Raw genomic sequence first — 72,089 nt, 5'->3', positions numbered from 1 at the left:
ATGGTGCAGGGCAGCAGCAGTAACGACACGGAGTCAGTGATGCAGTACAGGGCCTTTACTCACAGTTCTTATTATCCAGACCACTTCTGCAGGTAACGGCTGCCCACGTCGTTCTGTGCTCACCAGGTGAGGGGCTCAGACAACTCCCAGATAACTTTGGAGCGCTTCACAGGACCCCCTTTGTGTGTCCTTTGTCTGGCCTTTCTTACCAACCCTTCTGTCCGGCTGCCTCGGGCCTCCTCTTGGTAAACTTGGCGCCAGTTTCCCTGACCCTATGTGGTGCCTTCCTAGCGGGTGTAGCGAGGGGCTGCGCCACATAAAATATCACAGCCTCCGGTTTCTAGCTGATGGTCGTTTCCCGCCTCCACTAGTTTCGGGGACCGGTCTCCCCCTTTGGCCTGACCCCTCCACGCAGGTGGATTCGGGCGTACGGTGGCGACTCGCCCGTCCGCACCCATGGGATCCCTTCGTTCCTCATTCCTGGAGCCTTCTCCGCTCCTCTTCCTTCCTTCTCCCTCTTCCAGGCCTGGGCCTCTGTTACTAGGCCTGCCTGTGGAGCAGAGCTCATGTAGAGCCCCTGCTCCCTGTCACTTCTGCTCAGACTTCTCTGCACTGAACTAAGATGGTGCCCACCTTTTATACTGCCTTCGCAATGCACCCAGGAACTGCTTCCTCCCTGCTCCTGCACTACAGGGTTCCCCTTCCTCAGTGTTCCCTCCCCCCACTCCAGCCAGGGACAGGGACTGTCGTGCCCATCTCAGGGGCATCTTGGTTGCCCTGCCCCACGGCAATGTGGTGTAATGCATGCAGGTGTCAGGGTCCTGATCCACACTCCATCCTTACCTGAGAGTGAGATATCACACCTCTGGGTGAGGTGCAATACCTCTGTAGCAACCGAGCCCTCGGGGTGCTACAGTTCCATTTATCTTCAGCCTAGGTGACGTATTGGATACAGGGCCATGATTTTGGCTATAAAAGGGTCTCCTAGACCCCTACCCCAAGCTTTTTAAGAGACTAATATATGGCGTGCCAGGAGACTCTATGGAATGCTTTCTCAGCATCCAATGAGAGTATCGAATTACAAATTTTTAACTTCATCTAGCCCAGGAAATACTTTGTGCCTAGTAGCAGTGTCTGCTAGTCAGCGGATTATCCCAGCTGTTAAGCAAGCTACACCACCTGTAGTTTGGACACTTAATTTTTTCAAAGGAAATGCTTCGGGACCCCGGGATACTCAGTGAAGAGCATCAGGAGGCACCCCAAGGCATAGGGGCTGGGACTGGTGGTAGGACGCCTTGTGGTGGACCGCAGAGCTCGATCCTTATAAAAGCTTTTTAACTGCAGCAGCTTTAGTGGACGCTACTGGAGATGGAATTATGCGCCTGCTGGCATGAGACTTGCCCTCCAATAGATCCTTGTAAAAAGGATTTAAAGTGTATTCATTCAAATTAGAGAGACAATTTAAATTAAAAAGCTTAGACCTGCCTCCACCACATGGGGGCTCGCTCGACCCACCAGCGGACAGGCACCAGTATTGGGAGAGGGAGGCTGGCCGTCAGGGTCCACCGCAGCTCTGGCACAAACCCGGCGACACGGAGGTCGCACGGGCAGGAACGGACTGGCCGTGTCGGCTTCTCACTTTTTGGGTTTTAGAAGGGCATGACATGCTTATATCTGTGTCATCCCCTCATTTTACTCCTCCACCTCTTTTCTTTTCGCATGACTATATGTACTTGTCACTTTTCCATGTGTTAGTTATGTCTTCTGAGCAGTTTGTCAGCTTTTGGACACCTTTGAAAGTGTTTTCTATGTGTTTCTATGTGTTTTTGTTTGCCTGCCGTTGGTTTTAACGGTGTTCGACGAACAGTGGCTCAACACTACTGGCTATCTACGCCATGGAGGTCCTGACCTGCCCTGCAGCTAACGTTTTGTCAGTGCTTTTGTTAGTACCGTCAGGGGTATTATAACTGTTAGGCGCATCCACCTGTACATTGAAAATTCTGACAGGCTGACTCTTATAAAAATGAACAAGGGCTGGAATGGGCCAAACTTCTCAACACCACCGAATTAAAGCAGCTTAGCATAAACTCAAATCCAGTGTCTTTTTTTTGAGAGGTCTATTACCGTGCACCTATTCACACTCAGACATGGGTATACGCTTCCTGATTTTATCTATTTGCTTTTGTCCTCCTTCTACTCCTCATCCTCCATCACCATATTATTCACCACCATATCTACCATATCCACTATGTCTCTTGCAAGGGACATTGGAGTGCCTCCAAATTTTTGGCAGCAGTTGCATTCAATGCATAGGCAAACAGTATGGGAGACCCACTTCCTAATTATGGGACCTTTTGTTCAGGAGGCCCCCCTCTACATCTCTTGCACTTAAAAAGTAATTTAGTACCCTGCACAAAGCAGTAACCTAAACATTTTCTACTGCCTGCTACAAAGCACGCACCAGCCCATTTTTTCCACTATTTTGGGGTGTCAGCCTGCCTTCTGTCCATATTAGTCCACCTAAAAAATCATGGAGTGCCCTACACAAAGCAGTAGGCTAGATATTTCATTCTGCCTGCTACAAGGAACGCACCAGCCCATTTTAACCACTATTTTGGGGAGTCAGCCTGACTTCTGTCCATATTAGTCCATCTAAAACATCATGGAGTGCCCTGCACAAAGTAGTAGTCCAAATACTTCCTACTGCCTGCTAAAAAGCACGTACCAGCCCATTTTAACCACTATTCTGGGGTGTCAGCCTGCCTTCTGTTCATATTAGTCCACTTAAAAAAGTGTTTTCTGCCCTACACAAAGCAGTAGTCCAAACATTTTGTACTGCCTGCTACAAAGCATGCACCAGCCCACTTTAACAACTATTTTGGGGTGTCAGCCTGCCTTCTGTCCATATTAGTCCACTTTTAAAATCATTGAGTGCCCTGCACAAAGCAGAAGTCCAAATATTTTCTACTGCCTGCTACAAAGCACGCACCAGCCATTTTAAACCACTATTTTGGGGTGTCAGCATGCCTTCTGTCCATATTAGTCCACTTAAAAATCATTGAGTGCCCTACACAAAGCATTAGTCCAAACATTTCCTAATGCTTGCTACAAAGCACGTTTCAGCCCATTTTAACCACTTTTTTTGGGGTGTCAGCCTGCCTTCTGTCCATATTAGTCCACTTAAAAAATCATTGAGTGCCTTACACAAAGCAGTAGTCCAAACATTTCCTACTGCCTTCTACAAAGTTCCCACCAGCACATTTTATCCACTATTATGGGGTCTTAGCCTGCCTTCTGTCCATATAAGTCCACTTAAAAGATCACTGAATGCCCTGCACAAAGCAATAGTCTAAACATTTCCTGCTGCCTGCTACAAAGCACGCATTATCCCATTTTTTCCACTATTTCGGTGTGTCAGCCTGCCTTCTGTCCATATTAGTCCACCTAAAAATTCATGGAGTGTCCTACACAAAGTAGTAGTCCAAACATTTCCTACTGCCTGCTACAAAGCACATACCAGCCCATTTTTACCACTATTTTGTGGTGTCAGCCTGCCTTCTGTCCATATTAGTCCACTTAAAAAATCATTTAGTACCCTGCACAAAGCAGTAATTTAAATATTTTCTACTGCCTGCTACAAAGCATGCACCAGCCCATTTTATCCACTATTTTGGGGTGTCAGCCTGCCTTCTGTCCATATTAGTCCACTTAAAAAATCATTGAGTGCCCTGCACAAAGCAGTAGTCTATACATTTTCTGCTGCCTGCTACACAGGACGTATTAGCCCATTTTTTTCACTATTTTGGGGTGTCAGCCTGCCTTCTGTCCATAATAGTCCACCTAAAAAATCATTGAGTGCCCTACACAAAGCAGTAGTCCAAAATTTCTTACTGCCTGCTTCAAAGAACGCACCAGCCCATTTTAACCACTATTTTAGGATGTCAGCCTGCCTTCTTTCCATATTAGTCCACTTAAAAAAGTATTTTGCACCCTACACAAAGCAGTAGTCCAAACATTTTCTACTGCATGCTGTTAAGCACGCACCAGCCCATTTTATCCACTATATTGGGGTGTCAGCCTGCCTCCTGTCCATATTAGTCCACTTAGAAAATCATTGAGTGCCCTACACAAATCAATAGTCCAAACATTTCCTACTACCTGTTACAAACAACGCACCTGCCCATTTTATCCACTATTTTGGGGTGTCAGCATGCCTTCTGTCCATATTAGTCCACTTAAAAATCATTGAGTGCCCTACACAAAGCATTAGTCCAAACATTTCCTAATGCTTGCTACAAAGCACGTTCCAGCGCATTTTAACCACTATTTTGGGGTGTCAGCCTACCTTCTGTCCATATTAGTCCACTTAAAAAATCATTGAGTGCCTTACACAAAGCAGTAGTCCAAACATTTCCTACTGCCTTCTACAAAGTACCCAACAGCACATTTTATCCACTATTATGGGGTCTTAGCCTGCCTTCTGTCCATATAAGTCCACTTAAAAGATCGTTGAGTGCCCTGCACAAAGCAGTAGTCGAAACATTTCCTGTTGCCTGCTACAAAGCACGCATTATCCCATTTTTTCCACTATTTCGGTGTGTCAGCCTGCCTTCTGTCCATATTAGTCCACCTAAAAATTCATGGAGTGTCCTACACAAAGTAGTAGTCCAAACATTTCCTACTGCCTGCTACAAAGCACATACCAGCCCATTTTTACCACTATTTTGGGGTGTCAGCCTGCCTTCTGTCCATATTAGTCCACTTAAAAAATCATTTAGTACCCTGCACAAAGCAGTAATTTAAACATTTTCTACTGCCTGCTACAAAGCACGCACCAGCCCATTTTATCCACTATTTTGGGGTGTCAGCCTGCCTTCTGTCCATATTAGTCCACTTAAAAAATCATTGAGTGCCCTGCACAAAGCAGTAGTCTATACATTTACTGCTGCCTGCTACACAGGACGTATTAGCCCTTTTTTTTCACTATTTTGGGGTGTCAGCCTGCCTTCTGTCCATATTAGTCCACCTAAAAAATCATTGAGTGCCCTACACAAAGCAGTAGTCCAAAATTTCTTACTGCCTGCTTCAAAGAACGCACCAGCCCATTTTAACCACTATTTTAGGATGTCAGCCTGCCTTCTTTCCATATTAGTCCACTTAAAAAAGCATTTTGCACCCTGCACAAAGCAGTAGTCCAAACATTTTCTACTGCCTGCTATTAAGCACGCACCAGCCCATTTTAACCACGATTTTGGGGTGTTGGCCTGCTTTCTCTCGATATTAGTCCGCTTAAAAAATCATTTAGTAACCTGCACAAAGCAGTAATCTAAACATTTTCTACTGACTGCTAAAAAGCACGCAACAGCCCATTTTATCCACTATTTTGGGATGTCAGCCTGCCTTCTGTCCATATTAGTCCACTTAGAAATTCATTGAGTGCCCTGCACAAAGCAGTAGTCCAAACATTTCCTACTGCTTGCTACAAAGCACGTACCAGCCCATTTTAACCACTTTTTTGGGGTGTCAGCCTGCCATCTGTCCATATTAGTCCACTTAAAAAATAATTGAGTGCCCTGCACAAAGCAGTAGTCCAAACATTTTCTATTGCCTGCTACAAAGCACGCAACTGCCCATTTAACCACTATTTTTGGGTGTCAGCATGCCTTCTGTCCATATTAGTCCACATAAAAAAGCATTTTGTGCCATACACAAAGCAGTAATCCAAACATTTCCTGCTGCCTGCTATAAACCACGAACCAGCCCATTTTAACCACTATTTTGGGGTGTCAGCCTGCCTTCTTTACATATAAGTCCAATGAAAAAATCATTGCGTGCCGCCCTACACAAAGCAGTCCAATCATTTCCTACTGCCTACTACAAAGCCAGCACCAGCCCATTTTAACCACTATTTTTGGGTGTCAGCCTGCCTTCTGTCCATATTAGTCCACTTAAAAAATCATAGAGTGCCCTTCACAAAGTAGTAGCCTAAATATTTCGTACTGCCTGCTACAAATTACGCACGAGACCATTTTATCCACTATTTTTGGGTGTCAGCCTGCCTTCTGTCCATATTAGTCCACTTAAAAAATAATTGAGTGCCCTGCACAAAGCAGTGGTCTATACATTTCCTGCTGCCTGCTACACAGGAAGTATTAACAATCTAAACAGGTTCCGGATAGTATCCAAACGGAGGAAATTAACCTCCACCACCAAACTCAATCAATATAGTAACAACGAGTGTGGAATATATAAATCCAAACCACCACAAAGAGTAACTAAGGTTTAAAATATATTATATTTATTGATATTCTTTAAAATTAAAGATATAAAAACAGTGGATAACCCATACCACAGATGTAGGGTGTTAAATAGTGTTGAGCATTCCGATACTGAAATATCGGGTATCGGCCGATATTCGCGATATCGGAATTCCGATACTTAATTCCGATACTTTTGCAATATCGTATACCGGAAACGGAAGTTCCCATAATGCAATGAGCCATTTTCATTTTATTCAGCCAATGAGGATCCTAAGAAGTGTGGGCACATCCTGTTAGGCATGTAGGCATCTTAACTAATGGCATGGCTGTGATTGGCTGCTGAAGTGATGTCATGATGCACTTTAAAAGCCGCCGCCGCCATTTTGAGCTCACTCTGCTGTGAATTCAGTTAGGGATAGGACGCTGTTGTTCTGAGGGACAGTTTTAGCTACCTATTTGGTCTATTCTGCTTTACCCAAGCTACTTTATAAATCGCTGTGCCTTGCAGTGCTAGTGCACAGTTCTCTGTGCTGTTCACCGCTTTCTGCAAGGTCTCTGTGTGTGAGTGCCACTCACCCTGTAGTGTGTGCTTCAGCCACGTCTGGTTATAGTGCGCTCAGTGTGTGTCACTGCCTCATACATTGTCCTTTTTTGCCAATTCATAATTTTTCCTGATATCTCCTATTAGTGTGGTGGTTCCATCCGTATTCAGCTAAATTGGTTCCAAACACACTATAGAGGAGTAGATAGAGAAATTTTTTTGGTCTTGCAGCGCTAGTGCACAGTGCTCTGCATCTGTACTGTTCACCGCTCTCTGCAAGGTCTGGTGTGTGAGTGCAGCTCACCCTGTAGTGTGTGCTTCAACCACGTCTGGTTTTACTGCACTCAGTGTGTGTCACTGCCTCATACATTGTCCTTTTTTGCCAATTCATAATTTTTCCTGATATCTCCTATTAGTGTGGTGGTTCCATCCGTATTCAGCTAAATTGGTTCCAAACACACTATATAGGAGTAGATAGAGAAATTTTTTTGGTCTTGCAACGCTAGTGCACAGTGCTCTGCATCTGTACTGTTCACCGCTGTCTGCAAGGTCTGGTGTGTGAGTGCAGCTCACCCTGTAGTGTGTGCTTCAACCACGTCTGGTTGTAGTGCACTCAGTGTGTGTCACTGCCTCATACATTGTCCTTTTTTGCCAATTCATAATTTTTCCTGATTTCTCCTATTAGTGTGGTGGTTCCATCCGTATTCAGCTAAATTGGTTCCAAACACACTATATAGGAGTAGTTAGAGGAGCCTTTCTGCAGCTTTGGGCCCTGCAGCCCCAGCCAGATTAGTATTAGCCTATTTTTTGTAGCCTCATCTACTGCATTGTAGGTTACCTTCCTACATTGTAATAGCTACAAAAAGTTTGTGATACTATCATTATTACATGTTTAGGCACATCCAGTGTCTTTTTGTGACAAAAAAAACCTAAATAAATTCACCAAACACTCCACTTTACAGTTGTGTAGGCCACATTAGCTCATATTAAAGTCTAGTCCACACTTTATAAAATTAGTGTTTCTTATACCTGTTAGCAGCTGTTCAGGAATAAGCACACTAAGCCCTTAGTACTTTTCTGCCTATCTTTATCAGTCTAACAAGATGAAGAAGGCAGGGAGTAAGGCATGTGGGCGTGGGCGTGGGCGTGGGCATGGAGTTTCTGCAGGGAGAGGACGTGAGGATTCTGTGCCTGCAGGGAGAGGACGTGGGGATTCTGTGCCTGCTGCGGGCACCAGTGACTCAGCATCCCCCAGTTTTACCAGGGAACAGTCCTTTATTCGCAGCTTTGTAGGGAGCTAGCCGTACCCCACTGCTGCGGGAGGACCAAATTGAACCCGTTGTCGGATGGATGGCAGCTAACGCATCGACTTCAATTAGTTCCAGATCCTCTCAGGTCCTGAGCACTGAAGAGCACCCTTCTGTCCCTTCACCACCTGCCAAATTGCCCAGGCAGTCAGAGAGCCCTGGACAGGAGCCATCTCTACTTCTGTTCTCTGAATCTCTTGGCTTGGAAAGAGGGGGCCAGTCAAGCAGAATTCGAGAATTTGAAGAAGAGGTAGTATGCAGTGATGCGCAACCGTTTTGTCTCTCTGAATCTGAAGAGGCGGGTGGGCCAGTGCCTATGGTCAGCAGCACACCTCAGTACGCATCTGATGATGAGACTCAGCTGCCACTTTCTGGTGCGTACTGTGCTGTCGAGACTACCCAGGAGAAGCAGTTGTTTGAAGAGGGTGGTGTAGATGATGAGGTCCTTGACCCATCATGGCGTGAGGGACAGGAAGGTGGTGGGAGCAGCTCTGAGGAAGAGATTCCCCGAACAGCCCAAAAAGGAGGGAGAGGGAGGGGGCAGACTTGGTTGCCTGTAGCCTCCACTTCGGCACCCATTAGGAGCATGGCTCTTCCAAAATCCAAAGCGGGTGCTCCCAAGACTTGCAGTGCCTGGTCCTTTTTTGACACACTTGCAGATGACATTTGCTTTGTCAAATGCAAGCTGTGTAATCAGAAGGTGAAAAGAGGGAAAAGTGTCAGCAACCTCAATACCACAAATATGTGGAAACATGTGCGGACCAAGCACTTGGTGGAGTTACAAAAACACACTGAAGACCTAGGCCTACCTACAGCGCCACCTACCACCTCTTCAGCTCGTGTTGTAGCCTCTTCCTCCAGCTCACACACAGCTGGTTCGGCTTCCTCACAGGATCGCCATGGAAGAATCTCTGGCACTGTTGTACAGAGACACAGTGTAATTCCACCCACAGCACCTCTTTCCCAGTCATCCTCACACTCCCAGGCCAGTCTACAGCCATCGTTAGCAAAGGCATGGGAGAAAAGGCGCCCATACTCGGCAAACCACCCCCGAGCACAGGCTCTGAATGCTGGCATTGCTAAACTACTGGCCCTTGAAATGCTATCATTCAGGCTGGTGGAGACTGACACACTCCGTAACTTTATGGCATTGACAGTCCCACAATACAACGTGCCCAGCCGCTTTTATTTCAGCAGGCAAGCCGTCCCTGCCCTGCAACATCATGTGGAGGGAAAAATTAAACATGCGTTACAAAACGCCGTCAGTAGCAAGGTCCACCTGACCACCGATGCGTGGACCAGTAAGCATGGACAGGGACGATACCTTTCCCTCACTGCCCATTGGGTAAATGTTGTGGAGCCGGGTACAGATCTTGAGAGTGGCGCTGTACGTGTTCTGCCAACTCCATGGATTGCAGGAATCCAGTCTGTACACATTGACTCCTCCTCATACTCCAGTTCCTCTGAATCAGCGCTGCAGGAGCCGTCATGGTCTACCTCCACATCGACCCGTGAACGGTTACCTGTTATGGTGACCAATATGAGCACAGCCGTGGCCAAACGTCAACAGGCCGTAATAAAATTAATTTCTTTGGGGAATCGAAGCCACACAGCGCAGGAGCTCTGGAATGCCATCAAGCAGCAGAGATACGTATGGTTTGTGCCAGCGAATCTCCAGCCAGGCATGGTAGTGTGTGACAATGGCCGAAATCTGGTGGCAGCTCTGGGCCTAGGCAACCTCACTCACATCCCATGTCTGGCACATGTGCTCAACTTGGTCCTGCAGAGTTTTTTGAGGGACAATCCGGATCTTGATGCACTGCTTCACAAGGTCCGCATAGAGTGCGCTCACTTGCGGCGTTCCAGCAATGCAAGATCACGCATTGCAGCTCTGCAGCGCCGATTACGTCTTCCGGAACATCGCATCATATGTGACCTACCCACCAGGTGGAATTCAACATTACATATGTTGGAGAGGTTGTGTGAGCAGCAGGCAGCAGTAATGGAGTACCAGCTGCAGCAGGCGCAAACAAGTCGCAGTGCGCGCCGTTCACACTTCACCACCACTGAGTGGGCCTCTATGAAGGACATTTGCCACGTTTTGCCTGCCTTCGATTATTCCACGCGGATGGCGAGTGCAGATGATGCACTAGTCAGCATGACTATCCCGCTTATCTGCCTGCTTGAAAAAACACTGCAAGCACTAAGGGACGAGGTTTTGGAAGAGGTGGAGGATGAGGAGTCACAAATGCCATCTGCTTCTCTACAGTCTGCGCAACGTGGTTCCTCACAAAGGCCTAGTCAGGGGACACTTTGTGAGGAGGATGATGAGGAGTCAATAGATGAGGAAGACATCTGTCCAGAGGAGGGAGGTACACAATGCTCTAGTAGTCAGTATCTAGAGCGAGGGTGGGGTGATGCAGAGCAGGCAGAGATCACGCCTCAAGCAGGGGACAGCGTTTCTTGGCCAGTTGGCAGTTTGCAGCACATGGTTGATTTCATGCTGCTGTGCCTGAGAAACGATCGCCGCATCGCCCACATTCTCAACACGGCTGATTATTGGGTGTCCACCCTCCTAGATCCTCGCTACCGGGACAACTTACAAAGCCTCATAACACCGTTGAACAGGGAGCGTAAAATGCGGGAGTACCAAGACGCACTGGTGCATTCTATCATGTTCTCCATTCCAACCGAGAGCAGTGCTGCTAGTGCTTTACAAATCAGCTCAGTGCGTCGAGGCAGTGGAGGAAGCTCTGCACAAAGAGGGAGCAGAAGCAGCGCAAGACCAGTATGGCCGAAATGTGGCAAAGTTTTGTGTCCCCGCCGCCACAAATGTCTACACCATCGCAGACGGCTCCAGTCAGCAGGAGGCAACGTTTCCGTCAGATGGTGACAGACTACATGTCTTGCCCTCTTAGTGTACTCCCAGACGGCTCTTCTCCCTTCAAGTTTTGGGTCTGTAAGCTGGATACATGGCCAGAGCTTAGTCAGTATGCATTGGAGGTGCTAGCTTGCCCTGCTGCTAGTGTATTATCGGAACGCGTCTTTAGTGCCGCAGGTGGTGTTCTAACAGACCGTCGCATGCGACTATCCTCCGATAACGTTAACCGGCTTACTTTTCTCAAAATGAACAAGGCCTGGATCTCTCATGAATTTGCCAGTCCTCATCCAGAATAAATAATTGGTTGGCAACAGTATCCAGGTCTCCTGTTCTGTTCATGTTTCTACCACTTGAACTGTAATCCCTGAGCTCCAACACCGCCAGTTGGCGCTCGGAAGTACCATCTGCACAGTCAACACTTGCTGCCATGTCATTGGGGTTCAGTAACATCAGCTGTTCCCCGGCTGTGCGGACGGCAATTTCTCCTGCTCTGTTCACATTCTCACTACTACAGATTTTAAAGTTGCTCCAATTACACCTCTGGCTCCTCTGTTTTCAGTATTATCCCTGAGCTCCAACACCGCCAGTTGGCGCTCGGAAGTGCCGTCTGCACAGTCAACACTTGCTGCCGTGTTATTGGGGTTCAGTAACGTCAGCTGTTCCCCTGCTGTGCGGACGGCAATTTCTCCTGCTCTGTCTACATTCTCACTACTACAGATTTTAAAGTTTCTCCAATTACACCTCTGGCTCCTATGTTTTCAGTATTATCCCTGAGCTCCAACACCGCCAGTTGGCGCTCGGAAGTGCCGTCTGCACAGTCAACACTTGCTGCCGTGTTATTGGGGTTCAGTAACGTCAGCTGTTCCCCTGCTGTGCGGACGGCAATTTCTCCTGCTCTGTCCACATCCACTGTACTACTGATTTAAAACCTCCTTCAAATACACCTCTGGCTCCTCTGATTTCAGTATTATCCCTGACCTCCAACACCGCCAGTTGGCCATCTGAAGTGCCGTCTGCACAGTCAACACTTCCTGCCATGTTATTGGGTTTCAGTAACGTCAGCTGTTCCCCTGCTGTGCGGACGGCAATTTTTCCTGCTCTGTCCACTTCCTCTGTACTACTGATTTAAAACCTCCTCCAAATACACCTCTGGCTCCTCTGTTTTCAGTATTATCCCTGAGCTCCAACACCGCCAGCTGGCGCTCGGAAGTGCCGTCTGCACAGTCAACACTTGCTGCCATGTTATTGGGGTTCAGTAACGTCAGCTGTTCCCCTGCTGTGCGGACGGCAATTTCTCCTGCTCTGTCCACATTCTCACTACTACAGATTTTAAAGTTGCTCCAATTACACCTCTGGCTCCTCTGTTTTCAGTATTATCCCTGAGCTCCAACACTGCCAGTTGGCGCTCGGAAGTGCCGTCTGCACAGTCAACACTTGCTGCCGTGTTATTGGGGTTCAGTAACGTCAGCTGTTCCCCTGCTGTGAGGGCGGCAATTTCTTATGCTCTGTCCACATCCACTGTACTACTGATTTAAAACCTCCTCCAAATACACCTCTGGATCCTCTGTTTTCAGTATTATCCCTGAGCTCGAACACCGCCAGTTGGCGCTCGGAAGTGCCGTCTGCACAGTCAACACTTGCTGCCGTGTTTTTGGGGTTCAGTAACGTCAGCTGTTCCCCTGCTGTGCGGACTGCAATTTCTCCTGCTCTGTCCACATCCACTGTACTACTGATTTAAAACCTCCTCTAAATACACCTCTGGCTCCTCTGTTTTCAGTATTATCCCTGAGCTCCAACACCGCCAGTTGGCGCTTGGAAGTGCCGCCTGCACAGTCAACACTTGCTGCCGTGTTATTGGGGTTCAGTAACGTCAGCTTTTCCCCTGCTGTGCGGACGGCAATTTCTCCTGCTCTGTCCACATCCATTGTACTACTGAATTAAAACCTCCTCCAAATACACCTCTGGCTCCTCTGATTTCAGTATTATCCCTGAGCTCCAACACCGCCAGTTGGCGCTCGGAAGTGCCGTCTGCACAGTCAACACTTGCTGCCATGTTATTGGGTTTCAGTAACGTCAGCTGTTCCCCTGCTGTGCGGACGGCTATTTCTCCTGCTCTGTCCACATTCTCACTACTACAGATTTTAAAGTTGCTCCAATTACACCTCTGGCTCCTCTGTTTTCAGTATTATCCCTGAGCTCCAACACCGCCAGTTGGCGCTCGGAAGTGCCGTCTGCACAGTCAACACTTGCTGCCGTGTAATTGGGGTTCAGTAACGTCAGCTGTTCCCCTGCTGTGCGGACGGCAATTTCTCCTGCTCTGTCCACATCCACTGTACTACTGATTTAAAACCTCCTCAAAATACACCTCTGGCTCCTCTGATTTCAGTATTATCCCTGAGCTCCAACACCGCCAGTTGGCGCTCGGAAGTGCCGTCTGCACAGTCAACACTTGCTGCCATGTTATTGGGGTTCAGTAACGTCAGCTGTTCCCCTGCTGTGCGGACGGCAATTTCTCCTGCTCTGTCCACATTCTCACTACTACAGATTTTAAAGTTGCTCCAATTACACCTCTGGCTCCTCTGTTTTCAGTATTTACCCTGGGCTCCAATACAGCTAGTTGCTGCTCAGAATTGCCGTCTGCACAGTCAACGCTTGCTCCAGTGTTATTGGGGTTCAGTAATGTCAGCTGTTCCCCTGCTGTGTGTCCGGCAAATTCTCCTGCTTTGTCCACATCCACTGTACTACTGATTTAAAACTTGCTCCAATTACACCTCTGGCTCCACTATGTTTTTAGTATTTACTCTGGGTTCCAGCACCGCCAGCTGGTTCTCGGTGGTTCCATTTGCTCTTGTACCTTCTACTACCCATCCGGGTTCCAGTACCGTCAGCTGGTTCTCGGCAGTGCCTTTGGATTAGGTGTAGAGGTGAGCGTTGTTCTACTCGAACTGTTCGCCAATCTCAAATTCGAGCTGTTTTGGGCGGTGTTCGAGCCGTTCGGCGAACACGAACGATTTGAGAAAAATTCGACTGTTCGAGGTTATGTTCGATAACTGTTCGTGCACCAAAATCATAACTGGAATTTTTCTCAGTAATGATGAAAATTAATGTTAATACGCTGTTTGAGTGTACAGCGGGGTGGGGGGAGGGGCAGGGGATGGATCTCTGCAGGAATAATGAAGAACTCCATCTTTTTTTCTCTTTCCCGCATTTACAGTGGGGAGGTGCAATCTGTCAGCCTATCAGCAGCGCACACACGGAGCGAAGTGCTTTTTTTCACACAAGCAAGGGCATGTGTCATTGGCAGTGTATGTCACATGTCCTTGCCCTATAAGACCCAGCCATTTTCCCTGTCGCCACCATTTTCTCACTGCTGCAGCTGCGTGTTAGACGGCACCGCTGTTGCTGTGTGCGCTATACCTTGTTAATTTCAAGCCAATTTTCGCACAAATCTACAGATAGCTTGGGAGTAGGGAATAGTTGTGATTGCAGTCCTTTTAAGGACTAGGTTACAGCATTTCCTACGACTTTTATCAGGCAGGTCTGTGCTCTTAAATAGATAGATTGTGGGAGTAAAGACTAATTGTAATTGCAGTCCTTTTCAGGACTAGGTTACATCAGTTCCTATCAGTTTTTGCCAGGCAGGTCTGTGCCAGTGCTGTGCAAGTTTTTTTCACAGCATTTGGCTGAATCTAGCAAAGCTAATCCTTTTTGGCCTATTGCAGAGTGTGTTAGTCAGTGGAGTAGCCTGTGTTGCAAGACATACCACCTGTGTATAGACTACCAATTTTTTTACTGCACCTAGGGAAGTAAAATCTTTTGGGCATAGCATCATTCTATTAGTCCATCTATACTGACCTCCATCAGGTTGCAAATTGAATATAATTTTTTTCTGCATCTAGCTCTGAAAAAAATATTTGGGCTTCTAGCAGTGTGTGGGACTTGTTCTATTAGTCGATCTATATTGACCTCCATCAGGTTGCAAACTGAATATAATTTTTTTCTGCTTCTAGCTCTGAAAAAATATTTGGCCTTCTAGCAGTGTGTGGGACTTGTTCTATTAGTCCATATATACTGACCTCCATCACGTTGCAAATTCAAAATAATTTTTTGTCTGCATCTAGCTCTGAAAAAATATTTGGCATTCTAGCAGTGTGTGGGACTTTCTCTATTAGTCCATCTATACTGACCTCCATCAGGCTGCAAATTAAAAATAATTTTTATCTGCATCTACCTCTGAAAAAATATTTGGCCTTCTAGCTGTGTGTGGGACTTGTTCTATTAGTCCATCTATACTGACCTCCATCAGGTTGCAAACTGAATATAATTTTTTTCTGCATCTAGCTCTGAAAAAATATTTGGCCTTCTAGCAGTGTGTGGTACTTTCTCTAATAGTCCATCTATACTGACCTCCATCAGGTTGCAAATTAAAAATAATTTATATCTGCATCTAGCTCTGAAAAATTATTTGGCCTTCTAGCAGTGTGTGGGACTTTCTCTATTAGTCCATCTATACTGACCTCCATCAGGTTGCAAATTAAAAATAATTTTTTGTCTGCATCTAGCTCTGAAAAAATATTTGGCCTTCTAGCAGTGTGTGAGACTTTCTCTATTAGTCTATCTATACTGACATCCATCAGGCTGCAAATTAAAAATATTTTTTTTCTGCATCTAGCTCTGAAAAAATATTTGGCCTTCTAGCAGTGTGTGGGACTTGTTCTATTAGTCCATCTATACTGACCTCCATCAGGTTGCAAATTGAATATCATTTTTTTCTGCATCTACTTCTGAAAAAATGTTTGGGCTTCTAGCAGTGTGTGGGACTTGGTCTATTAGTCCATCTATACTGATCTCCATCAGGTTGCAAATTAAAAATAATTTTTATCTGCATCTAGCTCTGAAAAAATATTTGGCCTTCTAGCAGTGTGTGGGACTTTCTCTATTAGTCCATCTATACTGACCTCCATCAGGTTGCAAATTAAAAATAATTTATATCTGCATCTAGCTCTGAAAAAATATTTGGCCTTCTAGCAGTGTGTGGGACTTTCTCTATTAGTCCATCTATACTGACCTCCATCAGGTTGCAAATTAAAAATAATTTTTTGTCTGCATCTAGCTCTGAAAAAATATTTGGCCTTCTAGCAGTGTGTGGGACTTTCTCTATTAGTCCATCTATACTGACCTCCATCAGGCTGCAAATTAAAAATAATTTTTATCTGCATCTACCTCTGAAAAAATATTTGGCCTTCTAGCAGTGTGTGGGACTTGTTCTATTAGTCCATCAATACTGACCTCCATCAGGTTGCAAATTGAATATCATTTTTTTCTGCATCTACTTCTGAAAAAATATTTGGGCTTCTAGCTGTGTGTGGGACTTGTTCTATTAGTCCATCTATACTGACCTCCATCAGGTTGCAAACTGTATATAATTTTTTTCTGCATCTAGCTCTGAAAAAATATTTGGCCTTCTAGCAGTGTGTGGGACATTCTCTATTAGTCCATCTATGCTGACCTCCATCAGGTTGCAAATTAAAAATAATTTTTATCTGCAACTAGCTCTGAAAAAATATTTGGCCTTCTAGCAGTGTGTGGGACTTTCTCTATTAGTCCATCTATACTGACCTCCATCAGGTTGCAAATTAAAAATAATTTTTTGTCTGCATCTAGCTCTGAAAAAATATTTGGCCTTCTAGCAGTGTGTGGGACTTTCTCTATTAGTCCATCTATACTGACCTCCATCAGGTTGCAAATTGAATATCATTTTTTTCTGCATCTACTTCTGAAAAAATGTTTGGGCTTCTAGCAGTGTGTGGGACTTGGTCTATTAGTCCATCTATACTGATCTCCATCAGGTTGCAAATTAAAAATAATTTTTATCTGCATCTAGCTCTGAAAAAGTATTTGGGCTTCTAGCAGTGTGTGGGACTTGGTCTATTAGTCCATCTATACTGACCTCCATCAGGTTGCAAATTGAATATCATTTTTTTCTGCATCTAGCTCTGAAAAAATATTTGGGCTTCTAGCAGTGTGTGGGACTTGTTCTATTAGTCCATCTATACTAACCTACACCAGGTTGCAAATTCAATATAATTTTATTCTGCATCTAGCTCTGAAAAAATATTTGGGCTTTTAGCAGTGTGTGGGACTTGTTCTATTAGTCCATCTATACTGACCTCCATCAGGTTGCAAATTGAATATCATTTTTTTCTGCATCTACTTCTGAAAAAATGTTTGGGCTTCTAGCAGTGTGTGGGACTTGGTCTATTAGTGCATCTATACTGATCTCCATCAGGTTGCAAATTAAAAATAATTTTTATCTGCATCTAGGTCTGAAAAAATATTTGGGCTTCTAGCTGTGTGTGGGACTTGTTCTATTAGTCCATCTATACTGACCTCCATCAGGTTGCAAACTGAATATCATTTTTTTCTGCATCTACTTCTGAAAAATTATTTGGGCTTCTAGCAGTGTGTGGGACTTGGTCTATTAGTCCATCTACACTGACCTCCATCAGGTTGCAAATTAAAAATAATTTTTATCTGCATCCAGCTCTGAAAAAATATTTGGGCTTCTAGCAGTGTGTGGGACTCGGTCTATTAGTCCATCTATACTGATCTCCATCAGGTTGCAAATTAAAAATAATTTTTATCTGCATCTAGCTCTGAAAAAGTATTTGGGCTTCTAGCAGTGTGTGGGACTTGGTCTATTAGTCCATCTATACTGACCTCCATCAGGTTGCAAATTGAATATAATTTTTTTCTGCATCTACTTCTGAAAAAATATTTGGGCTTCTAGCAGTGTGTGGGACTTGGTCTATTAGTCCATCTACACTGACCTCCATCAGGTTGCAAATTAAAAATAATTTTTATCTGCATCTAGCTCTGAAAAAATATTTGGGCTTCTAGCAGTGTGTGGAACTCATTGTATTAGGCCATCTATACCAAGCTCCACCAGCTTTGAAATTAATAATAATTTTTAGCTGCATCTAGCCCTGAAAATAATTTTTCCCAATAGTGGTAGCAATAGAAATATGGGGCGCGCGCCTGGCTAACAAAAATATACGCTTCATAACACAAAACACCAGCCTAGCGCACTGCATTAATAAGATGGCATCATCGTCTCTCCCAGTGCTAGGCCTACTACGCAGGCTAGCATTCCTGTGCCTAAAACACAATGTATGGGTCCGCGCTAGCCACTATGCTGAGGGGTATAAAGCTGCTGCTAAAGCTTTATAACAATTCAATTGGCAGATTTTCACAGAGCTCTTCCACAACGCCCACCCATCGGGCAACAGTTGCCCACCCTCCCTATGGGATCTAGTGGCGAATAGTTGATGCCATTAATCAGAGCGTCAGTTGCCCCGTCAACGTGGCAAGCATACGGTAAGGCATGGGAAGAGTGGACACGACTAGTAGCAGGCAGACGGGTTGACCAATGTGAACAAGCCAGATCACAAGTCACCATAGAATTTCTCCACCAGCTAATGATGAGGGGCATATCAGGAGCGTCAGCGCAGCGGTGTCTGACCGGAGTAGCATTTCACTTCCAACTACTGAATTGGGGAGATGTGACAAAGATTCATCATCAGACAATCCATAAAAGGGTGGAAAAGGGGTCAGCCAAGTCAGGAATGTAGACGTCCCGTCCCGTGTCACTAAAACTGATTTCTCACATCATATCCCTAACACCATTAACATGACACTCACAATTTGAAGCAACACTAATGTCTACTGCATTTGTGATCGCCTTCTTCGGGGCGCTATGTATAAGCGAATTAGTCCCTCAATCCAAAATTACCACCAGTGGAGGCTTACTACACCAGGACGTAGTCATAGCCAATAATGCAATACGTCTACGCATACACCAATCGAAAACGGTTCCAGCGGGCAGGGGTACTTGGGTACTTCTACAACCCACAAACGGTACACTGAGTCGGGTAACAATAGTAAAAACATATCTAACCATCAGATCACAAAGTAATTTCTTCCTATCACACATTGATGGAACGCCATTATCAAGATACCTGTTCCAAGCTATATTTAATAAATGCATAACATCGGCAGGGAACCACCCCAAAGATTACGGGACACACTCATTCCGCATAGGTGCGGCCATGGAAGCAGCAAGAGCAGGACTGCCAGAAACGGAAGTTCAGAGGATAGGGAGATGGCGATCCACGTGTTTGGCGAGATACATAAGACCGGACTTGTTATCCTAATGTGGTTTGTTTCTTTTACAGGTGACGCTAAGCCAACAGTGTGAGTGATAGGCCACTCGTATATATATTGGGCACAAAAAAGGGCGAAAGTCCGCCCAGGCGGGAGGAAATTAGAGTTTCATAACACATATTTCAACTGGAGAGGTATTAGAGGCCTGCTATGGCCACAGGTACTAATGGAGGTAATCAAGGTAGGGAGAGAGGCAAGAGGTCCGGTCATCTTAGTTATACAGGCCGGGGGAAACAACCTAGGTCATCACAAGAGCGCATAACTAATGGCAATAATGAAACTAGACACTGAGCGCTTCAGAGAATTTTTCACAAAATTAGCTATAGTATGGTCAGAGATTGTGCCGATAGCGGTATGGCAAGGTGCGCGAGACATCACGGCCATCGAATGGACAAGGCGGGTAATAAATATTCGGATGGCAAAATTTAGAAGAGACAGAGGTGGTGTAGTGATACGACACCGACAACTGGAAGGAGATAAAGCAGGCCTCATACGGCCCGACGGTGTTCACTTAATAGATATTGGACTGGACATATTCCTGTCAGGACTCCAGGACGGAGTGGAACAAGCGTTAAGAGTGATGGGTGGGGGTCAGAGTCCTGCATAAGAGTACGCTGGATCCTCCGTGGCCTGGAAATAGAAAGGACATGTTGGAGAGTTACACTTGTTGGACTACTTGCCGGAGTGGGGACCCAGGGCATGCTGCAACAAGCTGAATTATTTTAGAAATAAAATGTCTTTCTAATGGAATGAGTATAAAGAGTTAATAAAGCTGTGACCGATCCTCACCCATCCAGTTGTAAGAGATACATTATTGTATTGTCCATGAAAGGGGGGCGGTAGGGGGGCTGAGCGTCTGGGTTTGGTTGGGGGTCCCACAGTCTGCCTAGGCTAGATTCATTTAAAAATTCTTATTAGATACACAGGCGGTGCAGCTTGCTTCGCAGCTGGGCTACTACGCCCAAAGTATTGCCTAGGCTAGATGCAGTTAAAAATTCTACGCTGACTAGCAGACACTGAAGATTTGGAGCAGACCTCTGAGTAAACAGCTCTTCAGACTCAACCATCTGTGTTACCCCAAGCCATAGTGTATGTAGTTTCTTACAATTAAAAGGGGGGGGTGCGACCCAACCCACCTGGAATTGACGATGCCAACGTCACGTAAGACACAGCAAGGGGACTCCCAAAATTGTGGCACAGACACCACTTAACCCTAGAACGCATACCTGTGGCCTTGCAGGCCCGCCCAGTTAATTGTTTTCTATTTTCTGCAAGATTACTTTAGTTAGAATTTTGAAGCTCTAGGTATTCTTCATGTATATAGTTGTTTGTCATTTGAGTTTGAGTTATTCCATGTTATTTGCACATGGGCATAAAGGGCCCCAGGTATGTGAAAGTGTAGATTTTTATGGTCATGCGTTCTAGGGTTAAGTGGCATCAATTGCCCCACTGTTGCTTAAAACGGTTGGTGAGGTGATTTTACCAGATCCCCAAGCTTTTAGTCTCCCAAGGATGACACAGGGGTAGAAATGTCCTTGCGAATCCATGATTTGTTCATCTTTATGAACGTGAGTCTGTCTACATTCTCAGTGGACAGCCGCGTGCGCTTATCTGTCAGCACACCACCAGCAGCGCTGAACACACGTTCAGAGAGAACGCTGGCTGCATGGCATGACAAGATCTCCAAGGCGTGAGTGGCGAGCTCCGGCGATTATTCCAGATTGGAATACCAAAATGAGCAAGGGTCCAGTGACACAGTCATGGCTTCGATGTTCACTTGGAGATTCTCCTGTACCATCCTCTCTAGGCATTGACTATGTGTCAGACTTCTTGTCTCCTGTGGCCTTGCAAAGGATGGTCTAAAAAAGTGGTGAAACGATTCCACAAAATTGCTGTTACCAGCAGATACTGTGTTACTGTTACTGTTTGAGTGATGAAGACTCGACAGTCCCACCGTTGGCAAGTTAGAACTGTGAGATTCACTACGTGCACCACTGGTGTTTTGTGGAAAAGCACATGTAAGATTCTGCAACAGCGTCTGCAGATACTCCTGCATTCGTCAATACCTTTTTATGGCAGGAATTATTTCGGCAAATATACTTTTGTACCGGGGATCTAAGAGTGTGGAACCCAGTAGTCGGGATTACTTCGAATTCTGACAATCCGGGGGTCATGTTGCAGGTAGTGCAGCAAGAAGGCACTCATATGTCTTGCGCATCCAGAAGCACCAAGTCCTTGTTGTGTTGGTAGCGAGGTAAGAATCATGCTTCCTTCCTCTGCCCTCTCCCTCCAACCTCGCACAACAGAAATGTGATCAAGGTCTCCCTCATCTGATGAGTCTTCCATGCCCATCGCCAGTTCGTCCTCCACTTCTTCCTCGGCTCCTGCACCTTCCTCAACAGTTTGGCTGCTACCATGCGCCCTGGTTAATCCCTCTCCCCCACCCTCCCATGCCTGCCGCCTTGATGCTGCCAACCGTCTGGACCTTGGAGATGTTATCCCTTCCGCATACGACTCCTCCTCTACTTCCTCCACCTCCTCTTGTCCCACCACCTGACTCTGAATTCTGTTTAATGTGTGCTCCAGCATGTAAATCACCGGAATAGTCATGCTGATAATGGCATCGTCGTCAGCACTAAACATCTTCGTCGCCATTTCAAAACTGTGCAGAAGGTTGTGTGGCGCCCCTGAGGGTTCAGTCGCCACAGAGTTACTGCATCTCACCCAGAGGTGTGGTATCTCACCCTCAGGTAAGGAAGGCGTATGGCTCGGGACCCTGACTCCTGCATCCAACACATACCCGCAGTGGGGGTAGGGCGAGATTGCTCCTAAGGGAGAGCACAGTCCCAGGTCCCTAGCTGGTTTGAGGGTCCTATGTAGTGGGTGCTTAGGGGAGCAGCTTAGGGGAGCACATGACAAGGAGAGTATAAATAGGAAGCCATCTTAGAAAGAGCAAGCCAGACAGAGGAGGAAAAGTGACAGGAGCAGAGACCAGGCATGAGCTCTGCTCCGGAGGTGGGCCCAGCCTGGGAGGCCCAGGACTGAAGGAGAGAAGAGAGGAGTGGGAGCTGGAAGGCTCCAGGAACCGAAGGGACCCTACGGCTACGGGCCGTGCAGAAGGCCACCCGTACTCCCGCTGCTACCAGGAGGTAGAGGGGTCAGGCCAGATAAGGGGAACCGGTCCCTCAACTAGCGGAGAAACAGCAAGACTCAACTAGAAACCGGAGGCTGCTGCATTTCATGTACTGCAGGCCAAAGTCCACACCAGTCTCACTAAGAAGGTAGCCACATAGGACCCAGGGGATGGAACACACGTCACCCGCCAAGGCCCGAGGATACCGGATAGAAGTGTCACTGGGTGTGAGGTGCAGGGAGAAGGCCAGAGAAAGGACACACAGAAGGGGGTCCTGCTAAGTACTCCGGAGCTATCTGGGGGTGGACTGAGCCCCTCACTGAGTATGCACAGCACGACGGGGGAGATTGCTCTGGTACCTGTAATCTGGACTACAACAACTGTGAGTAATATCTTGAGATGGCATCACACGGACTCTGTGTTCATTACTGACTCCCTGCACTACAACCACCATCATCCACCCACACTGCCCTGAAACTACACTCTTCCTGTGGTGAGTAATAATACCGTTGCTGCAAAACCACCAGCTTCAGAGGACTGTTCCGCAGCGACGGCCCCTTTGGCCGCACTCCACAGGTGGCGTAGTCAGACATTATAAAATCCATATATACAAATTACCCTTGGATTGACCGCCCTGGGTCACGGACTGGGTCACCGCCACAGTGACTACAACCCCCAGCGTCTACCGGCCCGGCTCAGGGTACCCCATGGCCCAGGGGGCGCGTCAACTTCATAGGTCCCTGATCTGAGACCACTCCTGCAGCGTGATTTGCCCCACCTCTGGATCTCGTTGGCCCAGGCTATACATCAGAACGTATTGCACCAGGGCTTGTCGGTGCTGCCACAGTCACTGCAACATGTGCAGAGTTGAATTCCACCGTGTCGGCACATCGCATTTCAGCCGGTGAACTGGCAGGCCCAACGACTTCTGTAGAGATGTAAGTCGTTGAACTGCGGGATGCGAACGGCGGAAGAGAGCACACAGCGACCGTGCCCTCTGCAGAAGGCCATCTACTCCGGGATAGTGGGCTAAAAATTGCTGGACAACCAGGTTCAACACGTGAGCCATACAAGGCACGTGTGTGACATTGCCCCGGCGAAGTGCCGCACCCAGGTTTGCAGCATTGTCGCACATGGTCTTCCCTGGTTGCAGGTCCAGTGGAGACAACCTTTCATGAACCTGGGTCTCCAGAGCTGACCACAACTGCTCAACTGTGTGACTCACATTTCCCAGACATTTCAAAGTAAACACTGATGCCGTTGAGCCCTGCTGCCAGCATAGTAAGGAGGTGTGCAGGATTCCTTCTGCGCAGTTAGAAAGCAGGTGGCATTACCAGACAGGCTTTGGGTGCAGGTGGAGGACCGAGAGGAGGTTGAGGAGGCAGAAGCAGTGGAGGAACTTCGAGATAAAGAGGATTGACGCACAACTCGTGGGGACGGTAAGACTTGGACAGCAGCCCCTTGTCCTGTTGTCACCATAGTTACCCAGTGCCCAGTCAGAGACATGTAACGCCCCTGTCCATGCCTTCTCGTCCAAGTGTCTGTGGTGAAGTGCACCCTGTCACACACAGAGTTTCTCAAAGAAGCGGTGATGTTGTGTGCGACATGCTAGTGGAGCGCAGGCACACCTTTCTTTGAGAAGTAGTGCCGACTGGGCATCTGGTACTGGGGCACTGTGACGGACATAAGGTCTTGAAAATCCTCTGTGTCCTCCAGGTGGAAAGGCAGCATTTCTGTTGCCAACAGCTTGCAGATGGTGAAATTCAACCTCTTAGCTTTCTCATGGCTAGGAGGAAATGGTCTTTTACTTTTCCACATCTGAGGGACCGAGGGCTGGCTGTTGTGCTTAGACGGTGTTGAGTAGGGTGCCCCCGGCAAACTGCCGGTCTGTGAGGAAGATGCAGGCGGACATGTTAGGTTGCCTTGATCCAAAGGTGGTGCTCTCGATGTCGGAGAGCGCTCAACACTAGCAGGTGTTTCCACTTCCCAATGAACTGACAACCTGCCAATCACACTGGCTGTTGCGGGTAAAGAGGTGGCAGGTCTGCGTCCAAAAACATGTGTGACTGCTGTCCCCCCAGTCACAGAGGATGAAGAGGCTGCGGATGCACAAGATGGGGCAGACGGCGGTTGACCCAGCCGGCTAGGCCGCATTGTAGCACAGTGAGCTTCCCACTGCAACTTATGCTTCATATCCATGTGACGGTACATGCATGAAGTACTCAAACTATGGATTTTTTGGCCTCTACTTAGCATTTGCTGACAAATATTACAGATAACACGAGTTGGGTCATCCTTATCGATCTGAATAAATGCCCAGGCTATGCAAGGCTTTGAGCCCATGTGACCTGAAGAGCCACTACGACTTGTGGTCAGAGGGAGAGTTGTGGTTGAGGATGCAGTTGTTGACGTGCTTCCAGTACGCCGTCTCTGTTCAGGAAGGCGCAACCTAACCTCGTCGTCAATAGCTTCAGTGATGCCCCGCTGCGCTTGGTATCACAGATCCTAGAAGAGTGCATTGATGGAATCCTCCACAAGAGGCCCCCATAATCATTCACACATCTCCACCTTTCACCTCAGACCAGCAGAGGGAGCCCATTAGGGATATAAATAGGGAAGGTGGAGCTAGGCAGTTCAGTTCCTCTGAAGAGTTCCTGCAGTAGAGAAGCCTAAGAGAGGTCAGTCTGCAGTGGAGCTCAGTCTAGTCTAGAGAACGCAGTTAATAGTTCAGCAGTGGAGCACGAGGCTCCTGCTTGCTAGATTCATGGAGCCCAGATAGAGCTTAAGGTGTGCCGATGCCGTAAGATCAGTGAAGCGCGGCAAGCTGCCGTTAGTGTGTATAGCCTAGTGAGGGCCCGAGTAGGCCGAAGGCGAGTGGCGAGTTAGTACATAAGGGGCAGAGGAGCTTAACCAGCTCACCCCGAAGCATTTACCGGACACAGGATCCGAGCTTATCGGTATCTCTATGACCCAGTAAGGCATAACCGGAATCCCTGGAGAACTACAAGTCCCAGGATCGCTAAGGTGCTGATATGTAACAGAGCCAGGAGACGCTTAGTCCCCGCATACTGGGAGCGTGAACTCCAAGAGAAGGCCCTACCACAAGGTCAGCCAGCGCAGGACAGAGACAAAGTTAGGCCTATCTCCAGGCAGGTCAGAAACTTACTACGCAGAGTCAAGAAACAGGAGGCCCTACACCCGCTCATTGGGGAGGATCCTGATATGCACCCTTCACCCTACAGTGCTCCGGGATGTGCCTGAATTTCCACCAGTAAAAGGTACTGAAGTGACTACCGTGTCCATTCCCGTTCTTGCTCTGACCCAGCTGGGTCTCGCCTGTCCTGCATTCCCCCTGCATACGCTGCCCTGAGACCTAGGTCCACCTGTGGGGAGCTATACCATCGAGCTGCCTTATCACCGGCCTCAGTGGACTGCTGCAGCGCTGGTGCTTGTCACCAGATACCACAGGTGGCGTCATGAACTCTTATAAAATTAACAATTATCCACCCTTTTAAAGAGAGACCCCAGGGTACGGGCCAGGGAGCCGACCACCGCGACATCCCCAAGGCCAGGCAAATGCCCGGGTACCGAGTCATCCCCATCCCCAGGGCTAGTCACATCCTCCTCCACCTCCTCTGCTGACCTCATCGACTGGCTGACTGTGGGTTGACAGTAAGTGGGATCTCCAACCTCGTCATCATCACCCTGTGTGTTATCAACACCCGTCGTCCTCAGAGCCAACCTCTTCCTGCCCTGACCGAAAAGTCAAGTTGTCGTTCCAATCAGGTATTTGAGTCTCATCATCGTCTTCATCATTGTCTCCACCAACAGGAGTTACAGTTTGGGAACAAGGGTCTACATTATACTCAGAACCTTCTTCATCTGGTCCTGGATCCGACTTATAAAGATTCTGGGCATCAGATCAGATCATTTACTCATCTGGATTAACAGAAGCTCTGGAGCAGACCTCCGTTTCCCAGGCTATAGTATGAGTAAACAGCTGTGCAGACTCAACCATCTGTGCTACCCCATACTCAGACGGCAGCTGGAGACTTGGGAGCTGTGAGGAAGCAAATGCGATTGGGGTGACACCTCTGAGGACTGGAGAATTTGTGATGTTGAAATTAAGGTGATGGAGAGCCCACTTGAAGGAGCACTTGATATCCGTTGAAGCACCTGCTGTTTTTGTGCCTCATTTAGAATTTGTAGCGATGGGCGTGTCCGTAAGAATGGGATCGTATCACATTGTCCACGAAAAGAAGTCGACATCTTAGTTTGGCTGGAAGATGGTCTTTCTTCTGCAGATGTTACTCCCCCCCACCGTGGGGGCCTCAACCCACCGGCGGACAGGCACCAGTATTGGGATAGGGGGGCTGGCCGTCAGGGTCCACCGCGGCTCTGACACAAACCCGGCGACACAGAGGTGGCACGGGCAGGAACGGACTGGCCGTGTCGGCTTCTCACTTTTTGGATTTTAGAAGGGCATGACATGCCTATATCTGTGTCTCCCCCTCCTTTTACTCCTCCACCTCTTTTTTTTTCGCATGACTATATGTACTTGTCACTTTTCCATGTGTTAGTTGTGTCTTCTGAGCAGTTTGTCAGCTTTTGGACACCTTTGAAGGTGTTTTCTATGTGTTTCTATGTGTTTTTGTTTGCCTGCCATTGGTTTTAACGGTGTTCGAAGGTGTTCGACGAACAGTTCGACGAACAGTTCGGCGAACACACGGGTGTTCGACGAACCGAACTCGAACACTACGGGGGTGGCTCAACACTAATTAGGTGCCTCCTTCTCGGTATCCAAGTTCAACCAACGTCTGCTGGTCCTTGGTAGTGCTTTCTGGCACAGGTACCTCCTGCTTAGTAACTGAGTTCCAGTACCGTCAGCTGGTCTTCGGCAGTTCCATTGGCTCTTGTACCTTCTACTACCCATCGGGGTTTCAGTACCGTCAGCTGGTTCTCGGCAGTGTCTTTGGCATGGGTACTCCCTCCTGCCCAGCCTGGTTCCAGCACGCCAGCTGTTTCCGGGTAGTGTCAACGTCACTTTGCCTCCAATGCGTTGTCCTGTCGTGTTGCGGTCGGGTTAGCCGACTCTATGGTGCCTGCAGTTTTGGTGACTCCTATGTGGGCTGCGGGATCTGGCAATGAAGGCTGGTTCCATAGTGCCAATAGGACAAGCACCCCCTGTAGGACTGTGGGTTTTGGTAACTGCGGCCAGCTCGCGGCCTTGAACTTTTTTTTACATGGGTACCTTCTGCTACCCATCCGGGTTAAAGTACCGTCAGCTGGTTCTCGGCAGTGCCTTTGGATTAGGTGCCTCCTTCTCGGTATCCAAGTTCCACTAACGTCTGCTGGTCCTTGGTAGTGCTTTCTGGCACAGGTACCTCCTGCTTAGTAACCGAGTTCCAGTACCGTGAGCTGGTCTTCGGCAGTTCCATTGGCTCTTGTACCTTCTACTACCCATCCGGGTTCCAGTACCGTCAGCTGGTTCTCTGCAGTGTCTTTGGCACGGGCACTCCCTCCTGCCCAGCCTGGTTCCAGCACGCCAGCTGTTTCCGGGTAGTGTCAACGTCACTTTGCCTCCAATGCGTTGTCCTGTCGTGTTGCGGTCGGGTTAGCCGACTCTATGGTGCCTGCAGTTTAGGTGACTCCTATGTGGGCTGCGGGATCTGGCAATGAAGGCTGGTTCCATAGTGCCAATAGGACAAGCACCCCCTGTAGGACTGTAGGTTTTGGTAACTGCGGCCGGCTCGCGGCCTTGAACTTTTTTTTACATGGGTACCTTCTGCTACCCATCCGGGTTCCAGTACCGTCAGCTGGTTCTCGGCAGTGCCTTTGGATTAGGTGCCTCCTTCTCGGTATCCAAGTTCCACCAACGTCTGCTGGTCCTTGGTAGTGCTTTCTGGCACAGGTACCTCCTGCTTAGTAACCGAGTTCCAGTACCGTCAGCTGGTCTTCGGCAGTTCCATTGGCTCTTGTACCTTCTGCTACCCATCCGGGTTCCAGTACCGTCAGCTGGTCCTCGGTAGTTCCATTTGCTCTTGTACCTTCTACTACCCATCCGGGTTCCAGTACCGTCAGCTGGTTCTCGGCAGTGACTTTAGCATGGGTACTCCCTCCTGCCCAGCCTGGTTCCAGCACGCCAGCTGTTTCCGGGTAGTGTCAACGTCACTTTGCCTCCAATGCGTTGTCCTGTCGTGTTGCGGTCGGGTTAGCCGACTCTATGGTGCCTGTAGTTTAGGTGACTCCTATGTGGGCTGCGGGATTTGGCATTGAAGGCTGGTTCCATAGTGCCAATAGGACAAGCACCCCCTGTAGGACTGTGGGCTTTGGTAACTGCGGCTGGCTCGCAGCCTTGAACTTTTTTTTACATCGGTACATTCTGCTACCCATCCGGGTTCCAGTACTGTCAGCTGGTTCTCGTCAGTGCCTTTGGATTAGTTGCCTCCTTCTCGGTATCCAAGTTCCACCAATGTCTGCTGGTCCTTGGTAGTGCTTTCTGGCACAGGTACCTCCTGCTTAGTAACCGAGCTCCAGTACCGTCAGCTGGTCTTCGGCAGTTCCATTGGCTCTTGTACCTTCTACTACGCATCCGGGTTCCAGTACCGTCAGCTGGTTCTCGGCAGTGTCTTTGGCACGGGTACTTCCTTCTGCCCTGCCTGGTTCCAGCACGCCAGCTGTTTCCGGGTAGTGTCAACGTCACTTTGCCTCCAATGCGTTGTCCTGTCGTGTTGTGGTCGGGTTAGCCGACTCTATGGTGCCTGCAGTTTAGGTGACTCCTATGTGGGCTGCGGGATCTGGCAATGAAGGCTGGTTCCATAGTGCCAATAGGACAAGCACCCCCTGTAGGACTGTGGGCTTTGGTAACTTCGGCCGGCTCACGGCCTTGAACTTTTTTTTACATGGGTACCTTCTGCTACCCATCCGGGTTCCAGTACTGTCAGCTGGTTCTCGTCAGTGCCTTTGGATTAGGTGCCTCTTTCTCGGTATCCAAGTTCCACCAGAGTCTGCTGGTCCTTGGTAGTGCTTTCTGGCACAGGTACCTCCTGCTTAGTAACCAAGTTCCAGTACCGTCAGCTGGTCTTCGGCAGTTCCATTGGCTCTTGTACCTTCTGCTACCCATCCGGGTTCCAGTACCGTCAGCTGGTCCTCGGTAGTTCCATTTGCTCTTGTACCTTCTACTACCCATCCGGGTTCCAGTACCGTCAGCTGGTTCTCGGCAGTGACTTTGGCATGGGTACTCCCTCCTGCCCAGCCTGGTTCCAGCACGCCAGCTGTTTCCGGGTAGTGTCAACGTCACTTTGCCTCCAATGCGTTGTCCTGTTGTGTTGCGGTCGGGTTAGCCGACTCTATGGTGCCTGCAGTTTAGGTGACTCCTATGTGGGCTGCGGGATCTGGCAATGACGGCTGGTTCCATAGTGCCAATAGGACAAGCACCCCCTGTAGGACTGTGGGCTTTGGTAACTGCGGCCGGCTCGCGGCCTTGAACTTTTTTTTACATGGGTACCTTCTGCTACCGATCCGGGTTCCAGTACTGTCAGCTGGTTCTCGTCAGTGCCTTTGGATTAGGTGCCTCCTTCTCGGTATCCAAGATCCACCAATGTCTGCTGGTCCTTGGTAGTGCTTTCTGGCGCAGGTACCTCCTGCTTAGTAACCGAGTTCCAGTACAGTCAGCTGGTCTTCGGCAGTACCATTGGCTCTTGTACCTTCTGCTACCCATCTGGGTTCCAGTACCGTCAGCTGGTCCTCGGTAGTTCCATTTGCTCTTGTACCTTCTACTACCCATCCGGGTTCCAGTCCTGTCAGCTGGTTCTCGGCAGTGACTTTGGCACGGGTACTCCCTCCTGCCCTGCCTGGTTCCAGCACGCCAGCTGTTTCCGGGTAGTGTCAACGTCACTTTGCCTCCAATGCGTTGTCCTGTCGTGTTGCGGTCGGGTTAGCCGGCTCTATGGTGCCTGCAGTTTAGGTGACTCCTATGTGGGCTGCGGGATCTGGCAATGAAGGCTGGTTCCATAGTGCCAATAGGACAAGCACCCCCTGTAGGACTGTGGGTTTTTGTAACTGCGGCCGGCTCGCGGCCTTGAACTTTTTTTTACATGGGTACCTTCTGCTACCCATCTGGGTTCCAGTACCGTCAGCTGGTTCTCTGCAGTGCCTTTGGATTAGGTGCCTCCTTCTCGGTATCCAAGTTCCACCAATGTCTGCTGGTCCTTGGTAGTGCTTTCTGGCACAAGTACCTCCTGCTTAGTAACCGAGTTCCAGTACCGTCAGCTGGTCATGGGCAGTTCCATTGGCTCTTGTACCTTCTGCTACCCATCCGGGTTCCAGTACCGTCAGCTGGTCCTCGGTAGTTCCTCAGCTTTCTTGTACCTTCTGCTACATTTCCAAGTTCAAGCTTTTTGAAATGGTTCTTGGTAATCACTCTGGATCTCCCTGACGAGGACCCTGAAGACGAGGACCCTGAAGACCAACCCTAAGAAGACGAGGACCCCAAAGACGAGGACCCTGAAGACGAGGACCCTGAAGACCACCCCGATGAAGTCGAGGACCCTGGAGACCACCCCGAAGAAGACGCGGACCCTGAAGACCACCCCGAAGAAGACGAGGACCCTGAAGACCACCCCGAAGAAGACGAGGACCCCGAAGACGAGGACCCAGAAGACCAACCCGAAGAAGACGAGGACCCCGAAGACGAGGACCCCCGAAGACGACGACCCTGAAGACCACCCCAAAGAAGACCAAGAAGATGACCCTGAAGAAGTTGACCAAGAGGACAAAGAAGAGAAGACAAGCACCAAGATACAGAAGAACAAGAGACAGAAAACCAAGAAGCAGAAATACAAGAAGCTGCAGAACAAAAAGCGGAAGAACATTAAGCATAAGACTAAAAATCAGAGCAAAAGATAATATCTAAATTATAAGCAGAAGATGACTAAGCAGTGTATGGGGGTGAGTCCGTTCCTCCTCGTGGTGCCCCTGAAAAAGACCTGCTGCTGCAGGCCAAACTGAACGCGGACAAATCCTGTTGTAAATCTTTTGTGACGGGCAGAACGAAAGGTGTAATGTCCAACCTTTTATAGATAACAACTACAGGAATGCCTGTCACATATAAGAATATGATGAAGAAGAAGAATATGAAGAAGCAGAATATGAAGAATGAAAAAAAAAGAATAATACGAAGAAGGTGAAGAAGAAGAAGATGAAGAAGGTGAAGAAGAAGTGGATGAAAAAGATGCTGAGGATGGTGAAGGAGAAAGTGTGGGAGAAGTAAAAAAGAAGGTGAAGAGCATGGAAGTAGTGAAACATAAATATCTGACAAAATATAAAAATACTTAACATAGTCAATATTTCCGTAACTCAGAACGTCTTAAAAAAAATATTAATTCCTGCTATTCCATTTGATTGGGCTAAACATCTATGCCTTTATTGTCTCCCCCACCTCCCCCAATACATTCTACATTATTCTTAGTTGTTTTCCTTCATGTAGAATTAACCTACAAGGAAAGAAAGGGTTTATTTTCATTCCGATATTTCTGTCCCATTGACTTGCATTGGTTTCCGGTATCGGAATCGGCGATATCTGATACTTTTTCGGTATCGGTCCGATCCAATCCGATCCGATATTTCCCGATATCGGAAGGTATCGCTCAACACTAGTGTAAAACCATGAAACATTGCAAGAGATGTATATACATGCTACTACTTGGCAATATATTTGGGAGGTAAATGATACTGAATTGGGCCCTAATGTGCATAGAGAAATATCCTATTTAACAGGTGAACAGATCAATCCACATCAAAAGATATACACATGCATAATAAATAAGAGCCAACATTACCTTAAGCCAATGTTTGTATGAATGAAAGCATGGTAAACACCCACCGCTCCGACGATTGTTTCGACACCTTTTTCAAGGAGCCCTGCATATGGTATGTGCATGTGTTAATTTATATAGGAGTGATGAGAATGAGTTAATCCCCCACAGCTGTGTGAAAGGAACTGCAGAGCCATGCGGCACGCATGCCTGATGACTGCTTCCTTTTTTGGATATTGACATCACAGTGTCCCCTGAAGGCGTGGTACAAACAGACATATTTCGCAAACCTACTGCCACCAACTCAATTCTTAGGGCGGACTCTTCACATTTGCCCTCTACCATTCGTGGTATCCCTGTGGGACAATTTTTGAGGGCAAGAAGAATCTGCTCATCAGACGAGACTTTTGAGCAACAAGCCACTGATCTCTATACAAGATTCAGAGAACGTGGGTACGGCCATAGGCAAATCCGTCGGGGATATCGACAGGCGAAAGATAGCAACCGTAACCAGCTTCTTTACCAAACCTTTGAAAATTCGCTCGGACCAAGTCAGATTGATTACTCCTTATAATGATCAATGGAAAAACTTTTCCAACATTATCCAGAAACATTGGCACGTTCTGCAAATGGACCCAGTATTGAGCAAAATTATATCTGACAGGCCATGTATCATTGCCAAAAGGTCAAGAAACTTGAGGGATTTGTTGGTACGTAGTGAGTACAGGCCAGCAAGAAAAAATGTATCACTCTTTAGTGAACAAATCCAAGGATTCTGTCCTTGTGGGCAATGCAAAGCCTGTCTCAATACTGAAAGGTCCAAGGAATTTTTTAATTCCTCTAAGACTCGAAAATTCACCATCAGACAGTTTTTAACGTGCTCGACAAAAGGAGTAATCTATGTGGCTGAATGTCCATGCCACAAGATTTATGTGGGTATGACTACTCGAGAATTTAGAATCCGGGTAAGGGAACACATACGTGACATTGAAAAAGCAAAGGACGCTGAGAGCAATGATCATTTGAAGACCCTCCCTAGACATTATAAATGCTTCCATAATTCTGATCCATCATCCTTGCGGGTGAAAGCCATTGACAAGGTATCTTTGGGGGCTAGAGGAGGAGATCTGTTTAGAACTTTGTCACGTATTGAAAGTCGATGGATTTATCGACTTAACTCAATTGTGCCCTACGGATTAAATGAAAATTTTGGGTTCGCCTCTTTCTTATAGATTCACAGTGTACTCTTTAATTTTACTTTTTTCGATTTTAATTGGTTTTAATTATTTATTCTTCTATCCAGTGACGTTGTTATACTCACCCTGTGCTGTTTCTGCTGTGATGACATGATCTCCATCGGTATAGTTGTCTGAAATATCTGCTGCAAGAGCCCGCACCTGTGATGAATGGAAAGAAGAATAAGAGAGGAAAAGAGAAATGGAGAGAACTATGATACTATTTTTTTATTTTTTATTTTTTGTGGACTATTATTTATCATATACAATTGTATGTTTGTTATTCTTCGTAATATCCCATTTCCCATATGTCAATATGTATTATCGTTTTTTTTTTTGTTTTTTTTTTCATGCCATTATCATCATGGTTTTTATATTGCTAATTCGTTCACTTAATTAATTTATAACATATTTACGATGCATAATGCATCTTCATTTATGATTCTCACATACACTATTCACCTACACAAGCAACTTAATAAGCTTATATGCATAACTGCATATTTTTTTGATCTAGCAGTAGTGTATGCTTATTAACATTATTCACATACACTAATTTCATTTACATTCTCTTGTATTTGTTCCATGCACTTTTCTTATGTAACAGCTTTACACTTTGCACTCCTCAACACGCACAATTTTTTATTGTTTTTTCATATTCACATAATGGGTCTAATAGGTTTTGGCACATTCAATGGCTAACCCTTTATTTATTATTTTTTATATATTTTTATTTTTTTATTTTTTTTATTTTACTATAAGTTTTTTTTTATTATATATATATTTTTTTTATATATATTTTTTTAATTTATTTATTTATTTATTTATTTTATATTTTTTTTTATTTTGCTAGTATATTGTAGGTTTGAGATGCAATAGTTAGGGCATGTTGCAGATTAATTGTATGAGGTTGAGGTATGTACTCCATATGTGTCCAAAAAATATATTTTTAAGAATGTTTATTAATATTTGTAAATGAACTCGTTTGTTTATGCTATGCTTGGTGCATAGGATAATTATATATTGTATTTGTTTTGGGTCTTGATGGCCTGTGTGAAATAACAGTCTTGGATTTATATACACGCACATATAGTATATACATGTATTTGTACACTCATACATATTGTATGCAGCAGTCATTGTCATATATAAATTTTTCCTTCTCATATACATCTCAGTCCCTAGTGGTATAACATACATGTGCACTCGTACACCTATACATATATCACGCATTGTTGTCATATAAAAAACTCTCATTTTCTCATATACATATTTATTTTACTCTCCAGCGATAGTATTCATTCAGTCTCTTCACTCATTCTCCTCAATGTAGTTACAACACTTACCGGTGCTTTAGCAGACAGGTCGCACATGCAGGTTGTCTTTGACTTCCGGCACTTCACCACACGGATCATGTGACCACTGGCACGCACGTTGCATAGCAACCGAGTGTTTGCTGGTCACCGTCCGTGGAAGGAAGTTGCCTGACAGGAAGCAGTCATCAGGCATGCACGCCACATGGCTCTGCAGTTCCTTTCACACAGCTGTGGGGATTAACTCATTCTCATCACTCCTATATAAATTAACACATGCACACACCATATGCAGCGCTCCTTGAAAAAGGTGTTGAAACGATCGTCAGAGCGGTGGGTGTTTACCATGCTTTCATTCATACAAACATTGGCTTAAGGTAATGTTGGCTCTTATTTATTATGCATGTGTATATCTTTTGATGTGGATTGATCTGTTCACCTGTTAAATAGGATATTTCTCTATGCACATTAGGGCCCAATTCAGTATCATTTACCTCCCAAATATATTGGCAAGTAGTAGCATGTATATACATCTCTTGCAATGATTCATGGTTTAACACCCTACATCTGTGGTATGGGTTATCCACTGTTTTTATATCTTTAATTTTAAAGAATATCAATAAATATAATATAATATATTTTAAACCTTAGTTACTCTTTGTGGTGGTTTGGATTTATATATCCCACACTCGTTGTTACTACAGGACGTATTAGCCCATTTTTTTCACTATTTTGGGGTGCCAGCCTGCCTTCTGTCCATATTAGTCCACTTAAAAAATCATTGAGTGCCCTGCACAAAGCAGTAGTTAAAGCATTTCCTACTGCCTGCTACAAAGCACGCACCAGCCCATTTTAACCACTATTTTAGGATGTCAGTCTGCCTCCTTTCCATATTAGTCCACTTAAAAAAGCATTTTGTACCCTACACAAAGCAGTAGTCCAAACAGTTTCTACTGCCTGCTATAGAGCACGCACCAGCCCATTTTAACCACTATTTTGGGTTGTCAGCCTGACTTCTGTCCATATTAGTCCATCTAAAAAATAATTGAGTGCCCTACACAAAGCAGTAGTCCAAACATTTCCTACTGCCTTCTACAAAGTACGCACCAGCACATTTTATCCACTATTTTGGGGTGTCAGCCTGCCTTCTGTCCATATTAGTCCACTTAAAAAATCATTGAATGCCCTACACAAAGCAGTAGTCCAAACATTTCCTACTGCCTTCTACAAAGCATGCACCAGACCATTTTATCCACTATTTTGGGGGGTCTGCCTTCCTTCTGTCCATACTAGTCCACTTAAAAAATCATTGAGTGCCCTGCTCAAAGCAGTAGTCCAAACATTTCCTATTGCCTGCTACAAAGCACGCACCTGCCCATTTAACCACTATTTTTGGGTGTCAGCCTGCCTTCTTTCCATATTAGTCCACTTAAAAAAGCATTTTGTGCCCTACACAAAGCAGTAGTTCAAACAGTTTCTACTGCCTCCTATAGAGTGCGCAACAGCCCATTTTATCCACTATTTTGGGGTGTCAGCCTACCTTCTGTCCATATTAGTCCACTTAAAAAATCATTGAATGCGCTACACAAAGCAGTAGTCCAAACATTTCCTACTGCCTTCTACAAAGCATGCACCAGACCATTTTATCCACTATTTTGGGGGGTCTGCCTGCCTGCTGTCCATACTAGTCCACTTAAAAAATCATTGAGTGCCCTGCAGAAAGCATTTGTCCAAACATTTCCTACTGCCTACTACAAAGCATGCACCAGCCCATTTTCTCCATCTTTTTGGGGTGTCAGCCTGCCTTCTGTCTATATTAGTCCACTTAAAAAAAACATTGCGTGCCGCCATACACAAAGCAGTCTAAACATTTCCTACTGTCTGCTACAAAGCACTCACCAGCCCATTTTAACCACTATTTTTGAGTGTCAGCCAGCCTTCTGTTCATATTAGTCCACTTAAAAAATCATGGAGTGCCCTGCAGAAAGCATTTGTCCAAACATTTCCTACTGCCTGCTACATAGCACGCACCAGCCCATTTTCTCCACCTTTTTTGGGTGTCATCATGACTTTTGTCCATATTAGTTCACTTAAAAATTCATTGAGTGCCCTTCACAAAGAAGTAGTCCAAACATTTCCTACTGCCTGCTACAAAGCACACATTAACCCATTTTAACCACTATTTTGGGGTGTCAGCCTGCCTTCTGTCCATATTAGTTCACTTAAAAATTCATTGAGTGCCCTTCACAAAGAAGTAGTCCAAACATTTCCTACTGCCTGCTACAAAGCACACATTAACCCATTTTAACCACTATTTTGGGGTGTCAGCCTGCCTTCTGTCCATATTAGTTCACTTAAAAAATCATTGAGTGCCCTGCACAAAGCAGTAGTCCAAACATTTCCTACTGCCTGCTACGCAGCAGCCCATTTTAACCACTATTTTGGCTGTGACAGCTAGCTTGGCTTGTGCCATCAAAATTTGAAAATTTATCAACAAAACTCAAAATGCTAAAAAATCTTGTTGTTAAGTGATGTGGACGTGGTGTTGTCAGTGGTGCGCGAGAAGTCACTCAGTCTGTGTAAGGTTAGAAGAAGCTTGATGCATCCACTATGTCCTTGGAAAAAATTCCTGGTCTGAAACGTAAACGTGTGTGGAAGCCCGAAGAGCTAGAGCAGATTTTGTCTTGGAGAGAAGACAAGGCCTCTTCACATTTGTCAAGCAGCAACAAATCCTCCACGACCACACAGTCTACTGTGGATACACAGAATGCTGGCCCATCCAATCCTGAAGCTGGTTCTCCTTCCTCCCCCCATTATCAGTCGCAGGAGACATTTGACCCCAAGCTTGGCCCCTCTGAGGGTCTGTTTGGTTCGCATCCTTTGGTTGGCTCTGGTCTATCACCATGCAGCATTGAAGAGGGACAAGAGTAGCTGGCATGCGTTGTTGCTCAAGTATTTGAGGACCTACGGCCGGAAGAAAGAAACTTGGCGAAACGTCATTTACTGTCTCCAGAGGTGGGGGCTGATGATGATGCAACACAGTTGCCATCAGGTCAGCCTACAATGTCAACTGGGAAGGAGGATGATATGGAAGACGAGGTGGTCGATGATGAGTCCACTGTTCCAACCTGGACCATTGGCATGCATAGCCATGACAGCAACACAGAGGAAGATGGATAGGTAGCACCAACACAGGCACTAAGGGGTCATTGTTTGCCCAGAGTGAGAACTTGGTCAACTGTTCCCAAGAGCACCCCCGCTGAGCGCCAAGTCAGGGCAAGGGGGCGTTCAGCTGCTGTGTGGAATTTTTCTTCTGAAAGTCCTTCATATAAAAACATTGTAGTCTCTAGCATCTGCCATACCAAGTTGAGCAGAGGCCAGGGCAAAGGCAACCTAAGCACCACCAGTATGCAAAACTGCATTGCAGCCAAGCACCCAAGTAGGGGGGCGGAACACCAGGGTACCAAATCTGCATCTGGACGTCAATCCAATGCCATGTCGCTTTGGCTATGTCCTTCAGAATCAGCTGTTCAGGAAGCAGGCACTGATACTTTCTGCCCACAAGCTGCAGTTGCTCACACACAACAAACATCAACCACATCAACTTCCTTGTCCCAGCAAAGAGTCCAATTGTCCCTGCCTGAGAGCTTTGAAAGAAAGCGTAAATACCCAGCCACGCACCCACAGGCACAAATACTGAACTCACACATTGCCAAATTGCTAGCTGTGGAGATGTAGCCATTTAGGCTTGTGGAAACAGTCTTTCCATGATTTCTTGGCTGTGGCTGCCTGACGATACAGTGTTCCCAGCCACCACTATTTTGCCCGGTGTGCCGTCCCAGCGTTAGACAACCACGTGTTAAACAATCTGAACTGTGTTTCCACCAATGCCGTAACCGGGAAGTCTACCTAACAGACACCTGGACAAGTTGTTGTAGACAGGGATGATACATTTCTGTCACGGAACACTGGGTGAACCTGGTGGAGGGTGGGACAAAGGCGCAAATGAGAACATCTCACATCCTTCCCACGCTAAGAATAGCATTCCCAACTTCTGTCAAGGTTTCCGCCTCTTCATATTTCACTTCCTCTCTCCCCTCCTGCTCCTCATCCTCTGCTGAATTACCCTCTCCATTACTGCTTAGCTGGGACCTGTGCATCAACAAAGCAGCAACATGCTCTGCTGAAGCTGATCTGTTTAGGTCAGAGAGCACACACTGCAGCAGAGCTGTGTCAAGCTTTAAAACAACAATCCGATCAGTGACTCTCCCCGCTGCACCTCCAACCCCGTCTGGTCATCTGCGATAATGGGCGTAACCTGGTGGCAGCTTTAAAGGTCGGCAAGCTGGTACATGTGCCATGCATGGCTCAAGTGCTGAACCTAGTTGTTCAGAAATTTCTGAAAACTTACCGTGACTTGCCGTACCTACTTGAGAAGGTGCACCGTATTAGCGCCCATTTCTACCATTCCTCTACCGCTTTTGCTGCTCTTACAGCACTCCAAAAGTGCTTGAATTTGCCTTGTCACCGACTCATTTGCGACCTGCCAACACGGTGGAACTCTACCTATCATATGTTGGCAAGGATTAGTGAACAGCAGAGGGCAGTAGCTGAATACTAGCATCAGCATGCCCATCAGACTGAGAGTCAGCCACCACACATAACAATTGTGAAATGGGTGTGGATTGCTGACATTTGTGAGGTTCTTGAGAACTTTGAGTACTGAACCAACCTCGTGAGCGGTGATCAGGCTATTATCAGCGTAACCCGCTGCTGTGTCTCTTGAAACAATTACTGCATAATCTCAAAGAGGAAGCTTTGAGTGCCCAGCATGTTGGTGTGGAGCCAGATTTCCCAATGGGTGTTACTACCCATCCAGAGAGGACACCCAACCGAAGCTTCATGTCTGTCCAGACTGGATGGGCTGAGAGGAGGACGATGAGGTGAAGGAGGAGGAGGCGAGTCAGCGTGAGGAGATGATGGGTACTTTTTGTACTGTTGGGGACACAGAACATTTTCCTTTTTGAAGCTTGGCCCACATGGTACAGTTCATGTGTAAGTGTCTGTGGCAAGACCCTCGCGTGATACACATTTTATCCAACAACCTATACTTGTTGGCCACTTTTCCTGATCCACGGTACAAAGAGAAATTTCCTTCTCTCCTTTTGGACTCACCAAATAGTTTTATAATGGAATCCTTCAAGAGGGCCATTGTAGATCAGTTGCTGCAAACATCATCCTCAGACAATGCTGGGGGCAGAGGTACCGACTCTTTTCAACACCAAGGGATAATGGCGAGAAACACGAATACTAGCTCCAACAGAGGTGAGGGGGAAAATGTGCACAAATTGGTCAATTTTCAATAAACCATCACAACATTAAAGGCTATCTGTGCCTGTAACCATGCCAAGGAGGGATTAGTTGCAGAACATGGTCAAGGGGTAATAAAGTGACCATACGTGTGTTTTTTCTGACGCTTCAGTTCCCTTTAATTATTGGGTGTCTAAGCTGAACACTTGGCCCGACCTCTCCTTATATGCCTTGGATGTGCTGGCCTATCTGGCTGCTATTGTGGTGTTTTTTCAGTTCCGCTGGAGCAATCATCACTCATAGGAGCACACGCCTCTCCACTGAAAATACAGACAGACTTACTCTGATTAAATTCAACAAAGACTGGATATCTCCACAGTTTGTAATCCCTCCAGATGACAGCAAGCCAACCTAAATTCACCAAAAAACCAGATTCATGCTACTGCTGTTAACGTCAGCCCCTTCCCTTAAAAACCCATTTCCTTCCTTCGTCAACTATGACTCAGCCCGTAGGGCTAATTTTTACAAATGCTATGCACATTGTGTAGTGGACAAACCAGGACAGTGTTCCTACTCCAGCCTAACTACTATTTGTGTTTGGAGGCCCTTGAGATGGTGTCTTCCGCTGCGTTAACCATGACTTAGCCCATAGGGCTAATTTTTACAAACCCTATGCACATTGTGCAGTGGACAAACCAGTAGAGTATTTCTACTCCAGCCTAACTACTATTTGTGATTGGAGGCCCTTGGGATGGTGGCTACCTACGTCAACCATGACTCAGCCCATAGGGCTAATTTTTACAAACTCTATGCACATTGTGCAGTGGACAAATCTGGAATGTACAGTGGTCCTACCAAACTAATATTTGTCATTGGAGGCCCTTGTCACAGGTTGTGCCACATTGTGACTGAGATAAGGGATACATATTCAATAGAAATATACTGTAAGTCACCATGCCTGGCTTGTGCCACATTGTGACTGAGATAGGGGATACATATTCAACAGAAATTTACACTGACTGATGATGACCGACTGATAGCCCTCTGAAAACTTGAATTGAGGGCCACAACTACTACAGTACTCCATTGTAGATAATGTTTGACAAGGGAGGCCCTTGTCATTGAATCTCCCTGCACCTATGACACAGCCCCCAGGAGTAATTTTTGGAAATATGATGCACATTCTGCACTGGACCAAGTAGTACAGTATCAAGAAGTCTTCTCTTCCTATATAATCTGGGTTATATAGAAACAGTGCAAGGCGAACCACGAAGATAAAAGCCTGAAGGTAGTAGGGGTGTATATCAATAATGATTATTAATAGTTACCAAACAGGATGCGGACTCTGTGTAATACAAAGGGACAGTCGGAGGAAACATGAGGAAAAGGGAGCAAAGAAAAAGCCGACCATAAAGTCCCAAACGTCAATACAGTGACAAATTTTTGTTTATTGGTAACAGGTGACAAACAAATGGATATCAGTCAATGACGAAATAAAACATATATTAAAAATATTTAAAAGACAGGGACGCATAGCTGGGTATATACAGTACAGACCAAAAGTTTGGACACCTTCTCATTTAAAGATTTTTCTGTATTTTCATGACTATGAAAATTGTACATTCACACTGAAGGCATTAAAACTATGAATTAACACATGTGGAATTATATACTTAACAAAATAGTGTGAAACAACTGAAAATGTCGTATATTCTAGGTTCTTCAAAGTAGCCACCTTTTGCTTTGTTGACTGCTTTGCACATTCTTGGCATTCTCTTGATGAGCTTCAAGAGGTAGTCACTGGAAATGGTTTTCACTTCACAGGTGTGCCCTGTCAGGTTTAATAAGTGGGATTTCTTGCCTTATAAATGGGGTTGGGACCATCAGTTGTGTTGTGCAGAAGTTTGGTGGATACACAGCTGATAGTCCTACTGAATAGACTGTTAGCTGCTTTTTTCTTGCCTAATACAAATTCTAAGTAAAGAAAAATGAGTGGCCATCATTACTTTAAGAAATGAAGGTCTGTCAGTCCGAAAAATCGGGCAAACTTTGAAAGTGTCCCCAAGTGCAGTTGCAAAAACCATCAAGCGCTACAAAGAAACTGGCTCACATGAGGACCACCCCAGGAAAGGAAGACCAAGAGTCACCTCTGCTTCTGAGGATAAGTTTATCCAAGTCACCATTCTCAGAAATCGCAGGTTAACAGCAGCTCAGATTAGAGACTATGTCAATGCCACACAGAGTTCTAGCAGCAGACACATCTCTTCAACAACTGTTAAGAGGAGACTTTGTGCAGCAGGCCTTCATGGTAAAATAGCTGCTATTAAACCACTGCTAAGGACAGGCAACAAGCAGAAGAGACTTGTTTGGGCTAAAGAACATTAGGAATGGACATTAGACCAGTGGAAATCTGTGCTTTGGTCTGATGAGTCGAAATTTGAGACCTTTGGTTTCAACCACTGTGTCTTTGTGCGACGCAGAAAAGGTGAACGGATGGACTCTACATGCCTGGTTCCCACCGTGAAGCATGGAGGAGTAGGTGTGATGATGTGGGGGTGCTTTGCTGGTGACACTGTTTGGGATTTATTCAAAATTGAAGGCATACTGAGCCAGCATGGCTACCACAGCATCTTGCAGCGGCATGCTATTCCACCCGGTTTGCGTTTAGTTGGACCATCATTTATTTTTCAACAGGACAATGACCCCAAACACACCTCCAGGCTGTGTAAGGGCTATTTGACCAAGAAGGAGAGTGATGGGGTGCTACACCAGATGACCTGGCCTCCACAGTCACCAGACCTGAACCCAATCGAGATGGTTTGGGGTGAGCTGAACCGCAGAGTGAAGGCAAAAGGGCCAACAAGTGCTAAGCAACTCTGGGAACTCCTTCAGGATTGTTGGAAGACCATTTCCGGTGACTACCTCTTGAAGCTCATCAAGAGAATGCCAAGAGTGTGCAAAGCAGTCATCAAAGCAAAAGGTGGCTACTTTGAAGAACCTAGAATATAAGACATATTTTCAGTTGTTTCACACTTTTTTGTTAAGTATATAATTCCACATGTGTTAATTTATAGTTTTGATGCCTTCAGTGTGAATGTACAATTTTCATAGTCATTAAAATGCGGAGAAATCTTTAAATGAGAAGGTGTGTCCAAACTTTTGGTCTGTACTGTATATCAAGAGATCATAATTCTACATAAGATATAGGAATGCTGGTATGCTTATAAAGTATACCATGTATGCTGGACCATACAGTAGGTATATTCTAGTAAAGCCACATCATGAGATTAAGAGTCACTTACAATTAGAGATGAGCGGTGTTCGACTTGAACTGCTCGCCAATCTCAAATTCGAGCTGTTTTGAGCGGTGTTCGGCGAACACGAACAATTTGAAAAAAATTCGGCTGCTCGAGGTTTTGTTCGATAAGTGTTCGTGCACCAAAATCATAACTGGATTTTTTTTCCCAGTTATGATGAAAATTAATGTTAATACGCAGTTTGAGTGTACAGCAGGGCGGGGGGAGGGGCAGGGGATGGATCTCTGCAGAAATAATGAAGATCTACATTTTTTTTTTTTTTCTCTTACCCGCATTTACAGTGGGGAGGTGCAATCTGTCAGCCTATCAGGAGCGAACACACGGAGCGAAGTGCTTTTTTTCACACAAGCAAGGGCATGTGTCATTGGCAGTGTATGTCACATGTCCTTGCCCTATAAGACCCAGCCATTTTCCCCGTCGCCACCATTTTCTCACTGCTGCTGCTGCGTGTTAGACGGCACCGCTGTTGCTGTGTGTGCTATACTTTGTTAATTTCAAGCCAATTTTCGCACAAATCTACAGATGGCTTGGGAATAAAGACTAATTGTAATTGCAGTCCTTTTCAGGGCTAGGTTACATGAGTTCCTTTCACTTTTTGCTAGGCAGGTCTGTGCTAGTGCTGTGCAAGTTTTTTTCACAGCATTTGGCTAAATCTAGCAAAGCAAATCCTTTTTGGCCTCTTTCAGTGTGTTAGTCAGTGGAGTAGTCTATCTCTGTTGCAAGCTACACCACCTGTGTATAGAATACAATTTTTTTTTACTGCACCTAGAGAAGTAAAACCTTTTGGGCAAAGAATGATGCTATTAGTCGATCTATACTAACCTCCACCAGGTTGCAAATTCAAAATAATTTTTAGCTGCATCTAGCCCGGAAAATAATTTTGGGCTTAGTAGCAGTGTGTGGTACTCATTGTATTAGGCCATCTATACCAAGCTCCACCAGCTTTGAAATTAATAATAATTTTTAGCTGCATCAAGCCCGGAAAAAATTTTTTCTTCCCAATAGAGGTATCAATAGAAATATGGGGCGCGCTCCTAGCTAACAAAAATATAAGCTTCATAACAGAAAACACCAGCCTAGCGCACTGAATTAATAAGATGGCATCATTTTCTCTCCCATCTATGCCGGCTAGCATTCCTGTGCCTAAAACACAATGCATGGGTCCGCACTATCCACGAGGCTAAGGGGTCTAAAGCAGCTGCTAACGCTTTATCACAATTAAATTGGCAGATTTTCAGAGCTCCTCCCCAATGCCCACCCATTGGCCAACAGTTGCCCACCCTCCCTATGGGATCTAGTGGCAAATAGTTGATGCCATTAATCAGAGCGTCAGTTGCCCCGTCGACGTGGTAAGCATAAGGTAAGGCATGGGAAGAGTGGACCGGACTAGTAGCTGGCAGACGGGTTGACCAATGTGAACAAGCCAGATTACAAGTCACCATAGAATTTCTCCACCAGCTAATGATGAGGGGCATATCAGGGGCGTCAGCGCAGCGGTGTCTGATCGGAGTAGCATTTCACTTCCAACTACTGAATTGGGGAGATGTGACAAAGAGATTCATCATCAGACAATCTATAAAAGGGTGGAAAAGAGGTCAGCCAAGTCAGGAGTGTAGACGTCCCGTCCCGTGTCACTAAAACTGATTTCTCACATCATATCCCTAACACCATTAACATGACACTCACAATTTGAAGCAACACTACTGTCTACTGCATTTGCGATCGCCTTCTTTGGGGCGCTATGCATAAGCGAATTAGTCCCTCAATCCAAAATTACCACCAGTGGAGGCTTATTACACCAGGACGTAGTCATAGCCAATAATGCAATACGTCTACGCATACGCCAATTGAAAATGGTTCCAGCGGGCAGGGACACTTGGGTACTTCTACAACCCTCAAACGGTACACTGAGTCGGGTAACAATAGTAAAAACATATAGAACCATCAGATCACAAAGTAATTTCTTCCTATCACACATTGTTGGAACGCCATTATCAAGATACCAGTTCCAAGCTATGTTTAATAAATGCATAACATCGGCAGGGAACCACCCCAAAGATTACGGGACTCACTCATTCCGCAGAGGCGCGGCCACGGAAGCAGCCAGAGCAGGACTGTCAGAAACAGAAGTTCAGAGGATAGGGAGATGGCGATCCACGTGTTTGGCGAGATACATAAGACCGGACTTGTTATCCTAATGTGGTTTGTTTCTTTTACAGGTGACGCTAAGCCAACAGTGTGGGTGATAGGCCACTCGTATATATATTTGGCAGAAAAAAGGGCGAAAGTCCACCCAGGCAGGAGGAAATTAGAGTTTCATAACACATATTTCAACTTTAGAGGTATTAGAGGCCTGCTATGGCCACAGGTACTAATGGAGGTAATCAAGGTAGGGAGAGAGGCAAGAAGTCCAGTCATCTTAGTTATACAGGCCGGGGGAAACAACCTAGGTCATCACAAGAGTGCATAACTATAGGCAATAATGAAACTAGACACTGAGCGCTTCAGAGAATTTTTCACAAAACTAACTATAGTATGGTCAGAGATTGTGCCGATAGCGGTATGTCAACGTGCGCGAGACATCACAGCCATCAAAAGGACAAGGCGGGTAATAAATATTCAGATGGCAAAATTTAGAAGAGACAGAGGCGGTGTTGTGATACAACACCGACAACTGGTAGGAGATAAAGCAGGCCTCATACGGCCCGACGGTGTTCACTTAATGGATATTGGACTGGACATGTTCCACTCCGTCCTGGAGTCCTGACAGGAATAAGCGTTACGATGGATGGGGGTCAGAGTCCTGCATACGAGTACGCAGGATCCTCCGTGGCCTGGAAATAGAAAAGACATGTTGGAGAGTTACACTTGTTGGCCAACTTGCCGATGTAGAGACCCAGTGCATGCTGCAACAAGCTGAATTATTTTAGAAATAAAATGCCTTTCTAATGGAATGAGTATAAAGAGTTAATAAAGCTGTGACCGATTCTCACCCATCCAGTTGTAAGAGTTACATTATTGTATTGTCAAGGAAAGGGGGGCGGTAGGGGGGCTGAGCGTCTGGGTTTGGTTGGGGGTCCCCACAGTCTGACTAGGCTAGATGCATTTAAAAATTCTTATTAGATACACAAGCGGTGCAGCTTGCTTCGCAGCTGGGCTACTACACCCGAATTATTGCCTAGGCTAGATGCAGTTAAAAATTCTACACTGACTAGCAGACACTGAAGCTTTGGAGCAGAACTCTGAGTAAACAGCTCTTCCGACTCAACCATCTGTGTTACCCCCAAGCCATAGTGTATGTAGTTTCTTACAGTTAAAAAAGGGGGGGGGGAGCGACCCAACCCAACTGGAATTGACGATGCCAACGTCACGTAAAACACAGCAAGGGGACCCAAAAAAAAGTCTCAATTTTTTCTAAAAATTGTCGCACAGACACCACTTAAGTGGCATCAATTGCCCCAGAGTTGCTTAAAACGGTTGGTGAGGTGATTTTACCAAATCCTCAAGCTTTTACTCTCCCCAGGATGACACAGGGGTAGAAAAGTCCTTGCAGATCCATGATTTGATCATCTTTATGAACGTGAGTCTGTCTACATTCTCAGTGGACAGCCGCGTGCGCTTATCTGTCAGCACACCACCAGCAGCGCTGATCACACATTTTGACAGAACGCTGGCTGCAGTGCATGACAAGATCTCCAAGGCGTGAGTGGCGAGCCCCAGCCATTTTCCAGATTGGAAGCCCAAAATGAGCAAGGGTCCAGGGACACAGTCATAGCTTCGATGTTCACTTGGAGATACTCCTGCACCATCCTCTCTAGGCGTTGACTATGTGTCAGACTTCTTGTCTCCTGTGGCCTTGCAAAGGATGGTCTAAAAAAGTGGTGAAACGATTCCACAAAATTGCTGTTACCAGCAGATACTGTGTTACTGTTACAGTTTGAGTGATGAAGACTCGACAGTCCCACGGTTTGCAAGTTAGAACTGTGAGATTCACTACGTGCACTACTGGTGTTTTGTGGAAAAGCACATGTAAGATTCTGCAACAGCCTCTGCTGATACTCCTGCATGCAGGAATCCCTTTCTATGGCAGGAATTATTTCGGCAAATTTACTTTTGTACCGGGGATCTAAGAGTGTGGCAACCCAGTAGTCGGGATTACTTCTAATTATGACAATCCGAGGGTCATGTTGCAGGTAGTGCAGAAAGAAGGCACTCATGTGTCTTGCACATCCAGGAGGACCAAGTCCTTGTTGTGTTGGTAGCGAGGTAAGAATCATGCTTCCTTCCTCTGCCCTCTCCCCCCAACCTCGCACAACAGAAATGTGATCAAGGTCTCCCTCATCTGATGATTCTTACATGCCCATCACCAGTTCGTCCAACACTTCTTCTTCGGCTCCTGCACCTTCCTCAACAGTTTGGCTGCTACCATGCGCCCTGGTTAATCCCTCTCCCCCACCCTCCCATGCCTGCCACCTTGGTGCTGTCGACTGTCTGGACCTTGGAGATGTTATCCCTTCTGCATACGACTCCTCCTCTATTTCCTCCACCTCCTCTTGACCCACCACCTGACTCTGAATTCTGTTTAACGTGTGTTCCAGCATGTAAATCACCAGAATAGTCATACTGATAATGGCATCTTCGTCAGCAATAAACATCTTCGTCGCCATTTCAAAACTTTGCAGAAGGGTGTGTGGCGCCCCTGAGGGTTCAGTCGCCACAGAGGTACTGCATCTCACCCAGAGGTGTGGTATCTCACCCTCAGGTAAGGAAGGCATATGGCTCGGGACCCTAACACCTGCATCCAACACATACCCGCAGTGGGGGTAGGGCGAGATTGCTCCTAAGGGAGAGCACAGTCCCAGGTCCCTAGCTGGTGGGAGGTTCCTATGTAGTGGGTGTGGGTGTAGAAAGCAGCTTAGGGGAGCACATGACAGGGAGAGTATAAATAGGAAGCCATCTTAGAAAGAGCAAGCCAGTCAGAGGAGAAGTGACACGAGCAGAGGCTCTGCATGAGCTCTGCTCTAGAGGCGGGCCTAGCCTGGGAGGCTCAGGACTGAAGGAGAGAAGAGATGAGTGGGAGCAGGAAGGCTCCAGGAACCAAAGGGACCCTAGGGGTACGGGCCGTGCAGAAGGCCACCCGTACACCCGCTGCTACCAGGAGGTAGAGGGGTCAGGCCAGATAAGGGGAACCGGCCCCTCAACTAGCGGAGAAACAGAAAGGCTCAACTAGAAACCGGAGGCTGAAGAATTTCATGTACTGCAGGCCGAAGTCCACACCAGTCTCACTAAGAAGGTAGCCACAAAGGACCCAGGGGACAGAACACACGTTGCACGCAAAGGCCCGGGATACCGGATAGAAGTGTCACTGGGTGAGAGGTGCAGGGAGAAGGCCAGAGAAAGGACACACAGAAGGGGGTCCTGTTAAGTACTCCGGAGCTATCTGGGGGTGGACTGAGCCCCACACTGAGTACGCACAGCACGACGGGTGAGATTGCTCTGGTACCTGTAATCTGGACTGCAACAACTGTGAGTAAAGATCTTGGGACTGCATCACACGGACTCTGTGTTCATTACTGACTCCCTGCACTACAACCACCATCATCCACCCACACTGCCCTGAAGCTACACTCTTCCTGTGGGGAGTAATAATACCATAGCTGAAAAATCACCAGCTTCAGAGAACAGTTCCGCAGCGATGGCCCCTTTGGCCGCACTCCAGAGGAGGCGTAGTCGGACATTATAAAACCCATAGATCCAAATTACCCGTGGATTGACCGCCCTGGGTCACGGACCAGGTCGCCGCCACAGTGACTACAACCCCCAGCGTCTACCGGCCCGGCTCAGGGTACCCCACGGCCCAGGGGGCGCATTAACTTCATAGGTCCCTGATCTGAGACCACTCCTGCAGCGTGATTTGCCCCACCTCTGGATCTCGCTGGCCCAGGCTATACGTCAGATCATATTGCACCAGGGCTTGTCGGTGCTGCCACAGTCGCTGCAACATGTGCAGAGTTGAATTCCACCATGTCGGCACATCGCATTTCAGCCGGTGAACGGGCAGGCCCAACGACTTCTGTCGAGATGTAAGTCGTTGAGCTGCGGGATGCGAACGGCAGAAGTGAGCACACAGCAACCGTGCCCTCTGCAGAAGGCCATCTAGTCCGGGATAGTGGGCTAAAAATTGCTGGACAACCAGGTTCAACACGTGAGCCATACAAGGCACTTGTGTGACATTGCCGCGGCGAAGGGCCGCACCGAGGTTTGCAGCATTGTTGCACACGGCCTTCCCTGGTTGCAGGTCCAGTGGAGACAACCATTCATGAAACAGGGTCTCCAGTGCTGACCACAACTTCTCAGCTGTGTGACTTACATTTCCCAGACATTTCAAAGTAAACACCGCCTGATGCCATTGAGCCCTGCTGCCAGCATAGTAAGGAAGTGTGCAGGATTCCTTCTGCGCAGTTAGAAAGTGGGTGGCATTACCAGACTGGCTTTGGGTGCAGGTGGAGGACCGAGAGGAGGTTGAGGAGGCAGAAGCAGTGGAGGAACTTTGACATAAAGAGAATTGACGCACAACTCGTGGGGACGGCAAGACTTGGACAGCAGCCCCTTGTCCTGCTGTCACCATAGTTACCCAGTGCCCAGTCAGCGACATGTAACGCCCCTGTCCATGCCTACTCATCCAAGTGTCTGTGGTGAAATGCACCCTGTCACACACAGAGTTTGTCAAAGAAGCGGTGATGTTGTGTGCGACATGCTGGTGGAGCGCAGGCACACCTTTCTTTGAGAAGTAGTGCCGAATGGGCATCTGGTACTGGGGCACTGCGACGGACATAAGGTCTCAAAAATCCTCCGTGTCCACCAGGCGGAAAGGCAGCATTTCTGTAGCCAAGAGCTTGCAGATGGTGAAATTCAACTTCTTAGCTTTATCATGGCAAGGAGGAAATGGTCTTTTACTTGTCCACATCTGAGGGACCGAGGGCTGGCTGTTGTGCTTAGACGGGGTTGAGTTGGGTGTCCCCGGCAAACTTGCCAGTCTGTGAGGAAGATGGACGTGGAAAAGTTAGGTTGCCTTCATCCAAAGGTGGTGCCCTCGATGTTGGAGAGCGCTCAGCACCAGCTGGTGTTTCCACTTCCAAATGAAATGATGACCTGCCAATCACACTGGCTGTTGTGGGTAAAGAGGTGGCAGGTCTGCGTCCAAAAACATGTGTGACTGCTGTACCCCCAGTCACAGAGGATGAAGAGGCCGCAGATGCACAAGATGGGGCAGTCGGTGGTTGGCACGGCCCACTAGGTCGCATTGTAGCACAGTGAGCTTCCACTGCAACTTATGCTTCATATCCATGTGACAGTTCATGCATGAAGTACTGAAAATATGTATTTTTTTGCCTCTACTTAGCTTTTGGTGACAAATATTACAGATCACAAGAGTTGGGTAATCCTTATCGATCTGAAAAAATACCCAGGCTATGCAAGGCTTTGAGCCCATGCGACCTGAAGAGCCACTACGACTTGTGGCAGAGGCAGAGTTGTGGTTGAGGATGCAGTTGTTGACGTGCTTCCAGTACTCCGTCTCTGTCCAGGAAGGCGCAACCTAACCTCGTCGTCAATAGCATCTGTGACGCCCAACTGCGCTTGGTATCACAGATCCTAGAAGAGTGCATTGATGGAATCCTCCACAAGAGGCCCCCATAAACATTCACACATCTCCACCTTCCATCTCAGACCAGCAGAGGGAGCCCGATAGGGATATAAATAGGGAAGGTGGAGCTAGGCAGTTCAGTTCCTCTGAAGATTTCCTGCAGTAGAGAAGCCTAAGAGAGGTCAGTCTACTCTAGAGAACTCAGTTAATAATTCTGCAGTGGAGCATGAGGCTCCTGTTAGCTAGATTCAGGGAGCCCAGTTAGAGCTTAAGGTGTGCCGGCGCCATAAGATTGGTGAAGCGTGGCAAGTTGCCGTTAGTGAGGGAGTGGAGAGTTAGTACATAAGGGGCAGAGGAGCTTAACCAGCTCACCCTGAAGCATTTACCGGACACCGGATCCGAGCTTACCGGGATCTCTATGACCCAGTAAGGCATAACTGGAATCCCTGGAGAACTACAAGTCCCAGGATCGCTAAGGTGCTGATACTTAACAGAGCCAGGAGACGCATAGGCCCCACATACTGGGAGCGTGAACTCCCAGACAAGGCCCTACCACAAGGTCAGCCAGCGCAGGACAGAGACAAAGTTAGGCCTAGCTCCAGGCAGGTCAGAAACTTACTACGCAGAGGCAAGAAACAGGAGGCCCTACACCCGCTCATTGGGGAGGATCCTTATATGCACCCTTCACCCTACAGTGCTCCGGGATGTGCCTGAATTTCCACCAGTAAAAGGTACTGAAATGACTACCGTGTCCATTCCCGTTCTTGCTCTGACCCAGCTGGGTCTCGCCTGTCCTGCGTTCCCCCTGCATGCGCTTTTCTGAGGCCTAGCTCCACCTGTGGGGAGCTATTCCATCGAGCTGCAGCGCTGGTGCTTCACACCAGATACCACAGGTGGCGTCACATACTCTTATAAAATTAACAATTATCCACCCTTTTAAAGACTGACCCCAGGGTACGGGACCGGAAGCCGACCACCGCGACATCCCAAAGGCCAGGCAAAGGCCCGGGTACCGAGTCATCTCCATCCCCTGGGCTAGTCACATCCTACTCCACCTCCTCTGCTGACCTCATCGACTGGCTGACTGTGGGTTGACAGTAAGTGGGATCTCCAACCTCGTCATCATCACCCTGTGTGTTCTCACACCCGTCGTCCTCAGAGCCAACCTCTTCCTGCCCTGACCGAAAAGTCAAGTTGTCGCTCCAATCAGGTATTTGAGTCTCATCATCATCTTCATCATTGTCTCCACCAACAGGAGTTACAGTTTGGGAACAAGGGTCCACATTATGGTCAGAACTGTCTTCATCTGGCCCTGGATCCGACTCATAAAGATTCTGGGCATCAGTGCAGATCATTTCCTCGTCTGGATTAATAGAAGCTCTGGAGCAGACCTCCGTTTCCCAGGCTATAGTATGAGTAAACAATTGTGCAGACTCTACCATCTGTGTTACCCCATACTCAGACGGGCAGCTGGAGACTTGGGAGCTGTGAGAAAGCAAGTGCGATTGGGGTGACACCTCTGAGGACTGGAGTATTTGTGATGTTGAAGTTGAGGTGGAAGAGAGCACACTTGAAGGAGCACTTGATATCCGTTGAAGCACCTGCTGTTTTTGTGCCTCATCTGAAATTTGTAGCGATGGGCGCGTCCGTAAGAAAGGGATCGTATCACATTGTCCACGAAAAGAAGTAGACAACTTAGTTTGGCTGGAAGATGGTCTTTCTTCTGCAGATGTTACTCCCTCCCACCATGGGGGGGCTCGACCCACCAGCGGACAGGCACCTGTATTGAGAGAGGGGGGCTGGCCGTCAGGGTCCACAGCAGCTCTGGCACAAAACCGGCGACATGGAGATCGCACGGGCAGGAACGGACTGGCCGTGTCGGCTTCGCACTTTTTTGGTTTTAGAAGGGCATGACCTGCCTATATCTGTGTCTCCCCCTTCTTTTACTCCTCCACCTCTTTTCTTTTCACATGACTATATGTACTTGTCACTTTTCCATGTGTTAGTTATGTCTTCAGAGCAGTTTGTCAGCTTTTGGACACCTTTGAAGGTGTTTTCTATGTGTTTTTGTTTGCCTGCCATTGGTTTTAATGGTGTTCCAAGATGTTCGACGAACAGTTCGTCGAACATACTGGTGTTCGACGAACCGAACTCGAACACTACGGGGTTGGCTCAACACTACTTACAATATGTGGTCAGAGGTCCCAAAGTCCAGGCATGCGTTCACCCCGACGTGCGTTTTGGCTAGCGCCTTCGTCAGGGGGTGGAGACATCAGGGAGGCCGGAAGCATAAGAAGGTGACCAGTGCCAATCAGGGGAAGAGGGTGTGTGGTGAGGGACCAATCCGCCAGTAGTGGGCGTGGTGTGACGCGGTGCAGGCTCCAGCGCGAGGCCGGCCCCATGACGGCCGCGTCAAGCCAGCAACCCAGAGAACACGTGAGGAACACGTGACCCGGGGCCGTCAGCCATACACGCGGCCGGCATGGAGACCCACAAGCGCCGGAACATGCCCGCGTGCCGCCATCTCCAGAGGGAGGGAGGAGGCATGGCGTGACACGTGCAATGCCGCGATGCCAAAGGACAAACGAGACCCCCCTCGTCATGTGACCTGGCACCAGGATCACGTGGTGGACGCGATCAAGCACAGGGAACACATAAAGACGAGGCGGCCGCCGGTGTCCAAGGCAGCGGAGCATCTACGCGTGCCGCCCATGCAAAGATTGGTGATGTCAGTACTAATATATGGAAAAAAATAAATAATCATGGGGACCCCATATAAGTTGCATATATATATATATATGCACATAAGTGCTTGATGTAAAAAGTCCACCCATGAAAAAGAAGTATATAATATTAATAATAAAATATAGAAATGATTAAATAATGTGATAAAAAATAATAAATAAAAGGTAATGGTAATAATAAAATATTGTATAATTATAATTTATAGTGCATAATACAATCTATAATGTACAAATACTGAAAAACAATAATGAAATAATAATAGAAAGGAAAATGAAATTAATTAAAAAGTGAAAAAGAAAGTAAAAGTATAATATATAAGGTATATTATGCATACATGGAATTTATGTAAATACATGCACTTATATCAAGATGTGAGTAAAGCTTACACTTACCATTATCCCTTATTCCTATTCCATTCTCACAATTGTATCTGTGTAGTAATAAAATGTGAATGTATATTATTCATGGAAGTGCATGAGTGGAATATACAGAAAATAAATATTTGGATGCTAAAAATAACATAAATGTGTGAGAAGGTGTGTAATTAGATATGAAAAATGGTGAAAAATAGTGAAAAATAATGATGTGTGAGAAACAAAGTGATAGTGTTAAACCATGGGTGTATAATAAAGTGTGTAAAAGTGTTAATGTGTTAAAAGCAAAATGTATAAGAAATTGTAAAACGTGAGCGTGAAAAAAGATGGGTGAGCTAATATAAAATATAGCGCATCGAGATATATGCAATAATATATATTCAAAACTAGAGATGAGCGTTGTTCTACTCGAACTGTTCGCCAATCTCAAATTCGAGCTGTTTTGGGCGGTGTTCGAGCCGTTCGGCGAACACGAACAATTTGAGAAAAATTCGGCTGTTCGAGGTTATGTTCGATAACTGTTCGTGCACCAAAATCATAACTGGATTTTTTCTCAGTAATGATGAAAATTAATGTTAATACGCAGTTTGAGTGTACAGCGGGGTGGGGGGAGGGGCAGGGGATGGATCTCTGCAGGAACAATGAAGATCTCCATTTTTTTTTCTCTTTCCCGCATTTGCAGTGGGGAGGTGCAATCTGTCAGCCTATCAGCAGCGCACACACGGAGCGAAGTGCTTTTTTTCACACAAGCAAGGGCATGTGTCATTGGCAGTGTATGTCACATGTCCTTGCCCTATAAGACCAAGCCATTTTCCCCGTCGCCACCATTTTCTCACTGCTGCAGCTGCCTGTTAGACGGCACCGCTGTTGCTGTGTGCGCTATACCTTGTTAATTTCAAGCCAATTTTCGCACAAATCTACAGATAGCTTGGGAGTAGGGAATAGTTGTGATTGCAGTCCTTTTAAGGACTAGGTTACAGCATTTCCTACGACTTTTATCAGGCAGGTCTGTGCTTTTAAATAGATACATTGTGGGAGTAAAGACTAATTGTAATTGGAGTCCTTTTCAGGACTAGGTTACATCAGTTCCTATCAGTTTTTGCCAGGCAGGTCTGTGCCAGTGCTGTGCAAGTTTTTTTCACAGCATTTGGCTGAATCTAGCAAAGCTAATCCTTTTTGGCCTATTGCAGAGTGTGTTAGTCAGTGGAGTAGCCTATCTGTGTTGCAAGATATACCACCTGTGTATAGAATACCAATTTTTTTACTGCACCTAGTGAAGTAAAATCTTTTGGGCATAGCATCATTCTATTAGTCCATCTATACTGACCTCCATCAGGTTGCAAACTGCATATATTTTTTTCTGCATCTACCTCTGAAAAAATATTAGGCTTCTAGCTGTGTGTGGGACTTGTTCTATTAATCCATCTATACAGACCTCCATCAGGTTGCAAACTGAATATATTTTTTTCTGCATCTAGCTCTGAAAAAATATTTGGCCTTCTAGCAGTGTGTGGGACTTTCTCTATTAGTCCATCTATACTGACCTCCATCAGGTTGCAAATTGAATATAATTTTTTTCTGCATCTAACCCAGCCAATAGTTTTGGCCTAATACCACAGTTTGGCCACTCAGCTCTGCTCGGTTCCCATCCATTGTTTTTTTGTGCAAACAACTCCAGAGTTGTTAATTAGTTAACCACCAAAATGAGTGGAAAAAGGCCTGCTGCTGGTGGAAAGGGGAATAGGCGTGTTGGGAAGGGGAAAAAAGGTTGTGTCCGTGGGGTAGGTGTTAAAGCAACAGTAACATCTGCAGAAGAAAGACCATCTTCCAGCCAAACTAAAATGTCTACTTCTTTTAGCGGACAATGTGATAAGATCCCTTTCTTACGGCCACGCCAATCGCTACAAATTCCAGATGAGGCACAAAAACAGCAGATGCTTCAACGGATATCAAGTGCTCCTTTAAGTGGGCTCTCCTCCACATCAACTTCAACATCACAAATACTCCAGTCCTCAAAGGTGTCACCCCAATCGCACTTGCTTCCTCACAGCTCCCAAATCTCCAGCTGCCCGTCTGAGTATGAGGTAGAACAGATGGTTGAGTCTGCAGAGCTGTTTACTCATACTATAGACTGGGAATCAGAGGTCGACTCCAGCACTTCTGTGAATCCAGACGAGGAAATGATCTGCACTGATGCCCAGAATCTTTATGAGTCGGATCCAGGACCAGACGCAGAAAGTTCTGACCATAATGTAGACCCTCATTCCCAAACTGTAACTCCTGTTGGTGGAGACAATGAGGAAGATGATGATAAGACTCAAATACCTGATTGGAGCGACAACTTTAGTTTTTGTCAGGGCAGGAACAGGTTGGCTCTGAGGACGACGGGTGTGATAACGCACAGGGTGATGATGATGAGGTTGGAGATCCCACTTACTGTCAACCCACAGTCAGCCAAGAGATGAGGTCAGCAGAGGAGGTGGAGGAAGATGCTAGTGATGACGAGGTCAGGTTGTGCCTTCCTGGACAGAGACGTAGTACTGGAAGCACGTCAACAACTGCATCCTCAAACACAACTCTGCCTCTCACCACAAGTCGTGGTGGCTCTTCAGGTCGCATGGGTGCTAAGCCTTGCATAGCCTGGGCATTTTTTCAGATCGATAAAGATGACCCAACTCGTGTTATCTGTAACATTTGTCAGCAAAAGCTAAGTAGAGGCCAAAAAATACATAGTTTGAGTACTTCATGCATGAACCGGCACATGGACATGAAGCATAAGTTGCAGTGGGAAGCTCAGTGTGCTACAATGCGGCCTAGCCGGACGGGCCAACCACCGTCTGCCATATCTTGTGCATCCGCGGCCTCTTCATTCTCTGTGACTGGGGGGACAGCAGTCACACCTGTTTTGGGGTGCAGACCTGCCACCTCTTTACCCGCAACAGCCAGCGTGATTGGCAGGTCATCATTTTCTTTGGAGGTGGTAACACCAGCTGGTGTTGAGCGCTGTCCGACATCGATAGCACCACCTTTGGATCAAGGCAACCTAACATGTCCGCCTGCATCTTCCTCACAGACCGGCAGTTTGCCGAGGACACCCTTATCAACCCCGTCTAAGCACAATAGCCAGCCCTCGGTCCCTCAGATGTGGACAAGTGAAAGACCATTTCCTCCTAGCCATGAGAAAGCTAAGAGGTTGAATTTCACCATCTGCAAGTTCTTGGCTACAGAAATGCTGCCTTTCCGCCTGGTGGACACAGAGGATTTTCGAGACCTTATGTCCGTCGCAGTGCCCCAGTACCAGATGCCCAGTCGGCACTACTTCTCAAAGAAAGGTGTGCCTGCGCTCCACCAGCATGTCGCACACAACATCACCGCTTCTTTGAGAAACTTTGTGTGTGACAGGGTGCATTTCACCACAGACACTTGGACGAGTAGGCATGGACAGGGGCGTTACATGTCGCTGACTGGGCACTGGGTAACTATGGTGACAGCAGGACAAGGGGCTGCTGTCCAAGTCTTGCCGTCCCCACGAGTTGTGCGTCAATCCTCTTTATGTCAAAGTTCCTCCACTGCTTCTGCCTAATCAACCTCCTCTCGGTCTTCCACCTGCACCCAAAGCCTGTCTGGTCATGCCACAAGTTTTCTAACTGCGCAGAAGGGATCCTGCACACCTCCTTACTATGCTGGCAGCAGGGCTCAACGTCATCGGGCGGTTTTTACATTGAAATGTCTGGGAAATGTGAGTCACACAGCTGAGGAGTTGTGGTCAGCTCTGGAGAACCAATTTCATGAATGGTTGTCTCCACTGGACCTGAAACCAGGGAAGGCCGTGTGCGACAATGCTGCAAACCTGGGTGCGGCCCTTCGCCGGGGCAATGTCACACACGTGCCTTGTATGGCTCACGTGTTGAACCTGGTTGTCCAGCAATTTTTAGCCCACTATCCCAGACTAGATGGCCTTCTGCAGAGGGCACGGTCGCTGTGTGCTCACTTCCGCCGTTCGCATCCCCTCAGCTCAGCGACTTACATTTCTACAGAATTCGTTGGGCCTGCCAATTCACCGGCTAAAATGCGATGTGCCTACCCGGTGGAATTCAACTCTGCACATGTTGCAGCGACTGTGGCAGCACCGACAAGCCCTGGTGCAATACGTTCTGACGTATAGCCTGGGCCAACGAGATCCAGAGGTGGGGCAAATCACGCTTGAGGAGTGGTCTCAGATCAGGGACCTATGCACCCTTCTGCACAGTTTTGAAATGGCGATGAAGATGTTTAGTGCTGACGATGCCATTATCAGCATGACTATTCCGGTGATTTACATGCTGGAGCACATGTTAAACAGAATTCGGAGTCAGGTGGTGGCACAAGAGGAGGTGGAGGAAGTAGAGGAGGAGGAGTTGTATGCGGAAGGGCTAACATCTGCAAGGTCCAGATGGTCGGCAGCACCAAGGCGGCAGGCATGTGAGGGTGGGGGAGATGGTTTTACCAGGGCGCATGGTAGCAGCCAAACTAGTGAGGAAGGTGCAGGAGCCCAGGAAGAAGTGGAGGACGAACTGATGGAAGACTCATCAGATGAGGGAGACCTTGATCACATTTCTGTTTGTGCGAGGTTGGGGGGAGAGGACAGAGGAAGGAAGCATGATTGTTACCTCGCCACCAACACAACAGGGACTTGGTGCTCCTGGATGCGCAACACACATGAGTGCCTTCTTGCTGCACTACCTGCAACATGACCCTCGAATTGTGAGAATTAGAAATAATCCTGACTACTGGGTTGCCACACTGTTAGATCCCCGGTACAAAAGTAAATTTGCAGAAATTATTCCTGCCATAGAAAGGGATGCACGCATGCAGGAGTATCAGCAGAGACTGTTGCAGAATCTTACATGTGCTTTTCCACAAAATACCAGTGGTGCACGTAGTGAATCTCACAGTTCCAACTTGCCAACCGTGGGACCGTCAAGTGTTCAGCACTCAAACCGTAACAGAACCACAGTATCTGCTGGTAACATCAATTTTGCGGAATCATTTCACCACTTTTTTTAGCCCATCCTTTGCAAGGCCACAGGAGACAAGAAGTCTGACACATAGTCAACGCCTAGAGACGATGGTACAGGAGTATCTCCAAGTAAACATTGAAGCCACGACTGTGTCACTGGACCCTTGCTCTTTTTGGGCTTCCAATCTGGATAAATGGCCGGAGCTAGCCACTTACGCCTTGGAGATCTTGTCATGCCCCGCAGCCAGCGTTCTGTCTGAACGTGTGTTCAGCGCTGCTGGTGGTGTGCTGACAGATAAGCGCACGCGGCTCTCCACTGATAATGTAGACAGACTCACGTTCATAAAGATGAACAAATCATGGATCCGAAACGACTTTTCTACCCCTGTGTCATCCTGGGGAGAGTAAAAGCTTGATGATTGGTTAAAATCACCCTACCAACCGTTTTAAGCTTTCAAATTACTAATCATGTTTATCTGTATCTTGGCTGGAAAATAATTTGGGCTTTGTAGCAGTGTGCAGCACTGATTCTATTAGGCCATCTATAATAAGTTCCACCAGATTTAAAATTACTAATCATGTTTATCTGTATCTTGACTGGAAAATAATTTGGGCTTTGTAGCAGTGTGCAGCACTGATCCTATTAGGCCATCTATACTAAAGCTTCACCAGATTTAAAATTAATAATAATTTTTAGCTGCATCTAGCCCGGAAAATAATTTTGGGGCTCCGAGATGCGCAAGACACATAAGTGCCTTCTTGCTGCACTACCTGCAGCATGACCCTCATATTGTCAGAATTCGAAGTAATCATGACTACTGGGTTGCCACACTCTTAGATCCCCCAAACTTTTCGATCAATCTTTTCATTTTAATAAAGACCAAAAAAATGGTCATTTTTGAAATTATAAGCATTAGCAGGTTGTTAGAAACTGAAATCAAACAGTTTTCAACTCAAAACTTTATTCTAGGTGATGTTACATTTTCACATAGGACCCCTTGTTCGAAAGGAGCTTCTGAACTCTCTCGTCCATTGAATTTGTCAGGTTTTGGATGGTTTCTGCTTCAATTGTTTTGCATGAGGACAGAATACCCTCCCAGAGCTGTTGCTTAGATGTGAACTGCCTCCCGCCATCATAGACACTCCTTTTAATGATGCTCCAAAGGTTCTGAATGGGGTAGAGGTCAGGGGAGCATGGGGGTCACACCATAAGTTTGTCCCCTTTTATGCCCATATCAGCCAGAGATGCAGATGTTTTATGTGCAGCATGAGATGGTGCATTATCATGCAGAAAAATGATCTTGCTGTGAAATACACGGTTCTTATTCTTGAACCATGGCAGGAAGTGCTGTTTGAGAAAATCCACATACATTATGGAGTTCATCTTTAGCGCCTTCAGGGATCCTAAAGGGGCCGACAATCTCTCTCCCCATGATTCCAGCCCAAAACATTACTCCACCTCCTCCTTGTTGGCGCTGTAGCCGTGTTTGCGTTGGGTGTCCATCAACCAGCCATCCTCCACTCCATCCATCTGGACCATCGAGCGCTGCACGGCACTCATCCGTGAACAAAACAGTTTTGAAATTAGTCTTCATGTAATGTTTGGCCCACTGGAGCCGTTTCTGCTTGTGTGAAGTGGATAGAGGAGGTCGAAAGGATGGCGTATGCACAGCTGCAAACCTCTGAAGGACCCTGCATCTTGTTGTTCGGGGGACGTTGGAGGCACAAGCAGCTTCAAAAACTTGTCTGCTGCTATGACAAGGCTTTTTTGCCGCTGCTCTTTCAACCTGACGTAATTGCCTGTAGGAAAAAGTCCTCAATTTGCCCTTATCAGCACGCACACGTGTGTACTGTGAATCAGCTACATACTTCTTGATTGCCAAGACACTTCATCCTGATCATCGCACAATGTTGATTGTAGTCATGCCTTGACCTAAACACTCCACAATTTGTTGCTTCTCAGCAGCCGACACATCCTTTTTCTTTCCCATTTTGACAGAAAATGTAGGCTGCTTAATAATGTGAGACAGCCTTCTTAAGTAGTCTTGCCTTTCATTGGACACACCTGCCAAACTAATTAGCACAGGTGTCTGCAATTGCTTACAGTGATATAAAGAGCCCTGACACACATCACCATCAATGAGTTTAACTGACAAACAAACAAATTCTTCCCTTATCACTCCTAAACACTTTTTGCATAATAATTTGGAACACAGTGTACATGTGCTTTTCCACAAAACACCAGTGGTTCATGTAGTGAATCTTACAGTTCTAACTTGCCAACCGTGGTCTGTATGGAGTTGTTCAATAAAGGGCCCAAAATTAAGATAACATAGATGGGAGAGGTCTCTATGAATAGGAATTCCTAAGTATTTGATACCCTGTGAGGGCCAGGCAAAGGGAAAGTTGGACTGGATGGAATCCTATATGGATTTGGGGAGGGAGACATCGAGGGCCTCCGACTTCGCTGCATTGATTTTAAAATTTGACCATGTAACAAAGTGATCTATTTCAGCCATAACAGCATGGATGGATATATGTGATTGAGTGATATATACTCGGACATCATCAGCAAATGCAGAGCACTTGTACTCGGTGCCTCCCACCTCAATCCACCTAATATTGGGGTTATGGCGAATTGATGAGAGCAGGTGCTCCGTCACTAGGATGTATAAGAGAGGGGACAGAGAACATCCCTGCCTTGTCCCATTGGTGATTGTGAAAGGTGATGAAAATGTTCTGACGCGCCCCCTGGGCCTTGGGACACCCAGAGACGGACCCTTTTTGGTGGATGCTGGTGGTTGTAGTCTCCGTGGCGGCGACCCGGTTCCGTGGCTCAGGGCGGTCAAACCAGTGGCGGAACTATTTATGTGGTTTTGATGTTTAAATGTCCGACTACGCCACCCGTGGATTGCGGTCATAGTGAACCGCCGCTCCAGGGCAGACCGCTGAGGCTGGTGTTGTGGGTGCAGCAGAGCGTAGCATAACTCCCCACAGGGCAGTGTATTCGGAGGATGGGGGTGATGGTGCAGGGCAGCAGCAGTAATGACACGGAGTCAGTGATGCAGTCCAGGGCCTTTACTTACAGTTCTTATTATCCAGACCACGTCTGCAGGTAACGGCTGCCCACGTCGTACTGTGCTCACCAGGTGAGGGGCTCAGACAACTCCCAGATAACTTTGGAGTGCTTCACAGGACCCCCTTTGTGTGTCCTTTGTCTGGCCTTTCTTACCAACCCTTCTGTCCGGCTGCCTCGGGCCTCCTCTTGGTAAACTTGGCGCCAGTTTCCCTGACCCTATGTGGTGCCTTCCTAGCGGGTGTAGCGAGGGGCTGCGCCACATAAAATGTCACGGCCTCCTGTTTCTAGCTGAGGGTCGTTTCCTGCCTCCACTAGTTTTGGGGACCGGTCTCCCCCTTTGGCCTGACCCCTCCACGCAGGTGGATTCGGGCGTGCGGTGGCGACTCGCCCGTCCGCACCCCTGAGATCCCTTCGTTCCTCGTTCCTGGAGCCTTGTCCGCTCCTCTTCCTTCCTTCTCCTTCTTCCAGGCCTGGGCCTCTGTTACTAGGCCCGCCTCCGGAGAAGAGCTCATGCAGAGCCCCTGCTCCCTGCAACTTCTGCTCAGACTTCTCTGCACTGAACTAAGATGATGCCCACCTTTTATACTCCCTTCTCAATGCACCCAGGAACTGCTTCCTCCCTGCTCCTGCACTACAGGGTTACCCTTCCTCAGTGTTCCCTCCCCACACTCCAGCCAGGGACAGGGACTGTCGTGCCCATCTCAGGGGCATATTGGTCGCCCTGCCCCACGGCAATGTGGTGTAATGCATGCAGGTGTCGGGTCCTGATCCACACTACATCCTTACCTGAGAGTGAGATATCACACCTCTGGGTGAGGTGCAATACCTCTGTAGCAACCGAGCCCTCAGGGTGCTACAGTTCCAATTATCTTCAGCCTAGGTGACGTATTGCGATACAGGGCCGTGATTTTGGCTATAAAAGGGTCCCCTAGACCCCTACCCCAAGCTTTTTAAGAGAATAATATATGGCGTGCCAGGAGACTCTATGGAATGCTTTCTCAGCATCCAACGAGAGTATCTAATTACAAACTTTTAACTGCATCTAGCCCAGGAAATACTTTGTGCCTAGTAGCAGGGTCTGCTAGTCAGCGGATTATCCCGGCTGTTAAGCAAGCTACACCACCTGTAGTTTGGACACTTCATTTTTTCAAAGGAAATGCTTCGGGACCACGGGATACTCAGTGAAGAGCATCAGGAGGCACCCCAAGGCATAGGGGCTCGGACTGGCAGTAGGATGCCTTGCGGTGGACAGCCGAGCTCGATCCTTATAAAAGCTTTTTAACTGCAGCAGCTTTAGTGGACGCTACTGGAGCTGGAATTACGCGGCTGCTGGCATGAGACTTGCCCTCCAATAGATCCTTGTAAATGGATTTAAAGTGTATTTATTCAAATTAGAGAGACAATTTAAATTAAAAAGCTTAGAGCTGCCTCCACCACAGGGGGGCTCGCTCGACCCACCAGCGGACAGGCACCAGTATTGGGAGAGGGGGGCTGGCCGTCAGGGTTCACCGCGGCTCTGGCACAAACCCGGCGACACGGAGGTGGCACGGGCAGGAGCGGACTGAACGTGTCGGCTTCTCACTTTTTGGATTTTAGAAGGGCATGACATGCCTATATCTGTGTCTCCCCCTCCTTTTACTCCTCCACCTCTTTTCTTTTCGCATGACTATATGTACTTGTCACTTTTCCATGTGTTAGTTGTGTCTTCTGAGCAGTTTGTCAGCTTTTGGACACCTTTTAAGGTGTTTTCTATGTGTTTTTGTTTGCCTGCCATTGGTTTTAACGGTGTTCGACGAACAGTTCGACGAACAGTTCGGCGAACACACGGGTGTTCGACGAACCGAACCGAACTCGAACACTACGGGGGTGGCTCAACACTATTCAAAACATCTAAACAAAAAAAAAACATGCACAGGTATATATATCATAAAATAGTGGGTGTCCTTCAGTGTTGTTAGATTCAAGAAAATTCATCCAAAGGCCACCAGACATCCGGAAGGGTCACACAATACAGGATGGAAACTTCAGAGAGACAAACTAAAGAAATATAAGAGATATATAATCACCAGTTTGCCATAAATAGAAATACCCTGTAATAAAAATAGATCATATTAAAAATTAAATATACTGAATACATAAAAAGTTTTTATTGTGTCTAGATATAAAAACAAAGGAACCAAGGCAGCCTGATGTCATGTGAGTGGTCAGAGAAACTGGACATAACTAATGTTTTCATTGAGGCCACAGGGGTGGACTGTTTTTAGAGTCCAAATCCATTTTGTTTCCCTCTGTGTGAGAATGCAACTTATGTTGCCACCTTGAATAGTGGGAGAAACAGCATCAATACCGCGAACCATAAACTGAGTACTGTCACAGTTATGGTGGATTTTGAAGTATCTTGGGATTGTCTTCAGGACTGATACATTGTTCTCATCTTTGGCGGCCATGATACCAAGAACGTGTTCAAGTACTTGCACTTTGAGCTGTCTTGTTGTCATCCCAGCGTATATTTTAGGGCATGGGCACGAAGCGTAATAAATAACAGCTTTAGTTGTGCTTGAAATTCTTTTATTGATTTTATACGTTTTGAGCCCTTTAGAATTAATGAACGTATTAGAACATTCAATATTGGAGAACGCCACGCACTTACCACAAGTTAGACATCCCCCTGTCACATGGTGACTATCCAAAAATGTGTTAAGGGGGTCTACTTGATAGTGACCCTTACCAGTTGGTCATATAAATTTTTGGACCTCTGAAATGTAATTTGCGGTTTATCAGAGAGATAATTAGACAGCGTAGGATCCGCCAATAAAATAGGCCATGATTTATCGAGTCATTGTCTCATAACATCTGCCTGTGCGTTAAATGTAGTGATAAAACAAAACTGATTTTTTTCGGCCAATTCTTTAGAAGAGTATAGAAGTTGATGACGTGGTGTATGTTTTGCTCTGTGGTAAGCCCTTTTCGTTATCCGATGACTGTAACCACGTTCATGAAAACGAGCCCTAAGATTCATGGCTTGTCTCTCAAAGTCCGTGTTCAGGGAACAAATCCTTTGAAATCTCAGAAATTGACCAACATGGATTGAGTTAATCATAAAAGATGGGTGTGCAGAAGAGGCATGGACAAGCGAGTTGACGGAAGTAGGCTTACGGTACATATCTGTCTGTAAAGTGTTGTTTTCATCTCGCTTAATATTCACATCTAAAAAATTGATAGAGGGGGCATCTGCTTCAAATGTGAGATGGATATTGTACTTATTCACATTCAACATAGACATGAAGTCAGTGAGAGAATCCCTGGAGCCCTGCCAGATCAAAAAGATGTCGTCAATGTACCGCGTCCAAAAAAGGACGCGATCCATTGACGAAAACCGATATGACAGTAAGAGGTCTCTCTCCCACAGCCCCAGGAACAGGTTGGCCTAAGAGGGTGCAAAGGCTGCACCCATCGCTGTCCCCTGGAGCTGCAGGTAAAAAGACCCCTTGAAAACAAAGAAATTGTGTGATAACGTAAATTCCAAAAGCTGCAAAATAAAGGCAGACAGTGTACAAGATATGTTAGAAGTTTGTAAGAAAAATTTAGTAGCTCCAATCCCGTCCACATGCCTGATGTTAGTATATAGGGACTCTACGTCACATGTGACAAGTAGAGTATCCCCATCTATGTGTAGACTGTCAATTTTCTTTAAAAATTTGCTTGTGTCCTTGGTAAACGAGGGAAGGCATTCTACAAGGGGCTGGAGTTTTGCATCAATAAATTTATTGACCTGTTCCAAATAGTTGCCCATGCCCGAAACAATCGGTCTGCCTGGGGGTATTTCCTTATTCTTATGTATTTTTGGGAGGAGATAAAACGTAGGAATAGTAGGTTCAGTCACTAGGAGTGCAGAAAAAAGGTCTTTTTTTATGACTCCATTATCTTTGGCAGATAATAACAAATTATAAAGTTGTAACTTAAAGCTACTGGAGGGATTATATGTTAATCTTTTGTCGCACTCAGTGTTCCTAAGTTGACGAAAGGCTACAGCCTCGTACATAGTTGTTGGCCAGATAGCGATGTTGCCACCTTTATCGGCAGGTTTGATTACCACATCGTCAAGGTTTTGTAATCTGTCTAGGGAAAGACGTTCGTCCTTATTTAAATTATCATGTGATATTCTTTTAGTAATGGCCTCTAAATCTTTAGACTTAGGTGGTATTGAGGGTGGAATCTTACCGCCATCAGGGACATCGTGTTCGATGTCTAATTCCTCCAAAATTTTTAGCGCTTTCTGTTCTGTCTCTGTAGGAAACATAGCATGGGAAGAATGGTCATGAAAAATTTTTTTAAAAATCAATGTCCTTGCAAAAATATGCAGGTCTTTAATAGTTGTAAGCAAGTCATTTCATGCATGATAATGCCCCGTCTCATGCTGCACATAACACATCTGCATCTCTGGCTGATATGGGCATAAAAGGGGACAAACTTATGGTGTGGCACCCATGCTCCCCTGACCTCAACCCCATAGAGAACCTCTGGAGCATCATCAAAAGGAGTGTCTATGATGGCGGGAGGCAGTTCACATCTAAGCAACAGCTCTGGGAGGGTATTCTGTCCTCATGCAAAACAATTGAAGCAGAAACCATCCAAAACCTGACAAATTCAATGGACGAGAGAGTTCAGAAGCTCCTTTCGAACAAGCGGTCCTATGTGCAAATGTAACATCACCTAGAATACAGGTTTGAGTTGAAAACTGTTTGATTTCAGTTTCTAATAACCTGCTAATGCTTATAATTTCAAAAATGAAAATTTATTTGTTCTTTATTAAAATGAAAAGGTTGAAAACTCTGCTGTGCATAATAATTTGGAACATGCATTTTGAGCGCAGTTTGAGTTTTTTATTTTTTAAAAAATATACTGTTATCATAGGCAGTTTGTACAAAAACCTTTCAATTGTACTCTAATAGTTATTTGACTGGAAAATTACAATGACTGCTATTCATATAGGTAATTTGGAAAAATCTGAGAAAATATTATTTGCATAATAATTTGGAACGCAGTGTATATATATATATGCGTATCGTAAATATATAAAGTACAAGTGCATGAGTTGTAATATCCACTTTCCCAAGGTATATTATATATCTCTCAAGAGATCATAATTCTACATAAGATATAGGAACGGTGGTATGCTTATAAAGTATACCTTGTATGCTGGACCATACAGTAGGTATATTCTAGTTAAGCCACATCATGAGATTAAGAGTCACTTACAATACGTGGTCAGAGGTCTCAAAGCCCAGGCATGCGTCCACCCCGACGCACGTTTCGGCTAGCGCCTTCGTCAGGGGGTGGAGACATCAGGGAGGCCGAAAGCATAAGAAGGTGACCAGTGCCAATCAGGGGAAGAGGGTGTATGGTGAGGAGCCAATCCGCCAGGAGGGGGAGTGGTGTGACACGGTGCAGGCACCAGCGCGAGGCCGCCCCATGACGGCCGCGTCAAGCCAGCAACCCAGAGAACACATGAGGAACATGTGACCCGGGGCCGTCAGCCATAAACGCGGCCGGCATGGAGACCGACAAGCGCCGGAACATGCCCGCGTGCCGCCATCTCCGGAGGGAGGAGGCGTGGTGTGACGCATGCAATGCCGCGATGCCAAAGGACAAACGAGACCCCCGCGTCATCTGACCTGGCGCCAGGATCACGTGGTGGACGCGATCAAGCACAGGGAACACATAAAGACGCGGCGTCCGCCGGTGTCCAAGGCAGCAGAGCATCTACGCGTGCCGCCCATGCAAAGATTGGTGATGTCAGTACTATAATATGGAAAAAAAATAAATAATCATGTGGACCCCATATAAGTTGCATATATATATATGCATATAAGTGCTAGATGTAAAAAGTGCACCCATGAAAAAGAAATATATAATATTAATAATAAAATATAGAAATAATTAAATAATGTGATAAAAAATAATAAAGAATAAAGAATAATAGGTAATGGTTAGTGTTGCGCGATACCTTCCGATATCGGGAAATATCGGATCGGATTGGATCGGACCGATACCGAAAAAGTATCAGATATCGCCGATTCCGATACCGGAAACCAATGCAAGTCAATGGGACAGAAATATCGGAATGAAAATAAACCCTTTCTTTCCTTGTAGGTTAATTCTACATGAAGGAAAACCACTAAGAATAATGTAGAATGTATTGGGGGAGGTGGTGGAGACAATAAAGGCATAGAGGTTTAGCCCAATCAAATGGAATAGCAGGAATTAATATTTTTTTTAAGACGTTCTGAGTTACGGAAATATTGACTATGTTAAGTATTTCTATATTTTGTCAGATATTTATGTTTCACTACTTCCATGCTCTTCACCTTCTTTTTTACTTCTCCCACACTTTCTCCTTCATCATCCTCAGCATCTTTTTCATCCTCTTCTTCTTCACCTTCTTCTTCTTCATCTTCTTCATATTCTTCTTCTTCATCATATTCTTATTTGTGACAGGCATTCCTGTAGTTGCTATCTATAAAAGGTTGGACATTACACCTTTCGTTCTGCCCATCACAAAAGATTTACAACAGGATTTGTCCGCGTTCAGTTTGGCCTGCAGCAGCATGTCTTTTCCAGGGGCACCACGAGGAGGAACGGACTCACCCCCATACACTGCTTAGTCATCTTCTGCTTATAATTTAGATATTATCTTTTGCTCTGATTTTTAGTCTTATGCTTAATGTTCTTCCGCTTTTTGTTCTGCAGCTTCTTGTATTTCTGCTTCTTGGTTTTCTGTCTCTTGTTCTTCTGTATCTTGGTGCTTGTCTTCTCTTCTTTGTCCTCTTGGTCAACGTCTTCAGGGTCATCTTCTTGGTCTTCTTCGGGGTGGTCTTCAGAGTCATCGTCTTCGGGGGTCCTCGTCTTCGGGGTCCTCGTCTTCTTCGGGTTGGTCTTTTGGGTCCGCGTCTTCAGGGTCCTCGTCTTCTTCGGGGTGATCTTCAGGGTCCTCGTCTTCTTTGGGGTGGTCTTCAGGGTCCTCGTCTTCTTTGGGGTGGTCTTCAGGGTCCTCGTCTTCTTCGCGGTGGTCTTCAGGGTCTTCGTCTTCTTCGGGGTGGTCTTCAGGGTCCTCGTCTTCAGGGTCGTTGTCTTCGGGGTCCTCGTCTTCTTAGGGTTGGTCTTCAGGGTCCTCGTCTTCAGGGTCCTCGTCAGGGAGATCAGAGTGATTACCAAGAACCATTTCAAAAAGCTTGAATTTGGAAATGTAGCAGAAGGTACAAGAAAGCTGAGGAACTACCGAGAACCAGCTGACGGTACTGAAACCCGGATGGGTAGCAGAAGGTACAAGAGCCAATGGAACTGCCGAAGACCAGCTGACGGTACTGGAACTCGGTTACTAAGCAGGAGGTACCTGTGCCAGAAAGCACTACCAAGGACCAGCAGACATTGGTGGAACTTGGATACCGAGAAGGAGGCACCTAATCCAAGGGCACTGCCGAGAACCAGCTGACGGTACTGGAACCTGGATGGGTAGCAGAAGGTACCCATGTAAAAAAAATTTCAAGGCCGCGAGCCGGCCGCAGTTACCAAAGCCCACAGTCCTACAGGGGGTGCTTGTCCTATTGGCACTATGGAACCAGCCTTCATTGCCTGATCCCGCAGCCCACATAGGAGTCACCTAAACTGCAGGCACCATAGAGTCGGCTAACCCGACCGCAACACGACAGGACAACGCATTGGAGGCAAAGTGACGTTGACACTACCCGGAAACAGCTGGCGTGCTGGAACCAGGCTGGGCAGGAAGGAGTACCCATGCCAAAGTCACTGCTGAGAACCAGCTGACGGTACTGGAACCCGGATGGGTAGCAGAAGGTACAAGAGCCAATGGAACTGCCGAAGACCAGCTGACGGTACTGGAACTCGGTTACTAAGCAGGAGGTACCTGTGCCAGAAAGCACTACCAAGGACCAGCAGACGTTGGTGGAACTTGGATACCGAGAAGGAGGCACCTAATCCAAAGGCACTGCCGAGAACCAGCTGACGGTACTGGAACCAGGATGGGTAGTAGAAGGTACAAGAGCAAATGGAACTACAGAGAACCAGCTGGCGGTGCTGGAAGCCAGGGTAAATACTAAAAACAGAGGAGCCAGAGGTGTATTTGGAGGAGGTTTTAAATCCGTAGTACAGTGGATGTGGACAGAGCAGGAGAAATTGCCGTCCGCACAGCAGGGGAACAGCTGACGTTACTGAACCCCAATAACACGGCAGCAAGTGTTGACTGTGCAGACGGCACTTCCGAGCGCCAACTGGCGGTGTTGGAGCTCAGGGATAATACTGAAAACAGAGGAGCCAGAGGTGTAATTGGAGCAACTTTAAAATCTGTAGTAGTGAGAATGTGGATAGAGCAGGAGAAATTGCCGTCCGCACAGCAGGGGAACAACTGACGTTACTGAACCCCAATGACACGACAGCAAGTGTTGACTGTGCAGACGGCACTTCCGAGCGCCAACTGGCGGTGTTGGAGCTCAGGGATAATACTGAAAACAGAGGAGCCAGAGGTGTAATTGGAGCAACTTTAAAATCTGTAGTAGTGAGAATGTGGACATAGCAGGAGAAATTGCCGTCCGCACAGCCGGGGAACAGCTGATGTTACTGAACCCCAATGACACGGCAGCAAGTGTTGACTGTGCAGACGGCATTTCCGAGCGCCAACTGGCGGTGTTGGAGCTCAGGGATTACAGTTCAGGTGGTAGAAACATGAACAGAACAGGAGACCTGGATACTTTTGCCAACAATTATTTATTCTGGAAGCGGACTGGCAAATTCATGAGAGATCCAGGCCTTGTTCATTTTGAGAAAAGTAAGCCGGTCAACGTTATCGGAGGATAGTCGCATGTGACGGTCTGTTAGTACACCACCTGCGGCACTAAAGACGCGTTCCGATAATACACTAGCAGCAGGGCAAGCTAGCACCTCCAATGCATACTGACTTAGCTCTGGCCATGTATCTAGCTTACAGGCCCAAAACTTGAAGGGGAAGAGCCGTCTGGGAGTATACTAAGAGGGCAAGACATGTAGTCTGTCACCATCTGACGGAAACGTTGCCTCCTGCTGACTGGAGCCATCTGTGATGGTGTAGACATTTGTGGCGGCGGGGACACAAAACTTTGCCACATTTCGGCCATACTGGTCTTGCCTTGTGCTGAGGCGCTGCTTCTGCTCCCTCTTTGTGCAGAGCTTCCTCCACTGCCTCGATGAACTGAGCTGCTTTGTAAAGCACTAGCAGCACTGCTCTCGGTTGGAATGGAGAACATGATGGAATGCACCAGTGCGTCTTGGTACTCCCGCATTTTACGCTCCCGGTTCAACGGTGTTATGAGGCTTTGTAAGTTGTCCCGGTAGCGAGGATCTAGGAGGGTGGACACCCAATAATCAGCCGTGTTGAGAATGTGGGCGATGCGGCAGTCGTTTCTCAGGCACTGCAGCATGAAATCAACCATGTGCTGCAGACTGCCAACTGGCCAAGAAACGCTGTCCCCTGCTTGAGGCGTGATCTCTGCCTGCTCTGCATCACCCCACCCTCGCTCTAGATACTGACTACTAGAGCATTGTGTACCTCCCTCCTCTGGACAGATGTCTTCCTCATCCATTGACTCCTCCTCATCCTCCTCAGTGTCCCCTGCCTAGGCCTTTGTGAGGAACCACGTTGCGCAGACTGTAGAGAAGCAGATGGCATTTGTGACTCCTCATCCTCCACCTCTTCCAAAACCTCGTCCCTTATTGCTTGCAGTGTTTTTTCAAGCAGGCAGATAAGGGGGATAGTCATGCTGACTAGTGCATCATCTGCACTCACCATCCGCGTGGAATAATCGAAGGCACGCAAAACGTGGCAAATGTCCTTCATAGAGGCCCACTCAGTGGTGGTGAAGT

Source organism: Phyllobates terribilis, unplaced genomic scaffold (genome assembly GCF_046119375.1).
Source record: "Phyllobates terribilis strain yellow unplaced genomic scaffold, ASM4611937v1 Scaffold_3__8_contigs__length_932513732, whole genome shotgun sequence".
Lineage (NCBI taxonomy): Eukaryota > Metazoa > Chordata > Amphibia > Anura > Dendrobatidae > Phyllobates > Phyllobates terribilis.
Note: the sequence above shows the minus strand (reverse complement) of the source record.